General features: G+C 33.7%; 1 pseudogene; it reads left to right on the forward strand.

Annotated features, from left to right (window-relative positions):
* The first annotated feature begins 28,468 nt into the window (after positions 1–28,468).
* LOC118609542 lies at positions 28,469–28,587 on the forward strand (annotated as a pseudogene).
* Positions 28,588–72,089: the final 43,502 nt, after the last annotated feature.

Genomic DNA, 72,089 nt, shown 5'->3' on the forward strand with positions numbered 1-72,089 from the left:
CACTGCAGACTGGTCTATTTTCTCAGTTGCTATTCTCTCACAATTTAATTTACTCAAATATATAATTTAATTGGACAAGCTTATTCCTGTAATAGGTCAGTCTCAGTCTACAGGTGAGCCGCTCTTGGATCACGTGCTCAGCTCCAGTCTACCTGAATGGGGTTGTGGCAAGGCTGTCCATCACCTAGATTTCATGTGCGTAAGTAGGGAAGGTTCCCCTAGAAGGCATCACGGCTGGATAAATGAGAACACAAAGCAAACTGGCAGTCCTAGTAAACACAAGAGAGTTGTCTAAGGCATTCAGGGTAGCACTGAATGTTCACTTTAAAAATTTGCCAATGCTTGCAGTAAACATGACCAACTTTCTTAATTCGTAAGAGTATGCTTTTACTAGAATATTTCCCATGAAATGATCACATCTACTAGAACTTTGCTTATTTTAGAAGCATGAAAATAAGTTTGGTCTACACCTGAGAGGTGTGAATTTTGTCTGTCAAATAAACGTGTTATTCAATTATGTGCAAAATAAAGATTGCAAATCAAAAGTACACATGGTAGCTCTAACAACTCTTTCACCAAAATTTCAGTAGCTTATTTCTGAAAAATTTCCTCATTTTTAAATCATGAACAATCTCTTTCATCTGTTAAAAGAGCTGCATTTCCTTACCTACAGTATGTAAAAAGTGATATACGAGTTCTAACTTGTTATAAAAAGTTATTTCCTGCTTCAATACATTATACTGTAAATGTGAATCCTAAACCGTTTTGCTTTTAAAGAATAGCCAGTATCAGTTATCTCAGAGAAAGAAAAATTATGACATACTAGCATACTGAGGCATCATTTAAGTTTTCCCACCTGTCATTAAAAGTCTACATTAAAAGACGGATCAAATGTAATCTCTTTTTAAGTATTAGGTATGAAATAATTTATCCTTACAATAAAATTGTATTATAATTACACAATTTGCCAAATCATACAACTGTCTATTTACCAAATATATCTTGAGAGTGCAGCGGTTCCAAAATAATCATTAACGTGGTTAAAAAGTTGTTAAAGTTTTAATGACCAACTTATAATACAAGGCACAAAGGAATACATGGTAAAGAGGCTTACAATGAGCAAAATGCAGACTGTGAGAATCTCAAAGACAACCAGTGAGTTTTTCAATACCCTCCCCCCCAACACACACACACACACAAAACAAAAGTACATATATAGAGAAAAGATCTATAGATTAAGAAACTTAGGGAGCAAATTTATCAATTGCAATTCATGGACCACATTTGTATCCTTATTTGAAAAAACAGTCAAAATCATTTGAGATGAGAAAATTTGAACAATGATTACATATTTTATCAAGATTAACCCATATTCCCACCTAGCTTGAATATTCTGATTCCATTGCAGACAATTAACATTTTCCCATTCCCCTAGAAGACAGGTTCTAGTATTCAGTAAGATCTTTACCTAAGAGCTCTGAAATTCCATTATGAACTTCAGATAAGTAATCTAGCAAAGCTTCTCTACTACTATAATATTTGCTAAGGACATCAAACAGAAGTTCTTTCGCTAAGTAAATGTCTGCTTATGTCCAATACCATCTGCTCTGGAAGGTATTCCAAGGAGTCAATTGCTGCAGAGAGCTCCTCATCTTCCCTATGAGGAATTATTTTTAAAAACAAAGAAAAAATAAACATAAGCATAGTACCAAATTTGTTACTTCATGTTTGCAAGCAGCTAATATTTCTACACACTCAGGTACATATATATGTAATTTTTTTAAATATATAGTTAGGTGATGTATCACCAATAAAAAATTGAACTTTACATGTTTTAATGAGCACTTTCCTCTTTTTAACTATAAACAAGCTATATAGAGATCTGAATAAAACATTATAATCCAAACTCTACTGTTTAAAATTTAGAATGAAGACTCAGGAACCTGATTGACTTGTTTAGGGTCACAGTCAGGACTAGACTCCAGATCTCAATCCTAGACTATTATTTTTCCAACATGCTATTCCTTATTTCAAAGCTCTGTATATGATCCATTATAGAGGACTTTAGCTAGAAAAGAATAGAGAAAAACAAGCTGAAGCTCCAAAATAATTGTACAGCTTCAAAACAATAACAATGATCATTCTACACTTCAGGAAATAGCTAAATTTTTATATTTGTTAACTTCCATAGTTTAAAAAAAAATAATCATATACTCCTCCATCACAGAATCACGACAACTAACTGTGCCCTGACCAAGCTGCATCAATTTAATTTAACCAGCTCACTTCATTTACCTGGATATCAGTTTCATCAAGTGCATAATTAGAGAGGGCTACATGATTATTAAGGTAACTTTTAGCACAAATTCTGATGTTGTATTGTAAAATACAGATGATTACAAATAGTCTTCACGTTACATTTCACTCTAAAAATATAAATTTGTATAGCATAAGCATCTAATTATTGTCAACACGTATGCTGTGATTTATTAATTCAGCCCTCATCTTCTGTAATCTGCAATATGGCAATAGACTCCTAACTGGCTTTCCCCAAAAGGCTGTCGAGAAAGCTGCCAGGATGATTTCTGAAAAATAATTCTCTGCCTACAATCTTTCTGTGGTCTCCAAACACCTGTAGGATCTAGTCTATATCCTTGAATACGTCATATGAAGCACACTGCATCCTGGTTCTCACCTGCCTGCCTGCCTTCCCCTTCTGTTCCCATGCCACTTTATAGAAACTGTAACATTTTTTATACTCTAAGTTGAAGGAGACGGTTTGTTAATTGTCTGTTAAATATAAAATATGAACAAAAAATTACAGGAAATAACCAGTAAACAAAAGTTCACTATATTTTATCAAATTTATACAGACTCAGATCTTAGCCTAATTCACTATTTAGAGAGTAACAAGCCCAACCATCGCTTCAAAAAATGTAGACAAAATCCTACCAATATCCCTAATATTTTATATACTAAACTAAAAGGTGAATAGAGTTTGTTCCTTTCATCTAAACTGTCATGATAATGTATTCTTGTGAATTTCCTACTTTGAAATGTAGGATTTTCTGTCTTTTTCTAAGATTTAATAGCAAAAGAAATTCATTAAGAAATGTAGTACCTACTACTATGTGCCAAGACACAGCAGTGAAGAAAAGCAAGTTCCTGTCCCCGTGGGAAGATACAGACAACACCTCAATAAATATGCATCAGATCAGTGCCGAGAAAAGTCCAGCAGGGTAAGGAAGATAAAATTTTAGATGGGATGTCAGAAAAGACCTCTCTGATAAGGTCTCCTTTTAACCTGTGAAAAAGGAGGAGGCCAAGTGAGAGAGCAAAGGCCCTGAGTGGGAGTGAGCTCTGCTAGGAGAGCAGCGAGGGGCCCGCATGGCCTGGGTGGCATGCGCAAGCAAGCGAAGTGGAGCAGGCGTGACATCAGGGAGGGAGTGCAGCTAAAGCGTGAGCTGAGAGTCGGACAGATCAGGAAGGGCCTGTAGTAGGTAACAGTTACAGCAAGGCACTCTACTGAGTGTCTTACATAAATTAACTCATCTTCAATGCAACCTTCCAACGTAGGTATCATCTCTATTCAAGAAAAAAAAAAAAAAATCAACAGATTCATACACAAGTTCCAAACTTTAAATTTTAAGGATTGCTACTGGGATTTGGCCTCAAGGTCTACATGACTTCAGGGTATTTATCAGAGATATAAACATCTTTTGAATATGTACATATGCATATTTTCAGGAATAAACTAATATTTAAAGTTTCTTATTATGTAGGCTTGTGAGTTGAGTACTTTTTAAAAAGTATAAATTAACTTCTCAGTGTGATCTTTACTGAGAAGGAATTTAGGGCTTTCTATCACTATTTCCATGGTAATAAGCTGATATTTGGCAAAATCACAAAGAAAAAACTAGCAATAAAAAAAATAGCTTTTAGTAAGTCAACAGAACAGGGCTTAATCATGAGCTTGCTGACCATATATATTTTTTAATGCATGCATACATTATTTGCCCTTTTATGTGTTACACTTTTCAGTGAGCCTCTAAAAAGTCAGTGGTGGTAATTTTTTTTAGAATTGAATTTGTGTTGAATATATTCCTTCCTTTATTTTTAAGATGGTTTGGCAGAGAATTTGAGAAGCCAGTATTGCCTTTAAAAAACCTTAAAAGAAATGCAATATGTACCTGTTCAATAGTAAGGAATTAAAGGAATTTATAATTAAAGAAACTGCTGCTTGAAATTACCTTCCTAACATTTTAGGTAAAATAGAAGGTGTAACATAAAAGCACATGTTCTTGAAGGATATTAAAACTCCAAAGCACTAGACATAAATGTTAAGTGGATCATTTGGAATTCATTTTTGTGTTGTAATAAATATAAGGAATACAGTGAACCTCTACACTGTGTCCACTTATAGCATAATTGTTACATAGCTACTAGCAATTTTAACATTTTTACCATGAAAAGTACTAATATACACACTCATAAAGTAATTTACTGTATATTTCTATATTTCCACTACCAAAAACTATAATCTGCCACTTACCCATTACTCTATTAGTTTAAAATAATTGGTGATTGTTTTTAATTTTTTAAAATATCTAACTGAAGATACTTCATAATCAAGTACTAAACAAAAAAGTAATTGTTGCCAGTCTTCCAGGTAGCCCGCAAGCAGTTTCAAGAATTGAATTACGGAGAATTAACTGGATAAATTAAGCTGGAACTAGATTCCCCACTGGTACAGCAGTCAGTGTCTACCGAAAAGAGCTAGCAGCAGGCATTTGACAGAGTTTTTAAAAAAGCCCAGGTCATACCTAGTGTCCAGAATGCAGGAGTAGCAGTTACTATTCCATTAGTAACTGCTAGTAATAGTAATATTCCAGTGTGTGTGTGTGTACCTTCAGCCACAATGTTTAAATGACTATTAGCAGCTAACACTCTTACTTCCTAAAATATCAGATATTATAACATTTAAATGAATTTAATATCTGCTTTCATATTTTTTCAAATCTTCATTTTATTAGTAACAGTCAACATTTGAGTACTTACAATGTGATAAAGTTCTGTCTTCTCTCATTTAATCTTAATTCCTCCATGAAAGTTATTCATACCTTATTTTGAGGAAACGGAGGCTCTGTGAATTAAGCAAACTTGCCCTCACATATTAGTCTGTCTAAGCTGTTATAACAAAAACAAAACTACTTAAGATCGGGTAGCTTAAATAATTTATTTTCTCATAGTTCTGGAGGCTAGAAGTGTCAGATGAAGGTTCTGGCCAATTTAATTTCTGGAAAAACTCTTCTGGGCTGGAAGAAGGCTACATTCTACATCTTCACGTGGCCTTTTTTTGGTTCATGTTGAGGAGCTGGGAGAGCTCTCGTGATTCTTATGAGAACATTAATTATTTTTTTTTTCCTGTTCTCTACATCCCTGTGACTGTTTTGTAGCTAATTTATCCTTCTTCATCTCTTCACCCTTTTCAACCACTCCCCCAATCCCCCCACCCCTTCTGTTTGTTCTTTGTACCTATGAGTCTGTTTTCATTTAGTTTGTTCATTTTTTTGCCCCTTAGTTTCTGCATATAAGAGAAATCATATGGCATTTATCTTTCTCTATCTGACTTACTTCACTCAGCATAATACCTTCTAGGTCCATCCATGTCCTTGCAAATGACAAGATTTCATTTTTCATGGCTGAGTAATATTCCTGTGTGTGTGTGTGTGTGTGTGTGTGTGTGTGTGTGTGTGTGTGTGTACACCATTACATCTTTTATCCAATCGTCTGCTGATGGGCTCTTAGGTTGTTTCCCTATCTTGGCTATTGTGAATAACACTGCCATGAGCAGAGGGGTGAAGAACACTAATTCTATCAAATCAGGATGCCACCCTGTGACCTCATTAAAACTTAAAACACTTCCTTAGACACTTGTAAATATGGCCACACTGGGAGATATGACTTCAAAATATAAATTTGGGGTGGGGCATAAACATTTAGTCCATAAGCCTCAGTTACATAACTAGTAAATATATACTATCTTTTAATGTTATATTTAAATATTATGAAAAGTCAGTTACTAGATAATTTTAATGTTAATCTGTCATTGGGGACTTGGATTAAGTGAAATAGTTTTAAAAGAGCCACAGGGATTAGAAGAAATAACTCTAAGATTTCTGAACCCCTAACCAAACATATTTTAAAATATCTAATCACTTCTAAAATGAGGTAGTATAGCAAAAATTGCTATAATAGAGACTATCCATAGGACACAAGTATAAGAGGTAACAAAAGAAAGGAAAACAGGCAAAATTAAAACTTGTAGAGATCAGACTGTATTTCAAGTAACAAAAAACAGACTTTTGGACAAGTAATATTCAAGAAAAATCACATAAACCCTAACACTTGAACTAGAAGCAAGTTAGATAAAAGTTATAAAAGGTAAGGCTGAGTCACTTGATAATTTGAGATCAGTAAGACAAGTGAAGGGGGTAAAAGTGGTAAGAAGAAGGGAATATAAAGCTACACAACATGGAATAGGAAGATCTTCTGAGGGAAACTAAGAAGTAAAGAGTAAATTTCCAGTTTTATAAGGCAGTAAAAATAGATTTTATTCAGAAACTATTGCAATAGGAGAAAATAGCTGAGCATAGAACTGGGCTCAATTTTGAATACAGCATGAACGGGTAGGAATTTATAGCCTAAGAGCAGGGTGGGGGTCAGTTGGTATAAAATTACATTTCCCCTTATGACCTGCTGCTTAAATATGGGAAATCGGGAAGTTCTGCAGGTTGAACGACACTGTATAGAGACTTATGAACAGGCTAGAGCAGGAGAGTATGCACCTGTGACCCACAGTTTTGTGATTCCTCCAGACAGGATTCGACTCAGCACTTTCAAGTCCCTTCTGTTTTCACTCACCATCGATTACCAACAATTGCACTTTATGATTTCTCCTCAGGCATTATCACCACAGACCCAAACCAGATCATGTTCATTATAGTCAAGTAAACAGGCCGAAACTCACACTAGGTTAATTTGGATTTTTTTTTTGTTGTTTTTTAAAGCTGACTTTTTCAAATACAGACACCCTACATGCTGACTGGAAACTATGTAGTGTCTAAGACAAAGTAACAGTTGAAATAAATATTGGTATAGCAGACTATAGCTCATTAAGGTGAGTTACTGTGATTTCTAAACAGGATTCAAGAGGCTAGAAACATTCAATGAATATTTCGTTAAGTCTACTCATCAGAATTTAAGCTTCCAGCTTGTCCTCAAATCTCACTTTCACATGACCTAGAAAACTCTTTAAAATTCACTACCCACATCTTGATGCTTTTACATCTGGTCAAGTATTTCTAAAAGCATCGTGACCAAAGGAATCTAAGAGTCTATTGACCAGCTGTAATAACCATGGATAAGAGACAATTTCTGTAGGTTGGTTTCTTCACCTACTGATACAAGTATTGAATACTATGTTTACGTTGACTTTGGGTGGAAATTAATGAGATTAATGGTTCAGAGATTGAAATTTTATCTCCTTCCATTTAGATATGGGCATTAAACACTAAATAAAATAGGAGAGATCTATAAGGAATGAAGATGAGGGACATATGTGACTGTCAGATACAAAGCTTTTGTAAAGCCTAATAAGAGGCTCAGAAATTTTAAGCTATATCTACAGCACCCCACATATGCTCTTAAGCACCACATAAATCCAGGCCAGTTAACATTTTTCAAGCAGCCTCATTTTTATTTGTTTGAAAACAATAGCTATTTTTTAAAAAGCAAAGGTATGTCCTTCCTACATGTTTGGATCTGACCAAAAAGGTTAATGAAAGGGTTAAACATCTAAAATATTGAATGCCAATGTAACTTTTGTAAGACTAAGAATCATCTTTGCTTTTAAGAATGTACACTAAATAATCAAATTATAATTTATTTTCTTTTAAATCAAGCCATAAATTATACTTATCAAGTAAATTACATTTGTTCAAAAATGACAAGTGGACAGTCAGCACCAATCATGAGCCACACAGCATCAACTGTGGCCCTGCTGTGAAAACAACTTAAGGGGAGAAAAAAGTTTCTGTAATCATTTCAAATAGTGCGATTAAATTAAAATTCTTAAGATCAATATACACATTATTAAATGGGACCCAATGTAAACATACACACAGACTTACTAAACACTAACACTCTAAATGAATAATTAACAATTTTATTTTCATTCTGAGACTGGACTAAAAATACATCACATAGACCATGCTTTCCCACAAAACTTTAAGAAACAATGAGTTAATCCATTATTTAAAATATCTTTATAGTTTAAAAGTTCTAATTAATTAACTGCCTTACTTCTCAGCGTAGTGTAGTAGCCTATCCAATACTTGTTAGTTCTAGATTATTGCCACCTACTGCAAATTTAAGAAGCGCTAACCTATTGGTCCCCATTGGGCAATTTTCCCCATGGGATAAATGGCAGTATATGAGGACATTTTTGGTTGTCACAACTATGTTGCTGATGGAGGGTGAGGAAGATGGAAGTATAGCTAGCATCTCACAGGTAGGGTGAAGGATTGTTGGTAAACAACCTACAATACACAGAACAACCCCTACAACAGAGAGAATGCCAGCTGAGGATAATAAATCTTGAAATAATATCCGGACATGGAAATTGTGCTTAGGCAGCAGGCACGGTGCTAGTTGATACAAATACAAAGAATTAGAAAAGAGCATGGATTTTAAACTTCTGGGCCCTGGGTTCCATCCTTGCCTCTGTTGTTTTCTATTAATGCAGCCTCAGGCAAACTGCCTAGCTGTTCTGTTGAAAAAGAGTTAATTCTACTTCTCAGTTATTGTGAGAAGCATATGAAATAATATATGCAAAATGGCTAGGACAGTGACCAGGAATCAACAGATGTAGAACTAAAAATAAAGGGAAACAGTCACAGTATAGAGGAGCCTAAGGAGATATGACAACTCAGTATGGGTTCTTGGAAAGAAAAAGACAATGTTAAAAACTAAGGAAATCTGAATAAAGTATGGACTTTATTTAATATTAATATATCAACTTTAGTTCATTGTGAGAGATAACATATTAATGTAAGATATTAGTAAGATAAACTGAGTGTGACATAATGCGAAAAATAGGTACTAATTTCATAACTCTTGTAAATCTAAATCTATTCTAAAATTTAAGTTATTAAAAAGGAGGTATTATTTTTCTTCTTCCTTCCTCTGAACTCATCTACATGGTCCCCACCCTCCAGGAATGTTCCCTTGACTTACTCCTACTGGATGATGTCAAACTCCAAACAATAATCAACTGAAGATTTATAAGAGATGAGCTAAGATGCAACATATACCATAGGATTTAACTCTAACTATGTAAATTCTAGAATGTTTACGATGATAATTTAAAAAATTTTTCTTCCAGGGGATATTTTTAAAAATTATACGATTGTCAAGATAAAGGAAAAAGACCAAATTTATTGGACAGTACCCAAAACTGCATGAAAATACACAAATGTAAAAAGAAGTATGTTTTCCTGTCGAAATTGGGCACTGTGACGGAGTGGAAACAACTTCTTATACTCGATCCCAAGATTGCAACCCATTCACTGGGGACTGGTTTTGCTAGTTCAGAGTTTACTTTTCCTCCTCTACAACATTAGAGACTTCATACTGAAGACTGAGACTGCTTCTAAACACAAGGCCGCAAACTGGTAAAACAGTCTTTACTAATAAACACAATGTTTAAACGTTAAGAGAAATATAGGCATACTTCAGAGATTCCAGACCACTCCAATAGAGTATTGCAGTAAAGTGAGTTGTAATATTTTGGCTGGTGGAGGATATTACCTTCAATTTGTAGAAAACACAACATCCGTGAAGCACAATAAAGATACACCCAATAAAATTAAGTATGCCTATATCAACAAAAATAAGTACAGGCACCTGTTTTAAATCTGCAGACTGAGATAGCACATGGGATATGATATACTTTGAACTCCCTGGAAAAGTGATACCAAGCAAATTCAAAGAATTAGATTATGATATAAAGAGATAACCGAATAACATAGTACTGGCTAAAGACTGCCATACAGACCTTAGTTCTCATTCTGAAGTCAGGTCCCTGGTCTTTACATAGCCTTTACAGTACAGAAGAATTATAAATAAAGAAACAAAAGTAAAAAGTGACTTGCCAGAGCACACAGAAAAGGAGCAGTGTTCTGAGTTGTGTTTGCCCCCGAATATGTTGAAGTTCTAATCCAGGTCCCTGTAAATGCAATCTTATTTAGGAGGGGGAAAAAAAAGCCTTTGCAGAGGTGATCATTTTACAATGAGGTCATTATGATGGGCCCTAATCCAGTATGACTGGTGTCCTTATAAGTGGAGCAGACATATACACATAGGGAGAAGAGATTGCAACATTTCTACAAGGGAAAGAATACCAATCATTAACCATACACAGAAGCTAGGAAGACACAAGGAAGGATTCTTTCTTATAGACTTCAGAGGAAATGGGGACCTGCTGACTCCTTAATTATAGACACCAAGCAGCCAGAACTATAAGACAATAAATCTATTGCTTTAATCCACCTAGCTTGTGGCATTTTACTATGGCAACCATAAGAAACTAACACAGTAAGGAACCCAGAAACATCGGTTCCCCTTTCTGTGTCACTAGGACTAACAAGGCAGCTAAATATGGGAAGAGGAATTAACAAATACCAGCTTGTAGGGAATCCAACTATAGTCAGCAAAACCAGTGAGACCATACAGTGAGGCCTCCCTGTCCTCTGGACTTGAAGTTCAGAGGCTAGTGGTCTTTTCCTTGGGTTCAAATCCACTAATCAGCACTTCCACTCTTCCCTTTGAGAGTCATCAACTTGATTTCTGAATACAAATCCCTTAGAGCATATAGGAACCTATTCACAAATGACTGCAGCCCAGAAGTGGTATTTCAGCTGTGAGGACAGGGGCCATATCTTTCATCAGGTAAAATCTGATAATATTCTTCACTCAAAGTGAACCTAAAAATTTCTCAAAACTGTTCCCAATAATCATTTGAAAGGTTTTTAAATTATTAAATATCAATGTCTTCCCTTCATTTCACAATATAAAACAAGGCAAAATTCAGAATTTTGCCATATGTTTTTCAGAATCTTTCAAATAAGAAAAGAGTAAGGTCAACATTAAGATCCTTCTTAGATAAGCACAAATGAAAAGTGGTTCTCTTTAGAAATTTATCATTATCATTTTGAAGGTTAAAAAGAGCATGAGTAACTCAATGCAAGCCTGGGGCCAAGAAGATGCATCCACTTGACCTAAGCCTTTTACTATTGTCTCCTTGAGGACAGAGTTGGAGTTTTACTGGTTGGCATTTTACAAATGAAAGACTTTTATCTGATGGAGAATACAAGTCCTAGATTACCCCCAAACTGCAGCTCCAGAAAAAGGGAGTGAAGAGTTACAATCTAAAAGAAAAAGAGCCAATTATTATTTGTATATCATAAAAATCACACCAGTATTCTAGAAACAAGATTTCAGAACTGATCATCTGATTCCATTCATCGGTTTGCACATCTGAAGAAACCAAGCTCCTAGGCAAAATGGCCCGAAAGATTTAGCTGGTTGGCAAAATCTACTAACTTCTTTCCTAATGTCCTGTTAGTGTTAAAACAAAAAGTCAAAACTTGTATTCACTGAAATATTGCTTATCCACAGTAATTGCAAGTAGAAGATGTATTTTATACGAAGTCCTGCCACTAGAATTTATATAACAGAGACCTCTCAGCTCTCCCAGGAAGAGTCTAAGGAGAATCCCATCAGTCTGCAGAACAAGGTTGATAAGAGAGGTACTTGGTCCCTGGCCATATGGTGGAGTCAAGGTTTATGGCAGAGATGGGGGCAAAGGGATCTACAAATTCTAAATATCATCTTACTTGTCACAAATAATGCTGTGGAGCACATGCTGGGGACCTATTCGATTGCCTGGCACGTAGAGCGCGCACAGACAAATGTGCAGTGAAGGTGAAGTTAAAGTTTTGAATAACTTAGCCAAAGCTGGACTGTGCAGGCAATCCACCTGCTGGAGAAAATAAATAAATAAATAAAACCATCCTCCGATACAGCGGGGGCGCCCGAGTGGCCGCTGCTGTACCAGATTCAACAGGTCATGGAGCCGACTACTCACTGCAGGAGCGCGGACCCGGGTGGGTGCAGGGCGCGTGCCAAACTCGGCCGCCCACCCTTCCCGCGCGAGCGCCGCGGCCAGCGTGTCCCACCCAGCCCAGGCCCTGGAGCGGGTCATGAGCACCTACCCGCATGCCTCTGCGCCGAGCCAGCTGCGGAAAGCCGAGAGCCTCAGGGTGGCCGCCGCCTCCCGCACGGTGGTCCGGGCTGTGGCTACCCGATCACCAACTCCTCAGACTGCTGTGAGGTCAGCGCCCCTGCCACGCCGGCGATTCACCGGCTGCGAAGATGTCCCGCCAGGCCCCGCCCCCGCCCGGGGCCGCACGCCGAGCGCCTGCACGCTCCGGAGGTCGTTGCCTGGGGCAGCCAGGTAAGCGCCGCCAACTGGGGCTAAAGGCAGGGGCAGATCTGCCCTCCAGGTGCCTCTGAGTCCCGTTAGAGCAAATAGCCAGCGGCAAGTATTTCGCTTCCCAACCTCTTCCCCACCCGGCAACCCGATTTGCATCCCAAGTTTGACCGACACCAACCCAAGTGTAGGTCAATGCAGGGTGGACTCAGACCACCTGGATTCATACCGTCTTAATTAACTGTGGGACTGGTTAAATTATTTAACCTTTCTGTGCTTCATTTTCCTCTCCTACGATGTAGAGGTATTATTAGTACCCACCTCACGGAGCTTTTTAGAATTATACAAACTAATCATTTAGTCACTGAATCTGGAACGCTTAAGTGCTTAGATGATTTCATGATAATAAACGCACCTAGTATTTCACGTATTCTTCCGTGTAAAGGACAAACAAATCTTTATCTGGCCCAGGAGAGCAATGTCTACAGGGCCTTGAACCATAGTGGGCTGGCTACTAAGGAAATATGTATGGTCTCCTAAGAGGGGCTATTGGTGAAAGCAGATTTCAGGGAAAGGGCAACCGGTAATAAAGGTAGCATCTTAGTTGCGGAAAAAAATTCGAAGGCAAGGTATCCAGGCTGGAGACTCATTGCAGAAGCAGGAATACCCAGATATTGTCATTATTTCTAGAAGGATCTAAGAGACCAATAATCCAGGCGCCAGAAACTTGCCTATTTTATCAAGTTTGAGAATTTTACAGTTATTTTAAACCTCCAACACATGTATTATAATGTATTTTCTTAATAATGAGGATGCTTGTGTAATTTGGTATAAATCAGAATGGAGTATACATAGGAGCTCATTAGCTTATTCGCAAACGCTCCTACATTTGATTGTTTCAGAGAATACATATCAAGAGCTGTGACCTCTGGTTTAGTAGGTGCTTTAGTAGGTGGGATGTAGTTGGAATTAAACAGAAATAGCTGCTCCTAGGACTTTGAAAAGTTTATCAATTAGTAAGTCCTTTTATAATGTACCCATGCCTTCTGGTTGAGTAAACATGGCCTACTTTCTGTTCAAGAAATTTCTTTGGTGATTACACAGTTGACTATTGCTTACAGAGATAAGATAGAAACAATGCAAGGCCAGTTTCTGCTCCCCAGCAGACTGGTTAACTTCAGTCTTTCCATACTGCATAACTGAATGAATACACATGTCCATCCTCACTCCTTGGAAGGAAAAAGCTTATCTCACTTAACCTTGACAAACACCAATGCTGGGTATTTAAATAATAATAATAATAATAATAATAATAATAATAATAACATCTGTCTTAGTCCACCAGACTGCTGTAACTTTATACTAGAGACTGTGTGGCTTATGAACAACAGAAGTTTATGACTCACAGTTCTGGAGGCAGGAAGTCTAAGGTCATGGTGCAGGCCTGGTCAGGTGAGGGCCCTTATCCAGGTTGTAGACTTCTTGTTGTACCCTCATGGGGAGAAAGGACTAGGGAGTTCTATGGGATCCCTTTCATAAGAGCATTAATCCTAATCATGAGGGCAAAGCCCAAAGGCCACACTTTCTTATACCATATTGGATATTAGGACTTTAACATATGGATTTGGGGCTCAAAAACATTCAGACCATAGCAGCAAGTGACCTCAGTGATCATTTTCATAGCTTAGATAACATTTCAAGAATTTTTTTTTTTACCAGTTTTTTGTGTATTTGTCTTACTCATCTGGGATTCTCTATTTCTTCTTTTCTACCTATCCACATTCTAAGCAATGTGGAGGCCTAGTCCAAACCCTCACCTTCATCGCAGGGCAAATTTTCCCAGATTACCCTCATATGCTTCTTCTCTGACCTCTAACGGAACTTATCAATACATTACTATTTAGCCACTTGTCATACATTTTTAATTAATAGACTTCATTTTTTAGAGCAAGTTTAATTTACAGAAAAACTGGGCAGAAAGGATAGAATTGCTATACGCTGCCCCTTCCACCTCCTTCCCAACAGATTCCTTTATTATTAATATCTTCCGTCAGTGTGGTACATTCGTTCCAATGGAGGGACTAATATTGATACATCACTAACTAAAGCCCATAGTTTATATTAAGGATTCACACTTAGTGTTGCATAGACCTTTGAGTCTTCACAAATGAATAATGTTTTATATTTACCATTACGGTATTATGTAGAATAGTTTCATTATCTTAAAATTTCCATTTTTCATATATTCATTTCCTTCCTTCCTCTACTCAATCCTTGCAACCATTGATCTTTTTATTGTTTCTATAGTTTTGACTTTCCAAAAATATCATATAGTTGGAATCATATACTATGTAGTTTTCAGATCAGCTTCTTTCTTTTAATAGTATGTATTTACGATTTCTCTGTGTCTCTTCATGGCTTGATAGCTCATTTCTTTTAGCACTGACTAATATTCTATTGCGTAAATGTACTGCTTTGTTCATTCATCTACTGAAGGAATCCTGGTTCCTTCCAAATTTCAGCAATTACTAATAATGCTACCATAAACATTTATGTGCAGGTTTTTGTATGGATGTAAGTTTTCAGTTCCTTTGGGTAAAAACGTGAGTGCTGGACCATATAGTAAGATTATGTTTAGCTAAGAAACTGCAAGACTATTTTTCCAAAATAACTATGCCATTTTGCATTTTTATCAACAAAGAATGAGAATTCTTGTTTCTCCACATCCTTACCAGCATTTTCTGTTGTCAGTGTTTTGTATTTTAGCCATTCTAATAGATGTGCAATGGTTCCTCATTGTTTTAATTCGTAGTTACTTAATAACAAAATGTTGAGTGTCTTTTTATTTGTTCTTTGTCATCCATATATCTTGATGTTTACTTTGATCATATGATCATTTTTTACTAGTTGTTTATATTTTTACCTTTGAGTTTTAAGACTTCTTTGTACACTCTGGATTCAAATTCTTTATAGGATATGTGTTTTCTAATATTTTCTCCCAGCATGTGGCTTGTCTTTTTATTCTCTTAACGGTATCTTTCACAAAGCAAAAGTTTTTCATTTTAATGAAGTCTAACTTATTTTTTTTTTCCCAGGGAGAGTGCATTTGGTGTTACATCTAAACCCAGGGGCATCTAGGTTTTTTTTCTGTGCTATCTCCTAGAAGTTTTTATTTTTAAATTTTCCTTTATATTTATGTCTGTAATCCACTTTGAGTTATTTGTGTGTGTATGAAAAATGTAACATCTGTGTCTATGTTTATTGTTCTACATGTAGATGCACAGTCATTCCAGAACCACCTGTTGAAAACAGTTCTTTCTCCATTGAATTTCCTTTGCTTCTTGGCTGATGATCAGTTGATGATGTTTCCATAGGTCTATTTATGGGCTTCTCATTCTGTACCATTGGTCTATTTGTTTATCCTTTTGCCAATACCATGCTATCTTGATTAACGTAATTTTATAGTAACTAGAATTCCTGCGAGATGGTCAGGGGCCAGATAAAGCTGAGCTTTGTAGATTGTAATGAAGAGTTGGAATTTTATTTTAAATATGAAGAAAAACCCTTTAAGATATTTAAGCAGAAAGATGACATGATCTAATGTATTTACTTATGTGCTTATTTATCACTTTTGAATTGCCATGGATACAGTTCAGATAATGGATAGATGGAGTCAAGAATAGAATTAGGGAAACTGTTTAGGAGGCTTTGAAGTAAGAACCCCTAGAAGAGTCAGATGTCAGATTAGCTAGACATAAATATCTCCTTTAAAAGTTCTTCCTGATTCAATAAGCATGGAGTTTGAACTGAAAATAGAAGCTGGGCAGAAAAAGATCTGGTCATAAGCTCGGGAATTCAAAAGTAAAATCTGACAAGCTACGATAATGTAATATTAAGAGGGAGATGCCAGACTTAGACCATCTCTAACAGCCTGTAGTTTAACTGACCCCGTGCTCACTTCTTTGGTGCACTTTACAAGGTGTAAAAGCTTAAGGAAATGATTCGAGGTTAGTTAAGGAAGACGATCATCAAATAAATGGCCATTTTGTTCATGCATATACTAAAAGTTATTGACTGCTCTTTAAATCAAACGTCTAATTAGTTTCTTATTTGAGCATTTGCTAGGTCCAATAGCAATATGAGTTTATCTAGTGAGGAAGCTGAGTTTTCAATGTGATTTCCTACTATCAAAGCTAAATTACCTCATTTTTTATGATAAGTTCTTTATGCAGCCTTCACACTTTTCCTACCTCCAACCATTTTTGAACAGTGATTTTACAAACCTAATTTTACCAGTGTCAAAATCATACAACAAATTTGTGGAATACAACATGAAGGTGAAAAGGAATTTGAGAGATTAATTTTTGCAAAAGAGCAATAAGTAATAAATTGGTGCTTAAGGATGCAAACCTAGAAACCACTTCTTGTGTTTGAATATCATTCCATCAACCAGCTGGTAACCCAAAACAAGTCATTTATCTACTGAAATCTTAGTTTCTTCATGTGTAATATGGAGATAAAATCGATAGTCTTATCCTAATGTTATTTTGAGAACTGAAGCCTGCCTAGAAATCTTAGTCTTCTTTGTGACCTAGAACAACAGAAAAGGGATGTGGGTAAGATCTAGAAGTCTGTTCCACAGCAAGTGATGCAGAGGTGCCTTTAAAGAGATGGAATGGATTTAACAGCCGTACAAAAAGGCAGTAGGGATCAGGTCCTCCAAGAGTTTTCCTTAAGAGAGGACAATTGCAACATTTGTTAGGCATTTATGCACGATGCACTCTACATCCTGCTAAGCAATGACTCAGTAGAATTGGAGGAGATGTAGATGTTCTGCAGTTCTTGGAATTATCAAGGCTCTGCTGATTATGAGGCTAAACCATCTGGCTACTATTTGTCTTATCTGCACACAACTGCTACCCCAAATCTTCAAGACCCTTTAACTAGAATTTAACAGAAGACAGGCAAGTGACAGGTTCAAAGAAAAAGAGACCCATGCCATATGGGGTTCAAAAGGTTTCATTCTTATGATTAGTATGAGCAGGAGGTGACACATCAGCTACTAAAAGACCTGATGGCATTGGGCCTCAAGAAAAACAGCTGCACACACACAGGAACTGTGAGGACAGACTAAAATTCCTAGAGAAATTTGTGAAAGTGATGGAAGTAGCAAGCAATACTTTAGTCTCCTAGGTTCTTCAGGCCCTGAAAGCCAAGCATTTTTGTGAAATTAATCTAGTATTGTCTTGAGCTTGCTAGAGATTAGTATTTAGCTTAATTAAACTCCAAGTTTTATGACCTTTATGTAGAAGCTTGGAGACAAAAGAAGCAGTCCTTGAATCTCACTCCCCTATAGCCCCCGCCCCCACTACACCCTGTGTGAGAAGGTAAACATTGGGAGATGAGGGTATCTTTACCTGTACTTTTTACTAGAGGCTGAGGATAGAAAGAATGGTTAAAGCAAAATCCATAGAGTGTAATTCCTCCACGAATTGGAGAAACATTAAATAGTGTGTAAAGAGTACTGGTATTTGTGGAAGAGTTGCACAAATATCTTCCCATCCATATATGATCGATTTAGGAATGATAACGGTAGCACAAGAACTATTATGATGGCGACCCATGTTCAATACCTATATTAGTTTGCCAGGACTCTTATAACAGAATGCCACAGACTGGGTAGCTTAAAAAATAGAAATTAATATTCTCAGAGTTCTGGAGGTTGGAAGTCTAAGATCAAGGTGCTGGCAGGTTTGTTACTTCTAAGACCTCTCCTTGTCTTGCAGCCACCTTTTCATTGTGTTCTCACATGGACTTTCCTCTGTGTGTGCATGTCCCCAGATACCTTTGCATTATCTAATAAGGACATCATTCATTTTGGATTAGGACCCCACTGTTATAACCTCATTTAAGTATAATTACCTCTTTAAAGGTTCTATCTCTAAATGTAGTCATATTCTAAATTACTAAAGATTAGGGCTTCAACATGTGAATTTTAGGGGACACAATTTAGTCTGTTATAATACCTGAAGAATATGCCACCTTGATATGGTGCACCTTCATTTTGTTTCGATGATAGAATAACTGAGGACTAAATCTACAGTGACCTTGATCTTTTAAATAAGAATGATAGCAGTTTTACAGAACTTTAAACACATAATGTGGATGTTCCTGAGACTGGTAACTTAGGAAAGTGTAAGGACCCAATTAACCATAATTGTATTTCTTAACGCTTTCTTAGCTCTCATCTTGCCATCTAAATCTTATTGCTAATATTTCTGGCTTTATTCTAGAAGTATTAAAGCATGTTTCTGGCCAACTCGAATTAAGAGTTATATATACACACACATACACACACACATATTTAATTATATGTATTTGAAATGAAACAGCAAAACTAAATGACACTAAGAGTAATTCTCACATTTTGCTGCTCGCTCTAAATTGTTCTAAGAAAGAGACACATTTACCAAGTCACAATGATAATAGATTGCATTTATTGAGCACTTACTTTGTGTAAGGGTTTTTTCAAGATCTTTACATGTATTGTTCTTACAATAACACTTTGCTTCAATTATATTATTATCCTCATTTTATGATGAGAAAATTCTGTAGGAGAGTTATTTTAAAACTTGCTCAAATGTAAAGAGCTAGCAAGAGGTAGGGTTGTAATTGCAATTTAATCAGTTTAATTAAGAGTCATCATGCACTGTTTGTGTCTCCTTTCTACTTACCGAAGGAGACATTTATATTATTCAAGTTATTCTCTTCAACAAAAAGAAGCAATAAAAGCAACTTGTCCTAAATATCTCTGAATGTTAAGTATCAGGCCTTCAAGAGACTGAAATTCTTAGGCTACAAATACATGAATAAAGCTTAACAATCACCGTTATGAATGCCTGAGATGAAATATGCTTTGAAAACTGGGGGAGGGGGGGAGGGGAAGTCAAAGATCTTAAACCAAACAAACGCTGAGGAAATATCTCTATAAAATACAAAGAACATTGGTATCTTTGTATTTCCCTCTAGACACCTTTTGTTCTATGATTATTACTTTAATATAAACAATGTTTTTCCCCAGCACGTTTGTAATGTCAATCGGTATGGCCTCTGCTACCAAAATTTCAGCAAAATTGATTTTGCCACTGCATTTTTTTTCTTTTTGTTAATTGGAATAGGAATAGTAGCACAGACTGATTCTATAATTAATGATTTAATATAAATTTATTAATGGTCTTCAATTTGTGATTAAAAAACAAAACAGCAAACCAAATGAAAAGATGTACAAGTCAGTATGGTAAAAGCATGCATGTACATGCACGCACACATGCACACACACACACACACACACACACACGCACACATGACTTTGTCCTCAAATCAGAATTTCCTGAGTTACTTTCTCTTCTGTACTTGGGTCGAATTCATGACCATTCATGACTGTGTTATGTTGGAAAGGAGACAATGAAATGCTGGTATGTGTGTTATTCTTATGGTGATGGAAGTCTTGTTTTTACAGTTTAAAATTTTTCAATACTAAAAGGCTCATTTTGTTAAATAATAGGTAGTACTTTTTTAATCTTTGTTTTCAGCAAAGTCATAGAGGAAAAAAAAAAACAAAACAAAACTAAACCGCACATGCTAGAATAGAAAAAAGAATAAGCCAAAGAGCACCCTTAGGAGCCATAAGTAGATGCAACAGCTAGAGCATTATCTTAGAACTAGGAAAGATTTCAAGCTCTTCTAAGTGTGTATCCATCAGTGATGTTTCCCATGGTTTTGATTTTTAGTGTGAATTTTTCCCAGTGATCCAGGTGAAAAACAAATTGAGTAATCTGGGTTGTCATGTACACAATGAACTGGCATAAGGACACAGGGATTGGTTTTTTAAAAAATGTTTATAGAAATCTTAAGTAAAATTATTTTGCATTGGCCATTAATACATTTCAGATCTGCGAACATTCTGTACAGTCTGTAGCATTACATTTCCCTCATGTGTGTAACAAGGTGACTGACTCCTGATTCCTGAGGCCTTTCTTGCTCTAACATCCATCCTTCAATCTTCTTAGAATGCAGATGTGCCATTCTTCGTGTGACTGTTTTGTGTAAATAATGATATGTTTAGCAGGAGAAGGGTAAATACAACCCACTGGTTATAAACAATGTAATAGTACTATAAATTAAGATTTATATATTTCCTTTTTATATATGGTCTTTATTAATCTTTTTTTTTTCCCATGACTAGCACCTCTCCCTTACTGTAAATTAAAAAGCTACCACTCTTTCCCTTGGGTAAATTATACATAACATACACTATAGAACATGGTGTGGATGTACTATAATCTACTCAGTCATCTACTTATTTATTGGCTTTTATCTTTACTTTTTTCCCTCTATTATGAATACTCTTTCATTGAATATATATATTTTTAAAATGTCTACGTGTATTTTTAATTATTTTGAGGACTCGAGACTTTACCCTACTTGCAAGCTGTTACAAGGCCAACATATTTATTTCCTGGCCCTTTGCAGAAAAACTGATAACTCTTGTTCTAGATCTCAAATTTACATCTAAACAGAGACTACTTTCCCCTTCTATTCTTAAAGTGAAATTCAAGATGAAATTGTACTTTTTAAGCTTCATATGACTTTTTATTTGGGGGAGGGACTCTTGTTATTTTTAGTTATCATTGACGAAAGCGAGCGCATATGAGTGTGTGTGTGTGTTTTGCTTTTGGTTTCTGGTTTTAGTTTTAGAGTTTCAGTTTTGGACCAGTGTGCTCCTCACTGGTCTCCATATGTTCTCTTTCTATTTTTTTTTTCTTATTTTCATTCAGTTCTCATTAAGAAGTTCACTTAGTGTGTATTGTGATTATTCTGTCTGATTATCATGTCTTTGGTTGTTCAGCCTCCTTTGGTGGGCTCTTATTTTTCTTTTGGGCTCCTGGAAATTCAGGTTTGTTTGCGAGAGCACATATCTCTGTGGGAACCCTGAAAGTACAAAGACAGTGGAGTGTGACTGTAGCCTGGTATTACAGGGCAGGCTGTGAGCACTCTGTTGAGGCTGAGGAGACCTTGCTGCTCTGCAGAATCTCTATATTCTCACAGTGGGAAAGCAGGAAAGACCAAGCGCACAAGCACAACAACCAAGTGCACTTTTTTTTTTTTTTTTTTTTAATGAGATGTTAGGGTGAAAGAATTAGTTACGTGTATTCCTTAGCTTCAGCCTGAGGAGCCAAAGGTCAGAGTATTTGTTGGACGCTCTGTCCTCTAGCCCATTTCCAGCACTGTAATGAAGATATTCATCCCAAGTTTTACCCATGCCTCAGATGCACCGAGCTGCACCAAGATCACAGCATTTGTTGTAAGATGAAAGAAAAGTACCATAGGGTTGGGATCAGAGGAAAATGGAAACAAGTTCAGGACATCACATCCTAAAATCCATACACATGTCAAAAGCTTTTAAGTACATTGTTTCAATTTAATCTCTTCAACATTATTTTAGAAAGAAATATCAGGGTTTATATATCAAATACAAAGAAGTCAAGGGTATAAAATCTATTACTTCCCCTAGATGTTAATGATAATATAAATAATACAAGCCACCGAAAAGCATTTTTTATTATATTAACTCCTGACCAAGAGAGATCATTTAGGTTCATGTGTTCCTCTACTTCCATAAAAATACCAATGTTCATTTTCAGAAATTTGTTTATTATTTTATTTGTTTTTTTTTCTATAACTGAAGAGCTTGTTTACACATCACATCAATTAATATATTGGTTTCATCCTGTATAAGAAAAAATATGAGGAATTACATTTTGACATAAAGAATGCAATATGCCAAAATGGAAATAATTTATTTTATTGATCTAAATCCTTAATTAAGAAAATCAGTTTAGCAAGCTCTACTGCTAGGAATAGAATTATTTCCAACTTATTCTATTTCCAAGCAACATTTTTATCCAGAGAAGACAAAATATGTCTTCTACACTAAAGAGAGAATACAGTGGAAGAAAATGTCACAATTCTCTTTAAGATCACCTCCTCCCCTCTGCTATCTGTACGACATACATTTTCATTTTTTGGAAGCAGACTTTTAAGCTCTAATAACAGGTGCATCGAAATGTAAGCCTGAAATATTACAAGGGCCTTTATATGCATTAGATTCATTTTAGGACAAATGCCTAAAGTTGGAGAGAGAGAGAAAAAAAAAAACATGTAATAGATTTGTCATTTTTATGCTCTAGTTCAAAGCTATATGATTTTCTCTATCAGTATCAATTATCTTTAAAATGCTGTCAAAAATGTTCTCTTTTCCTTCCTATGGATTCAGAAAATAGAAATAAGAAATGTGATTTTTTAAGGTACATAAGTTATCAAAGCAGAAATGCCTTTGAATTAGATATCCTTTCGTACTATAATGAATTTGAAATTCCTAGTAGAATTTTCTAAGGAGCGTTTAGCAATACTGAGTTACAGAATGTAAAAGACTGGGTATCAGTGAGACTTTTCTCTAGACTACACTTCATACTGCAACCTGACCATTAACGGAGAGGGGGGCAGTCCAGTGTCTGATTACACAGTGAAGAAGAATGTCCCTCTCTACAGTAAGTGAGCACCCCTAGTGTTTGTTATCTTTTTATACTTATCAAAAGGGCATCTTTTCTTGGACAGAGTTGCAGGCAGGGACTGGATAGATGCTCAGAATCATAGAAGTAGTAACTGTATACTTCAAATAATTTTATGAAAAGTATGTATATGTCCAAAGTATCAACTCCTTGGAAAATGAGTCTTCATAGAGGGATGTTACAGAAGGTACAGAAGGGATAGAGAGGACTCTCCAACCTCTAATGTCTGGAAAACACATTTCCCAATGCAGAAAGGATCATGCTGTGGAATGATTTTGACCCAGTATTCTTGTCACATATTGTTCCCAAAATGATTTAAGATATCTTACAAGGATGCATAAAGTGAAAAGGTAAGATTGCCACTTAAGAAAAAAGGAACAAAGTGGAATAAAAATATATATATATATCATAGTAATCCACAAGTCTTCTGTAGATAAACCACAAAAAATAGATCTGACTTAAAAAGTTTGTAAGTTATAAAATTTACAATGATCATGAGATACAAACAAAACCATTACTAAGAAGAAATACACAGTACTTCCTGCTTAAATCAGACGGCAGTTTCTCCTGGGGGTCCTCAGGAAAAGGACGCAGAGACACAAATGAATCAGATATACCCAGAATGTCACATTCTGCTCTGAAGAGCTGAGAATTTTTTTACAAAACCTTAAACCTTTTGAGATAAAGCACTGTTATGTAATTCACCTCTTTATAAAACAAAATTCTACAGATTATCTTCTTGGATAGGAAAATATCTTTATCTGTAGTTAAAATATGTAGCTGTATAGTTGAAAGAACCAACTTTTAAAATTGTCATATTTAAAAAGCAAGGGTTACCTATAATAAGATTTGATGCTTTTAAATTACATACTCAGAATTTTTTCTCTTAGGAATTCACCTTTAAATTTAACCTCTTTGTGGCCAAGATATCTCTTTGGTATCAAGTCTATAGGTATACTTCCTTAATATCTCCTTTGTACCTCCCAAATTCTTCCCTCTTCCACATAGCTGCTACTACTGCCATTAAGGTTCCCATCATCTCTCCTGTGGATCATTCCTCCAACTGCTTTCTACTTTTGCCCTGCCTTGTTTCTCCTCAAGCCAGTCTTCTTTTCACTTCCATATTGATTTTTCTATGTTGCAAATATGTTTGTTCATCCTCTGTCAGTATCTTTCAATATTTTCTATAATGATTTACTTAATACTTTATAATATGTCTTTACTTTTTTTCCCAGCCATCCGGAACCACATGTATTTCCCAAATCTTGGCATTCTTTTTTTGTACATTCTCTATTTGCATATCATATGGTGACCATTTTAACTGTTTTTCTTCACTTTGATTTTAATATGATTGTCATCTTTTCTGGAATCAATTCCTTGATGCCAACAATATGGGTTGGCTTACTTTCAGGTATGCTCTCTCAATCCCTTTTGTTTTTCATCTCTATTCTAATCCTTATTGCTATTCAAGCACCTTTCCTATGAGACTTCTAAGGATAGCAGACATATATTTTTATTGCTCTAATTCAGCTTCTAATAGACATACTTGTACTTGCTAAAAATAAAAGCAAATTTGATATAGACAGTTCTATGTATGAGGTAGCCTGTGTTGTAAGGCTTAACACATGTATTCACATTTAATTCTCACAATAAGTGTATGAGGTCGATAGTAATGTTATCTCTAGTTTACAGGTAATGGAAGATTAGAACTTAACTACTCAAAAGCTATCTAACTAGTGCACCTAGTACAGAAGAACTAGAACAAAAAGCAAATGCAAACCAACGTCACGAATTTAAAATATTAAATTTCTATAATAAAAATATATTCAGAGTCAAGAACTAAAATCTGAAAGTGGAATATTTTTTAACAATTTTAGCAGAAAATATTATACACTTGAATTAGTAAAGGATCTGTACAAATCTGTCCAAGCAAGATGAAATTTAACAATAGAAAAAAAAAACTCAAAAATGTCCAAGGCAGATAATAATGATATAAATAAATTCCTGTCAATAATTTGTAGCTAACTTTTATTTAATACAGGCTGTTCTCACTTTCCACGAAAGTGCCACATGATAAAAATGACTGTTTAATTCATGCATAGTAATCAAAATCAATGGGAAAGATTGCAATTATTCTACGATCTTTATTTTATCAAACATTAAAAACACTGTAGGTTGTAAATATACAGTAAAATAAAATTAATGAAATTAACATTTATTTAGTACATTGCAGTTTAAAACATTGAAACCTTGAGAATCAGGTTGATTCTTATTTATTTTAAACTTATGAGGAGCACTTTCAACATCGCTTGCCTGCTACCTCATGTTATTTAATTGATGATAAAGAGTGAGTATCTTCTCTGTGTGCTGACAATTGTCATTCACTTTTCAAAGTTGAGATCAGCTTGCAACATTGTATCTCTTTGGTGTTTAATGTTGTGAAATACCTGTGAGAGGCATTTAAATTCCTTTAACCTGAAGTTTTTTGCCAGCATTACTCCTCCTTGGACATCTTCATCTTTTTTGTCACAATCATTTTACTCATATATATTAATAACTATTTCCATCAATTCCATTTATCTTATGCTTCTAATTTCACTTAGCGTTATTGCTTTTCACTTATTTGCTTCACTTGTATCTTTGTTGTCTCATTCCCTCTTTCAATTATCCATTTTTACAAAATGTCACATTGGTTTATTCCTGTGAGACAAGGAGGAGGCCCAGCTACATGCTTTGCTGCCTGTGTGAACTATGTGAACCGATATACAGTGATCAATCACTAACAGACTTGGAAAGAAGTGATGTGAATGGCCATTAATTATGACATACATCTCTTGTTTCTATAGTCGTTTGTGTATTGGAGAGTGAGCAGTGAATATTGTACTTAACACAAGTACTCCCTTTTAATATAGCATGCTAACTGATATTTGAACTTTTTTTTTGAGAGATGATGTTAATTAGCTAAATCATGGTAAATGAAAATACCACATATCAGAACCATGCAAAATGAGAACTCTTATACTTACTGTACCACACCTCCTTATTCCCATACACCAGATCTTCTTGCAATAATCATAAGCAGGCACTATTACAGTCCTAACTGTACAGGTGAAGAAACTGCAGCACAAAACTGTTAAGTAATTCATTCAAGGTCATAACATTATCAGTAATTAGGATTCAAACCCAGGATTTTTCTTTTGAAGGCTGTGCTCTTAGAACCCTCTTTTACCACTAATACTCTGAATGAATGAATGAATGAAATTCTGATTTACCGGATATATGAGGTTTCCTGTTCTTTGTAGTTTTTCATTAGAGTAATATTAAATCTTCTGTGAAGAAATGAATTAGCTTAGGACCTCATTAACTCATATCATTAGCTACAAATAAATAAATACATAAATGTTCTCTTTTCAGAATAGATAAAATATTAAAAAAATACTATAGAAAAAGTGTAAAGATTAGTAATGTGACTTGGATTTTAATATAGTTCCATTCACTTCAACTTGATGTGAAATCTTTCTACCTGTATATAAACCGAATTGTCTTGTTTTTTTGTTGTTGTTGTTTTGTTTTGTTTTTTTATTTTTGGTTTGCTTATTTCGTGAGTTTGTGGAAAGCTGTGATAATAGCAAAGAAATGAAGAATCCTTTTGCAGTTCTCATGAAACTATAAGCCTCTTTCTCAGATAAATACATACACACACAATATTTTATTTATCACTTAAATGGATGCATTAACTCTGAAGTCTGTCCACAGAATTCCTGTGAGATTTAGGGCCTATGACTCAGTTTTGTAACATGTCAAAGCTTCATTTCTTTTTATGCTATGTCACTTAGTGAATCTAGACTGACATACTGTGATGCCATCATCTCAACAAGAGACTTCGGCCTTCACTGTGGTAGAGAATAGAGCATGGGTTATATTATATGCCAGCCCTAAAGCTTCCTTTGGAAGTGAGACCAGCTCTTCCACTGGTAGGGAGTTTGAAAACCAGCATTTTACACATTCCCATATTTCTTTTGTCTACTTCTTTCAATCTACAATACGTCCTGTCTTTGATCATCTTCACCCAGGTGTGTATATAGTAGTATATTTCCATTCCACCAATAAGTGCCTGTATTGAATGTTGTCCATGAATCTAACTAGTATTTATTGGGTGCAAAAGATGCAAACCATGTGTTCACAGTGTTGATAATACACCAATGAACAATTTATAAAAGGCTCTGTTCTCAAGAACCTTGTAAACCGATGGGGACATAGAGATAATAAACAAGTAAAAATCGATTAAATAATTTAGTATATCGGTATGTTCATAAAAATAAATTTAAAAGTAATATAGATTGGTTGTTTAGTAGCAGACCCTATTTAACACTTTTTGGGAGAAAAAAAATCTCTATAGTCATATTTGAGTTGAGACCATATCTTCAAGAATGTGGAGAAGAAATATACCAGACAGATAGAACAGCAGGTAAAAAAGACCCTGAGGTGAAGCAAGCTTATTTGTGTGTTAAGGAAAACCTACAGCCATATCCTGAGGGATTTTGAAAAAAAAAAAAAGTTGAATAATTAAGCTTAGTGAGTGGTTTATGAGATAAAGTTGAAAGTTATACAAGACATTTGAAATAATTGAATTGATATAGTAATATTATATTTTATAAACATCACTCTAACTGAAGATTTTTTAAAGAACACTTGATATAGCACTATCATGAAGGCTATTTTTGTAGTTTAAATAAAAATCGACAGGAGCCTCTGTTAAGATGAAGGCAGTGATGATGCAGGAGTACTGAGAAGCTCAGAGACTGATTTTGCGTAGGCCGATCTGATTTGCAGTAGGAAAAATAAAAAGCTTAGTTCAAGTTACTGAAGATTATTGACTTTAAATGTTTATAAACCATAATCACTGAAATAGTATTCTTTAACTTTTTAGAATTTGTTTTTTCAGGTAAACTGTATGTATGAATCTAAAACATATTCAATATAGATTGGGTTCCTACAATCTTTGCTGAGATATATCCTTTCTAGGATTTAAAAAAATATTTTATAGTATGCTTTTATTTTTTTCATGTATTCAACATTTTTATCAAATATTAAATATTATAGTGTTCTATTTGGAAATAATTACTTTATCTATGATTTTAGAGAACATTTTTTACTTTTGAAAGTAAAATACTTTCTGAGTATCCAGTAACTCATATTATTCTCATATAGCATCTTTTACTGATTTGTTCTATACAGTATCTAATTTTATAATCTTCATTTCTTCTTACTTAAAAGTCTTCTAGTCTATAGCTATGCCACCCTGAACAAGCCCGATCCCATCTGATCTTGGAAGCTAAGCAGGGTCGGGCCTGGTTAGTACTTGGATGGGAGACCACCGAGAAAGACCAGGTGCTATAAGTGTAAAAAATAAAAAAATAAAGAATTATAGGCTGACAAGGTCCTTGAAATCTGTGAGGTCAACCAAGTGTCTTCTCACTTAAAAATATATATATTGTGCATATTTGGATATGGTGATTTTAGAAACACTTTAAATATCTCGAAGTATTTATTGTTTGTCATTTTGGCAAATCATAAACATGCCATTAATAATTTCCCCAAAATTGTATCAGTACACAGAAGCAAACTTATCCTCACCTTCTGTAAACTAAATCAGTGGCTCAGGCCAGATACATTTGCGTAATAGTTTAGTTCAGTAAATCTGACTGGAGATTCTGACAGACGCTGTGCCAGTTGCGATGGGAGCCTCCCTACACAGTCAGTGCCACTTATTAAAATTTAATTTACATCATTAATATAGGAATGACCCTTATTTTATTTCTTAATAGCATGTTAATAGTCGACAGGTAGATCAACCTTATAGGATTTTTTCAAATGCCATTTGTCATGCTCCTACCATTGCTTATGAGTTTCAGTAATTTTTCTTGACTCATACCAGTTGCTAAGTAACATGGAAAAGTACAGCTGCAGCTTCACTTCCTTCAAACTGCTGCTCCTAAATATGAATAAAACCATAGACATTCTATTTTTGTGTTCAGAACTCACTGCTTTCAAAGCTTCTGTGTCAAATTCTCTGAAGCATAATGGAGAAGGCAGTAAAATTATAAGCCAAATAAGACTTCTGAAAAATATTTGCTTCATTTTTTTCTCCAGATGCAATAGGATTATTTCTCTTCTACCTCTGAGCTTGCATTAGATTCCTAAAATGGACAAATTGAACTAAGAACTAAGAGTACTCATTGCTTGACCTTGGACAAATTATTAATTTTTCAAGTGTCTTTCTTAATCTCTAACATATGAAGCCATTAAATTCAATGACTTTCTTCTTCTTGCAACTGATGATTCTATGAAATAGTCCTGCATAATATCACTAAACTACCAAATGGCATTATTTATAAATAAATTTTATAAATTTTTCATTATTATTATTTGAGTTTTATCTCTATTTGGCTTACCCAGGATAGAAACTAAAGATATTTAAAAGAGAATTCTACTTCTTCACACTGTATAGTTCTTTGCACTCTCTATGGATAAGTAAAAGTACTCACATAAAGATAATGTGAAGTAATGACCCTTTGACACTGTTCTAAGTCATTTCCCTCATCAAAATTCACATTAAGTCTGTGCTTGAGCTCAGCTCACATTTGGGAATGAAGCAGGCTTGTATGGTACTTTGACTTCTATCGCTCTCAATTCCAAGTTACTAATTGCCTTAGTAAGATCTCTCTTGGTGGGAAGAATTCCTGCAGAGTATGTTGAGTTTTTCAAACATAATAAGTATTGTATCATCCATTAAAACTATGGGTGCTTGTCTGTCTTACTCGCTAGTCTGTGCCCTCCTGCTGAGGGAATGTTTTGTGTGTTTCACCTTTGTATTTCCAGGACCTAGCATAGTTCCTGTCATATTATAGTTATTAAGTATTTTCTTTTAACCAGCAAAAATAAAAGTACTTTAGAATACCTCATATGTCCTTTGGCTAGTGGGGATATAGTTAGCAAATTATTTCTTTCAGAGCATAATTTTATGGAAGATATATCCCAGGTTCTATATTCTCAGAAACAATGGCATATCTTCACTCTTATTATAAGGGAAAGTGAAAATCCAAAACAAATTATCACAATTATTTGAGATTTCTTATTTCTATTTCTACCATTCTTTGTAGCAGGTATATGGCCTCAGGGGCTATTGGGAGCAGAGCTGCCTTTTACCTCAAAAGGATTGTGTATAAATGGTGATATTTATAACATACATTTTAGAATAAAGATGATATATTATAAGAATACTTTAATTTATAGTTAAATGGAATGTCTAATGGCACCTTCTTTTAAAGTAACAGTATATTATATTTGTACATAATACATACATTGTTACATGTATATATTATATCATATATGCATTATTTTATAGGCTGGCCCATGTGTATAAAATAACCTTAAAAATCATCTGTAGGACTAAAGAAAATAACTAGCATCATACAGAATTTAAACAATTTGGATTTTTAAAATGATAGCAAGAAAAAAACAACTTCATTTCTGCCTTAAATTTATTACATACAATTTTGAGGGGGAAATGAAATATTTTACAAGAAAAAAAATAAAGACGATCGCCTTTCTCAGTGTACCACTTAGGCTCAATTCTCAAAAATATAAACCAAAATCTGGAGATCTGAATAAATTTTTTCTTATGTTCTTGCTTGCTGATGCAAATATATTATTATGTAAAATAGTAAAATGTAAATTTCTGAGTTGTTTATAATGTAAGAGTTCTCTATTCACTAACAATTTAATTAATTGAACATGCTCTCAAAATGTATTTACTCAGTATTAATTATGCCCCCATAAGAAAATGATTATTTTAAAATGCATTCATAATTTATCTAAAGTGTCATTATATATATGAAAACATTATGTTTATCTTTTCACAATTAAAGACATTTACTATTTTCTCAAATACAAGCATAATACTGAGAGAAATAATAAATGGAGCCACTTTAAAATGGAGTCAGAGCTGCCTTGCCCATCTTACTTCTCAAACCTGTAGAAAGTTAAAACTGAAAACATAACCTTTGGAGTGGGCCTAAAGTGTATTGTATCCCAAACAACTGTCTGGAAACATACCAATAAAGTAGACATGGCTACCTACCGAAAAATTTTAGATTACTCTTTTGAATTAGCATTATTATGTTAGCTTTTCTACATTTTCTATTCATTGTTCCCCACTCCACCCCCTTTTTCTCATAAATAACCCTTGTCTTCATCTCCTAATCAGAACAGTTTGGGGTCTCTGTCTAAATCAATGCTCTGAGTAGCTATTCTTCTGGGTCTCAAATAAATGTTTGTTGCCTCTCACTTCGGCTTTCAGTTTTAGGTAACCGATACCATAGAAGAATTTGTGTGAAACTTATTATACAATAGACTTGATTCCAACCATGATTTTATGGTCTAATTTTGAAAGAATTTTTATGATGTGGAGGCCAAATTACATTAATTGGAAGGGAGGAAAAAAGAAAGGATAGGGAATGAAAGAAGGAAAGAAGAAGAGAGGAACATAACAGATAAAGGGGAAAAAAGGAAAAAGAGAAATGGGAGATTTATTTTTTTGCTTTGTTTGTTGTTTTTAGTATCCAAAATGTGAATGAAGCAAACTAAATATATTATCTTGGACACAGCATTTAAAATGCTTGTTGTCACTAAGCCTTAGTCTCTTGATGAGCTCAAGAAGATGACACATTTAGTAGTATGCTGGCAAGGTTAATCTCAAATCTTACACCAATATTCTTTTTACCCATATTCCAGCTGCTTTTTCAGTAGGACCACCAAGAGCAGCTTTGTACAGTAACCTAATTTAGACTTGTTCCTGTGTCTCAGTCAGCTAGAACATCAGCTGACAGATGACAGTTCAGGATGGCAAATTGGATGTTCTTCATCCAATTCCAGTGTTAAAGGGGGTTCCCCGTACACCAGCAAGCAACTCAATTCTGACACTGTCTACCTAGAGATAGCATTAAATTCCGTAGGTTAAAAGCCCAATTCTACAGGACTGCCCTCCCCCACCCCTATTTCAGACATCAATCCCAAGTTTAGGTTCTCACCTGTGCTTCTGACCCACTTGCTAGATTGGAAATTCCAAAGATACCCCTCCACTCCCTTCACCCCTGTCACACACACACCCTACCTTTGATCAATTTTCTAGAGCATCTCACAGAACTCAGGGAAATATTTTACTTATTAGATGGCCAGTTTATTGTAAAATGATATGACTCAGAAATAGCCAGAAGGAAGAGATGCATAGGGCAGGGTGTGGGGAGGGGTGCAGAGCTCCCAAGCCCTCTCCAGATGCCCTGCTGTCCCTGAATAGCCACACATTCATCCACCTGGAAACTCTCTGAACCACTTCCTTTTGTTTTTTATGGAGCCTTTATTGCATAGGCATGATTGATTAAATGACTGACCACCTGCCATTGATTCAACCTCCAGTCCCTTTCCCCTCCCTGGAGGTCAAGAAGTGGGACTGAAAATGCCAACCCTCTACTTACCTAGTTGGTTCCCATGGCAACAGCCTTCACCCTTAGGAAAGGCCCAAAAGTCACCTCATTAACATAACAAAAGACAACTTTTTGGCTCTTATCACTTAGGAAGTTCCAGGGGTTTTAGGAGCTGTGTGCCAGAAAAGGGGATGAAGACCAATATATACTTCTTATTATAAATCTAATGTTATTACAATATTTTGATATTACAGATGACCTCGACTAAGACAACTCAGCTCTGCTTTTCAAGGACTCTCTTCTTTAAGAAAACAAGACTGAACGTGTTTTCATGGTAAATGCAGAGGAGCAAGAAAACAAATAGGAAATGAGCAAGGACTTTTCATTCCTCTGATTACATCCAATTGGCTAATATCCTATTTCCCAAACCAAGTCACATGGTTGATACCAGAGCAAGAGAGGGAGTGTGCTACAAGTTTGTAAGAATGCAGCTACACAAAAGGCATTAACTGGCCCCATCGATCTCCCACACCCCATCAGAATATGGAGGGAGGGCTGCTTCTACTGGAAAAAAATCTCAGTAGAATTTGGGGGTTCGACATACTCATAAATATTAGAATTCACCCAAATGTCTTTTTTTCAGTTCTTTGACTTCATGTCTTTTCTAAACACTGCTGTATATTTGACATACAGGACCTGGAAATGTTCTGAATTCAATTTTCATTTTATACTAGCCCACCTAAAATCAAAAACTGAGTTTGTTCAGAAAATTTGTCTTGAACCTAAAGAAAATGAAGGATTCATTAAAGGTATAACTAGAGGTTTATTTTTTGGTTCTCAAACCTTTTCTTGACTTGGGAATTTAAAGTTCTCAGTAGAGAACTCAGTAGAGAACTTTAAATCTCCCCACACAGAGGACTCCATCAAACTATGTGCACCAAGACTTGACTGAATTCTAGGAAAGCTTTTAGGGCAGACTAAGGTTTGTCCCTGGGATGACCCAGCTCTTCTTAAGTTTCTGCCAGGGAAAGATCAAAGCTGACAAAATAATTTACTGTTTATTCTAGTCATAACCTGAATAAAGGCCCCTGGTCTCCCTTTTCTTAGAGCATTTACTTTAGAAAGCTCGCAATTGTAAATTTTTTCTCTATCCCTTGGAGATGTATATGTATCATCACAACCCAGGAATATCTTTTTCAAGGATTCGGGAGCCATTCCTTTGAAATGTGATCTTCAAGAAGGGATAAGGTCCCCTTCTCTGTGGCAGAATAGGAGCCTACGCACTGTTTAGCAGACAGAGGGCTTAATGATATTTGTTTTAGTCAGCTCAGGCTGCTGTAATGAAGGAGCATAGATGTGGCTTATATACAACAGAAATTTATTCTCACGGTTTTAGAGGCTGAAAAGTGCATGACTAAGGCACTGGCAGATTCAATGGCATCTATCGAGAGTCATCTTCCTGGTTTCCAGATGGCAGTTTTTCCTCCCCCCAGACTGAAACTTGAAATCCATGTGTTAGCTACCTATTTGCTCTGGATTCTTATGGATTACTATTTTTAACTTCCAGCCAGAACCAAGGTTGAGACAATTTCGCTATTGAACACTACCACTAATGGGTTTTTTTTATCTGTTTCACTCTTTCCATCTAACTTATTCTAAGTCCTCTATTCAGTATGATTTTCAATGAGGTGTTCTACCTTGTTTGGCTTCAAAGATTTTCTTCTATTATCCATCCATGAACCAAAGCTCTAAGTAAAGATAGTGCATAGATCACCAGAGAACACCCAGTGTCTGCAATTCTCATTTACTTCCCAATGCTCTTAGTCACACTTTTTCTGACTTTGGAAATTATTTCCCTTATTTTCTTCTAATCTCTTTAATTTTAATATTTTACTTTACCACTATTAATACTTTATAGCGATAATCCTTCAATAGTTCTAGTTCATAGAAAAGCCACAAGTAGAAGTTTTTTGGTTCATGTTTATGTAATGTTTGCACTAGTTACTCTATTAACCCTCTCTATTTACAAATTCAAATCCTTAAATTCTTTGAAAATGTCTTATGTTATTTCCTTGAAAATTTTCTTCATTCATTTTGCTCTTTTTCTGAGACTCCTAGTATTGAGATATTGCATCTCTAGATTTATTCTCTAATTTATATAAACTACCTCTTCTAATTTTTTTTGTTTCATCAACTCTACATTCTAGTAATTTTATTGCTTTTCAAAATTTATATCATAATTTTTAAGAGCTTCATTTTATTCTTCACATGTTGCTTTTTGGAGTTAGTATTCAGTGATTCGTGTAATCTTGTGTAATCTTATGTTTATTGGGAATGAATATATATATGTATGTATATATATATATATATATATATATATATATATATATACATAAATTATTTGGGGCCTCTGTTGTTGGTTTTCCTTTGGGAAAGATTAGAATTTTATTCTAAGAGCCTCAGGCTGGACGGTATAAGATCCATCAACTGACTTTACTGATGCACTAGATTACTCCCGACTGGCACAATCTTCGTGTTTTTTTTTTTCTTGTCAGATTCCCCAGTGTAATGTGTTATAATCGTCTTCCGGGAAACGATAAGCATTGCTGCCAGAATTCTGGGACTTAAGTGTAAGAAGGCCTCTCGATCAGAGAAACATAATTTACATTGTAGTAAAAATGATCCCAACATGTAAGTATTTTATACAAATTTTTATTTCGAACTCATATTATTTGTTTGTTTGTTTGTTTGTCTTTTTATGGGTCAGCCTCATCTCCTTCACTCCAGGGCCCAAACAATGGATCAGCTTATCTGTGGCAATGTTATTAAATCTACTAATCAGAAGTTAAACATCTCATTTTTCCTTTACATTTCATAGGCCCAATCAAAGAATATAAGTAAGACTGTGTTGATAGCCAAAAAAGAATGATCATTCCCCAGGAAGAGGCAATACATTTATGTGAAAAATGAAACAAGCTATCGTGGAAAAGGACTGGTGATCTTACTTCCCTCTGTTTGTAGATTTTAATTATCTCATCTTTTACCCTTACTCTTTCTATTTTCCATGTGTAGAATCATTTTTATTTACCTTCTGGAGAAAACTAATCCTTCTTCTGCCCGGATTGTGTTGGGACAGTTTCCCAGCTGCTCACCGTATGGATTGTGACTCATGCCCATATGCTCTGTGACGTTCTTAGACTCACCTTCAAGACCACTCGAAGTACCAGGAACTGTTATTTTCTGAGTTTAAATATTAAAAAAAGCAATGAAAATGAGAAATTAAAATATATACTAGTTAATTCATCAGGTCTTGTTTCTTATTAAATATAATTTATGTATGCATATATAATTTTATGGCATAACAACTATGAAACACACAACATAAATATGGAAAATATGTCTAGAAAATCAAAAATAGGAGAAACAAAGAGAGAACACAGTCGATGAAAATAACCGAGTAGCTTATTCTTTCTCCCACTTGCATTGAAAAGTGCTTTAAGTTTCAGAAATTAAAAAAAAAAAAAAAAAAATTGTCATGTGCCAAGGTGAAGTAAGATTGTTTATATCAATAAAAACTAATGTAAAACTGATGATTGTCTTGAATATTGTAAACTGTTTAGCTTAAATTGAAGTAAAGGTGAAGAAACTGGTTTTCAATTTTTATGTAAAGGGGAAGAAACAGAGAGAGCAGGGAATGCCCCTAAAGAAGTCCATTTATAGCTTTGGGAAAAGGGTAGAGGGAGCTACATGTTGCTGAAGAGGCTTAGTATAGGGTATATGGGTTTCTTCCTTAGCATTCCCCAGGAAGCATCTTTACAGCTCAATTTTAGCAAAGTTTTGGAATCTAATAAAGTCTGAATCCCACCCAGTATCGCCACTAACTAGTCACAGAACATTGAAAAATTTGCTTAACTTCGCTAAGATTTAATTTTTATCATCAGAAAACAAGACTGATTATGCCAATATCTTAGGACATATGTGACTATTAAATGCTATTAATTCTGTATCTTTTGTATTTTCCATTATTAGTTCTTGGCACATAATTAGAACCTAATAAATTGAAGGTTTTATGGTGGTATCTGAACATATTAAGTCAGTTATGTTTTAAATATATTATTAAATCAAAAACAATATAATGAGAAATTTTGAATCATTCAATATGAAAAAAAAGTATGCTTATCTAAAATATAGAAGAGAAAAGACTGAGATAGCAAAACTTATTATATAACTCTTATTCTTTGCTTCCCACTTCCGTTGGGCTTTCCATTTGCTAATATTTCTCAGGGATAAAGATAGAACTGGAGAAAGCACAGTGTGATGGTGCTAACATCTATCTCAGCCAGCTCGAGCTGCCATAACAAAATATAATGGACCGGGTGGCTTAAACAGTAGACATTTATTTTCTCAGTTCTGGAGGCTGGAAGTCTGAGATGAGGGTACACGCATGGATATTTTCTGGCAAGAGCCCTCTTACCAGATTGTACATGGCCACCTTCTAATCATGTTCTCACCTGACACAGAAACAAGAGAAAACGAGATATTGAGAGAGAGAGAGAGAGAGTGAGCACAAGCTAGCTGTCTGCTATGTTAACCTTGTGTGTCTAGGACCCCACCCTTATGACCTGCTTACCTCCCAAAGGCTCCACCTCAAAAAACATCTGTGGGTGTTGGGGCTTCAATGTATGAATGTGTCAGGGGATACAAACATTCAGTCTGTAATAGCATCTCAAATGTTTCTCTTCCTGTCTAGTGATGATGTCAATTTCTACAACTATTCAAAGAAAGTCTCAAGATAGAGCAAATTTAGTTGTTATGGGCTCATATATACTATTTTTTTAAATCTAGGCTTTGACATGATATCTCATTCTTTTAGGAATTTTTAATAGTGTTTTCATGAGAACCAATTTCTCAAGAGCTTTGCAAAGAAGAAATAGAAGCCTATAATTAAACAATTATTACTTTAGTAGTGTGAAATTTAAATTTTATTTTTACCAATGATATATTCATTATAGTTTTCTAATTTGAAGACCAACATGAAAATAGAAATAAGGAAATTTAAAAATATCCAAAAAGTATCTTACATGTTCCCACAGAACAACAGCATTTTTTTTTCACTGTAGAAGAGGATCTTTTGTTTCATTTATTAAGAACACAAAAATATTTTTTTATGTATACACAGGTGTGATATGTATGAAGCCACTTTAGATCAAGAAAACATTGTATCTGTAATTAATTTGTCTAATAAATAATTATATTTTCATAGGATTATATGTTCAATATATACTTTTGAGGTTAAAGTCTTTTTTTTTTCAGCTAAAATACTTAAACTAAATTGATTGACTCCCTAAGTGCAAGTTATATTCTTGTTTAAACATTCTTTAAGATACTTTTACTAATTTTAAAATTTAATAAGGAATAAGTACACACAGGCAATTCTTTTTAATTTCGTTTATACTGTAGTTCTATGTTCTTATGCGAAATTAACATTTTTTCTTTTTTCAGAGGAATTTAAAATGGTACTTGCCCATTCCAAAAACACTATTTGGAAATTTCATTAGATATTTTATATTTTTTCATAGATTTTTTATATGTGGACAAATTAGAAGATACATTTTTCAAATGAAAAAGTATTTCAAATATATAATGTTTGTAAAAGTTTTAAAACTAATATCTCAATGTTGTCTTTCTTTACTTCTTCCTCTTCCCCATCCTGCTTTCTTCTCTGGCTCCTTCACTTTCTCTATAGTCAGTCTCTCTCTCTCTCTCTCTCTCTCTCTCTCTCTCTCTCTCTCTCTCTCTCTCTCTCTCACACACACACACACACACACACACGCAAGCGCACACACATACAAACATTCCTATATGCCTTCCAGACATATTATATTATAACCTAACAAAGGAAAAGTTATTATCTTTTGGCATTAGATATACACTAGAGTCTGAGTAAACTAGTTAATTCTATGATCTAGGGAAAACAGTTTCTTATATATTAACTATATTTTAAATAAATCTAAAGTAATAAGCACTATATGTGAAATAGTGTTTACTGAGATATCTGACAATCAGTAATTTTTAGCAATAAAATTTGAAATAACTGCTGAAACTGGGAAATAAATATAAGGAGATTAATTATACTATTGTCTTATCTTGGGTGCTTTAGAACATGTCCTAAATAAAACTAAAAGTGAGAACTTCTAATCCAACAACTGAATTCATCAGCAATGAATTGTGTTCTCAGTTTCTCACTTTTCATAATTGATGTTTCTCCACAGAGTAAGTAGGCATTATATATAATAAGAAGTGTCCTAGTCTTAGGAGATATGGTCTGTCCCTAAGTAGATATGTGACCCTAAAGAGTTACCTCTCATTTAAAAGTCATTTGATTGATTTTGAAGATAAAAAAATGGGATAAAATCACCCCCATAATTCTTCAGGTTAGGAAAATTACATTTCTGAATCCTATGAAATTACCCAGGTTAAAATTATAATAATGCTAACAACTGTTCAATCTCATAGACACTTCATGTTATTTTATGGCTAAAGCCCAACTGCAGATTTTCACCTCAAACCTGTTACTTATGGTGCATCCATAACTCAATAAGTGACTTCAAAATATATCTATTTGCTCTGATAAAAAACACAAAATCTTTGTTAAATTTTGCTCTTTTTGTTGCCAATCATTTCATTCTTTGGCAAAAACATTTGGTTAAAACCACAAAATAATTCACTAACCACACCATTTCTCACCAAAACACCTATTCTCAGCTTTATGATGACAGTTTGAATTAGTTTTCTCTGCCCAATTTTAGCCTAATTTTTAAAAGGTAAATTTTGTTATCCTTTTGAAATATTAGTTATATAATGTAAACTCTAAGTTCTACATCCTTCAATGACTTCTCATCACACTTAGAACAATATCGAATTTTTAAAATTTTCTGAAAATCTATGTAATCTGGTCAGCAATTAAGTCTCCAGTTTCATTTCTTACTTTCACTAACTGCACTACAATAACATGTCAGATATACCTGGTTTCATGCCATTATTCTTTCTCTTCATTCCTTTAATCACATGTATATTCACATGGCTTGTTTTTTCACTTTATTTGGATCTCTTCTATATTCCATCTTCTCAAAAAGGATTTTCTAGTTCCATTACCTAAATTATCATTCTCTATTACAAGATCTCATTTCTCTGCTATTTTTTTTATATAATTTATCACCATATAATATACTATTTATATAATTATTTATAAGTGTATTTTCTGTCTAATAGTAGTATATGCATCCCTAACTTTTTTGTTATCTGCTCTTCATCTGTTACATAGTAAACCCTCAAGAGAGATGTACTCATCTTATGTAATTCTGACTATAGCAAAGTCGAAGGCTTTATTATTGAAGTTTTTGGTACAAGGGAAAACGAAAAACAGTGAGACTGAGCTTTCTAGTTTACAATTATTTGGAAAATCCAGGTTTATGCTCTGTCACATCAAAACTATCGCCAGTTTCTATTGATGTTATAGAACATATACTTGATTTCCTAGAAATTATACTGTTTGTCTTTTGATTATATTGGACAGGTACATATCAAAGGAGTTTCCTAATGATTATTTGGGAAGAAAGTTTTTGGTAAGAGAACTTTAACAATGTGTTTACATTATCCTGTTATCTGATAGTAAATTCAAATTGAAAAGTGCACACTTTATATTTTGCTAGGTATTGAATAACATGATATCTTTTAAACAACAGAAGTTAGGCTTTTCTATAAAATTAACTAATTAAATGAATTTTTTTCTGGCATGTAAAGGAACACTATAGCAAAAACAAAATATTAGATTTCTTAAAAATGATATAATCTATAAGAGCCAGAATAAATTTAAAATAAAAGGCTAAATTCTTCCTGTTGAAAGCAAGGAAAAAGATTTTCCTTCCTTCCTTTTCTTAAAAAAAAATGACCTTTAAGTACTTCTCCCTTTGAAATGTGTGCATATGCATATGCATATGCATATACATGTACATGTATATATACATATACATATACATATACATATACATATACATATACATATACATATACATATACATATACATATGAATCCTTTTGAAAACTCAATAGGCCTTTTGCCAGCTTTGGAACTCAGAAATTTCTTTCTCAAGGATGTTGGAGCACCCCTTTGAAATGTAAACATCAAGAGAGATTGCTCCCTGTCTCCCAGTTTCTGTGAGAGGAAAGAAGCCTAACTTCTGTAAGCTCCTTCTTCCAGGCAGCAAAATTACCTCTTATCATAAAGTTATGAGAAGTTTTTTCTCCTACTTAACTAATGCAAATGATCACCCTAATTACCAGGATGAATCATGTGTGACCAATGTTGATGTTAAGTCCTCTGACTTGAGGACAGGTCATTATTTATTTTGAGAACATGTATGTATTAGGTTATATTGCTGCTTGGCTATATAAAAGGGTGAAATTCTTTTAGGTCTTTGCAGTCTTAGAAAATTGCCTGTGATGTACATCACATTCTTGTTTAATGCTTATTCAATAATAAAGTATTGTCTTTCTCTACAACTTTGTGGAGTGGATTTCTGGATTGGAAGAAGATTTTGTATTTTATTGAATTTCACCAGTAAATTCAATTTCTTAATTTTAATTGTATCATTCTAGCATTATTGAAGAGAAAGAATTCACCCACCCACAGGTAGCAGAGCCAAAGGAATAAGTGCAGTGGTGGAAAGATTGGCTCTTTTATTATGAATGGCATTACTCAGGAGAACGGGAAGCTAATACTCAAAAGCCCAGACTCCTGGATGGCATGGAGGTTACATATTATGTAGGGCAAAATCACAAGATATCATGGGTTCAGGGTTCGGGGCTGTGTTTGGAGCTAATTGGTTGGAAGTGTGGTAAGAGTAAGAAATCATTTTTTCAGGTCTTCAGGACAACTGAGATCTGCTCTGGCGGTTCTCTGTCCTGTCTTAGGGGAAATTAGCCAGGGACTGATTCCACCTTAGGGTCCAGGAGCTGAGACATAACATAGGTCAAGTTGTTATCTTTAGCTTCATAGAAACCCATACCTTGTGACCCTTAGTCAAAGTATGGCCATTGTTTCTGGCTACCTCAGGGGGTTAATGACTAGTAAGGGAAAATACTAGGCTTAGAGGGAATGTTGGGAAGAAACTGAATAGAATGCTAGGACTACATACATCAAATCAGGACCTTTGGTTTCACTATTTGTTAGTGTATGAAAAGGCTGAGTAGTGAAACTGGTGCTATTTGACTCCAATAATCCACCATCATTTGGCCTGCTTTCCTGGGAAGAAGAACATAATCTAGATTAACTGAGATAACTGAATTGATCTAGTATTATTTTTTACCAAATTAATCTCACAGAGAACAGATCTATATTCACTCGTTGTAAGTAAATTTGAGAGACAACTTATGAAATATTGTACTGGCCTAAGATTCAAGGGACCTGACCTTTTGCAAATTTAGTAAATGCTTCATTCAATATCTCTTGTAGTTTGGCAAGTCACAAATTATTTTCTTTCTATACGAGTGATGAAAATACAGGAAGGTAAATTGATACAAAAATTTTTATTTAGAACATGAATAATGAGGAAATCAAAGATTAGGTGTGGTAACATAAAATCAACTTAGATATGATTAAGGAGAAGCAAACTATTTGGATTTTAATCCTTTCCTTTTATGCATAAAAGCAGTAGATTGCTTTAAGCAGTCATATATTTATATAATGGCATTCCTGTGGTTTCTTTTATTTTTTCTAGTTACTTCGAATAATTGTTTTAGAAATTGCCTGTTATTTAATATAATCCTTTGATGTGATAGTCCTTAGGGATGTGTACCAATTGGCAATTTGTGATCTTTGAATCAACAAGACAAATGTAGTGATAAAGTGTTAATCTCTAAATATCAAAAGAAAAAAAAACAAGTACCTCGACTGGCTTTCAGTTTAAATCTTTCTTTTGTCCCTTTGGTTATATGGGTTTCCATGGCAATGGAAGTATTCGTAAGAGGATAGATATAAAATATGTTGTTTTAGGTCAAAATTTTTATCAAATGTTTTCCTTAATTGTTTATTTTTCTGAATTAGACACAGAGTAGGATAAAAAGTACATGGCTCAACTCAAATTGTGTTGTAGAGAAACATGTAGCCAATAAAATCCACTTCAGTTTCATCAATCTAAAATGAGATTCAGTGCATTTGATTAGCAGGACCAACTTAATAAAAGCATAGAGCTGAAGGGCTGGAACAGAAATTCGACATTCTCCATGGGTATAGCATGTCATAATTATAGTGGAGAAAAACTAGAGATAGTGTCTGACTTATGATGTTCAACTTGTAGTTTTTCAACTGTATTTTGATGCAAAAGTACTATGCATAATAAATTTCATGAGATATTTAACACTTTATAAAACAGGCTTTCTGTTAAATGATTTTGCCCAATGGTAGGCTAATGTATGTGTTCTAAGCACATTCAAGATAAACTAAGCTAAGCTGTGATGTTCTGTAGGTTAGGCGTCTTAAATGCATTTTTCACTCATGATATGTTCAGCTTACAACAGATATATCAGGACATAACCCCAATGTAAATCAAAGAGTATCTGTATATAAATTTGGAAAGACTAAGATCCTCCATTTACTCTTACTCGATGAACTTGAAATCATTAATAAACTGCTCTAAGGTTGAGTTTCTTATCAGTAAAATGGAGGTAATAATATTTTACTTTTTGTGTTTTTATAAGAATATAACACTAAGTACCATGCATACCACATAGCCAGTGCCCCAAAAATGCAATAAACCTTGCTCATTTCATTTACTTATCCACTATAAATATCTCAGATGTCAAAAAATTCAATTTACTCTGTTTGCCTCCCGATAAAGGGAGTCAAATATGTGGTGGTAGAAAGAAATCTAACTATGGGAGGTGAACACACAGTGTAAATATACATATGCCTTATTGTTAAAGTGTACAACTGAAACTTATTGGATTTCATTAACCAATGTCCCCATAAAGAATAAATAATTAAAAATATTTTTAAAAATTTTAATTTATGTTATTTTAAGAATCACAGTGAGAAATAGCAACTGAGTGAGCCCATTTAATAATAGTAATCCAGTGTATTTACAGGGATAAGGATATTTACTAAATATAATCCATGCATTGTATTTTTTTGTTGTCGCTAAGCTACACATCAAATCTATCTATTATAAACTTGGTCTAAGTATTCAGTAATTACTTATTTTTTGGCTATCTGGTTGTCTGATACTCATTATACAAAATTATTATCACCATTAGCATTTATATTTATGTATTTAAGTAATATATAAAATTGTGCATAAAACATCCTTTCTATTAGTATCTATTTTAATGTGTTTAAATACATTATAAATAAATGTTTACAAATTTTCTATTTAAATTACTAACACAATACATAAAAACATATATAAACTCACATAAACCAAAACCCTTTGGAATCCTCAAATATATTTAAACTAAGAGTAGATGAAAATTATTTTCTTTATTTATTAAGGCAAGGAGACTACTTTCCCATTCCCTGTTTTCTAAGAATATTTTCTTAGAAAAGTAGTAAAACTAAGAATTAAATTCAGTGTATTAGTTTCCTAGGGCTTCTGTAGCAAAGTATAACAAACTAGATGGCTTAAAATAACTGAATTTCATTTTCTTACATTTCTGAAAGCTAGAAGTCCAAAATCTAGGTATTGGGAGACCCGTGCTCATTTTTAAGTCTCTTAGAAAGAGTTTTTTCATGCTTCTTCCTAGCTCCTGTTGATTGCCCACAATTTTTACTTTCCTTCGTTTGTAACTGCATCATTTAAGTCTCTATTTTCATGGCCTTCTCTCCTCTCTGTGTGTCTCTGTCTTCATATGACCTTCTTGTGTGGACACCAACTCTAGGATTTCAATCCTATTAAAACCCAGTATGATTCATCTTATCTAATCATATCCACAATCCTCCTGTTTCTAAATAGGGTCATATTCTGAAATTCTGTGTGGACATGAATTTTGGAAGGAGACCATTTAACCCAGTAAAGTTTGCTCTCTATGCCCCAAAATCCATGTCTGTCTTACACACAGAATATATTTACCTTATTCCAACATCCCCATAAGCCTTAACCCATTCTAACATGAACTCTATAATTATAAATCCCATCTAAATGTTATCAACTGAGGTGCTTTTTTTTAATAAAATCTCTCCAATACTGGTATGAAAATGTATTTTTATTGACATGATCTTTTTTTTTTTTAATTTCCACACACCAGGACTTAAAGAGATTTGCAAAATGTAAAAGAATGCTATCCCTCATTAAATTGTGATGTTATTATTCATAAAAATAATCGGTATTACTACATAATTTATTACTGCTATTTAAAATGAACTGATAATAAATATTTAAAATGTTGCTCAGCCTTTGACATAAAATATTGATATATTTGAGACATATAGTATAAATTTTTTGGAGTTTTTAACAGTTTTTCATTGGTTGAAGGTTTTATAATACCAAATTTTTTGAGAATTGACTGTTCTACCATTTTGTCTCATGGTGTCAAAATGACTTAAGCTGTTGCAAAACACCTTCTCACACATTAAAGGCTGGTGTCTAGAAGAAGCAATGTATCCTTTTTTGTTCTTTATATATATCCTTGGAGCAATACTACACAAAATTAACATCTATAGGTTTATTTCCAGGTAATGATATTTATTAGAGCAATCATCTATCTTTGTGTATTCTTTTCATATTAATTTTTTTCACGTGTACAAACACACACACACAAAAACACACACATTAAATTACACACACATATCCATACCCCTGCTGGTGTTTTACTTGGGATTTTCTTGAATTTATAGATTAATTTCAATTCATATATTAATCTCTAAAAAATAAGTAAAATGTCATGTAAAGCGCTAACATATTTAAGGTAATAATCTTTTAAATATATATATCAATTTATATTGCTGAAATTGATTCTCCATTTTAATAGCAATTAAAGTTGGCATTCTAAGCCTTCCTTAACTATACTCTTCCATCACCTATATTTTCAATAATATCATCATTTTTATAACAGCTGTTAAACATATTATCGTTTGCAAACTTGGTTCTCAGTTCGGTCTTAGTGAAATATTTACATTTTTTACATTCTAATCACTGGCTTTTAACATGCATTTTCCAATCTTCAGATGTTATTCCAATTCTCATCTTTATTGCACTAAGATTGCTTACTTTTTCTTAGAAAATAAACATACCATTACTATATATTCTGGCTTCTATATGTAAAAGGATATTATATGCTTTATACTCAAAAGTAGATGGAGAGACTTGAATATATACTTCGTTATATAAATTTTTATAATATTAGCAAATAACAATTGCTCTCTTCCTTTGTATATATTGTTATATAGTTCTAAAATTGGAATATAATTATTTTCCAAAAGTTCAATGACAGTCAATTGTAATCTCTAATTTTTATCGGTTTATCTAAAATTGCTATTAAAATTTTCTCTCAACATAATATAACTATTATATTGACATTGTGTGAATTCATTCTCAAAAGTTTAGACATATGTGCAGAAAATGTGAAAAATTGATTAAAGCTTTATTTTCCCAAGCATTATAGATTAAAGCAAAAGTTTTCATTAGTAACCTAAGTTGCAAGGAATTATTCATTTTAAATAATTTAATGTCATCTCAGAAACAATTGTAATTTAACGAGCTTGATCTTACTGTCTGTCAGTTTATACCTTACTAAGGCAGTATAAATTGACATTTGAAAGTAATATTTAGTAATTCACTTGGCCTCAAGGAACATTCAAAAATGCATGCCCTTATCAATAAAGAAAACTAACTTCAATCTACTAAACAGATGTGGTCTGAAGATTCAATTGATTATTTTAAATTCTTATTGGGAGACACATTTGATGTGGTAACATATAATGTATCATTTTAAAATTTTAAAATTATGAAATAAATAAAATAATTTTAAAATATAGTAGCTTATATACATTATATATTTTTTATTTTAAACAAATTGAATACATTTTTAATATAAATTTTAAAAAAAGACTCCAGGTGGCATCATCAGGACTGGGGTGAACTTTCAATAAATGTATGGAAGGTATACTGAGAATTGCTGAGCCTCTGTATAAGCAGTAAATGGCTCAGATAGTACAACTCAACACACTTTTGAGTGATTATTATGGAAATGGTAGGGCATTTGGAAAGCAGAGGTTGAAAAGATTTTTCTAGCACAGGTTTGCAAAAGGACCCACATCTCTACTCAAGAAAGATTGTTTCTTATGCAATTAAAATGAATTATCCATTTTTCTAAACCTCACTCACATTAAAACACCTTCTCGTCCCTCACCTCTGCAGGTTCTTCATGTGTAGGCCAGGTCAGGTTTTTGGCTAATGTGTGCATAGCCCCGTACTGCCACATCTAACTTTTAGGGAGAGAAGTCCTTAGGGTAGCTTGTTCTAAACATACACAGGAGAATTCCTTATGAGGGGAGCATTGCTTCCTCCATGTCCATTAGCATATAGTTTCACTTGCACCCCTGCTGCCAGCAGTTTTGGAAGTAGAAAAATCTGAAGATATTATATACGTGTGTTCATATACACACTCATCTAGAGCATGTCCTTAAGCAGAATGGATGAAGTCACTTTCCTGGAAAGGGCCCAAACCTTCCTTCTCTCTATCTGCACACATATCAAAATATAAGTAAATAAATAAGTAAATAAGTAAATAAAATTAATAAATTATTATGAAATATGCAACAAAATAAATGCATTTTTAGGAAAATATTTTAAAAGCTACTCTTTTTTGAAATTAGAAAATGCACAAGAAATCTAATATCAGTATTTGAGTCATTTTACAATTCTTAGATATTAATATATGTCATTTTCAGTATGTTCAGATTAATAATGATAAGCTAAATTTCATCAAGGAACCAAAAAAGAAAGATATTTAATTTAAAAATTTTCAAGAAACCATTAAATTTACATTTAAATTTGTAGTTGATTCATTCAGTTGGTTCAAATGTTAGAATACACAACACTATATATTTAAAGGCCTTGATCCCATCCTTTTTCATCTCTATCTTATTCTCTCCTCATTTAGTCCTCCCTATGTAACCAATTGTATTATTACTTGTGTGTCATTCCAGTATTTTACTGCAAAATATATGTGTTCTTATTCACTCCTTCCATAAATAATGCACACTATAAAATTTGCTGTGCAACTCGTATTTTCCCCTTGAAATAATAACTATATAAAATATGCATACACATTAAATTGTTTTATTTATAAAATGAGTATAATAGAATATCTCACTCAACTATGTATTTCTAGAATAAATTAATCTTATTCAAGATATAGTATTCTTTATCTGTTTACTAGCATTCTTTTTAAAGCTATTATACTGTCATAGCAAAATTGATCTTTAGCATTCTTCTGTCCCATGCTTATGAAGTCTTAGTGTCTGTTTCATACTGACTTAATAAAATGTTTTTGGAACTTCGTTTCTTTTTATTTATTTTACAAACAATTTAAGTAACATTAATTTTGAAGGTTCAGTAGATTTGCCTTGTAAATTTTCAGTACAAATTTGGAAGGTGTAGATTTTGTAATCAGACTATTTGTCTATATTAATTGCACATTTAAAAATATCCACATATATGTGCTTATGATTACTAAGGTTTTGTACCTTAAAATTTTCCAATTTTTTGATATTTCATTAATATTTAGAAAGAAAGTATATTTTTTATTATAAGTGTTCAGTATCCAATATATATCCTTAAGCTATACCTCATTTATTATGTTGTTGTCTTTTATTTTTAACTCTCTTATATTGAAAGATGAATTTACATACCATAATTATATAATTTCATGTATTTTAATGTATTTCTGCTGAGTTTTATTTATATTTATACTTAATTTTATCTTTAATTCTGTTCATTATTACATTAAATATATATTTGAAACTTTATTTTGTTATCTAATGAATTTATTTCTGTTTTGTATCATAGATATATTTGACAAATACCTGGCTTGTGTCAATTTCTAAGTTATGTGTTTTGCTTTTACCTATAATAGGAAAAAATCTCATTTTAAATATGTGACCTAATTTTTTTTTTAAAAAAATGTGTCTATATCATCAGAAAATTGATAGTTTTTGCCAAATTTTAAGAAGTTTATGTCTTCAGAAAATTTTGCCCAATTTATGGGGGTTGTAGAACCAGCTGTGAATTGTTTTTCATGTACTATAAATCTAGAACCCATATTATTGATAAAGAAAGTGTGACCCATATGTGAACAACTAATGAACGTGAAAGAAGAAAGTGTCAAAGCAGGGCTGCGCTTGAACATCAAGAAGAGAAAAATCATGACTACGGAAGAAATATACTTTAAAATACGCAATGAAGACACTGAAATTTTTAGAGTTTGCTTACTTTAGTTCACTCATCAATTCAAATGGAGATCGCGACCATGTAATCAAGAGAAGGCTGAGACTCAGAATAGCGACAATGGAAGAATTAGGAGATATCATTAAGAACAAAGATGTGTCATTAGAGACCAAGGCTAAAAACTTCTACACCTTGAATTCCCAATTACTACGTATAGATGCAAATGTTGGACGACAAAAAAGACTGGTAAGAAAAAAATGGATTCATTCAATATATGATATGTGGTGTTGAGGAGAACTCTGTAGATATCCTGGACCACCAGAAAGAGTAACAAGTGGTTTCTAGAGCAAATTAAGCAGGAAGCATTGCTAAGGGCAAAAAATTACAAAACTGAAGCTGTCCTGCTCGAGTACGGAATGGGAAGGCAGGTTTCTTTGGAAAAGACAATAATGCTGGGAGAAATAGAAGGCAGCAGGAACAGAGGAAGTCAAAATATGAAATAGATTAGCTCCACGAAAGAAGCTGTAAACGTGAGTCTACGGGAGCTGAGCAGGGCTGTTGAATATGGGACACTGTGGACTTCATTCATTCGTAGTGTTACCAGGAGTCAGAACTGACTCAATTTCATATAACACACATTTGCAGTAACAATACTTCTTCTATGCCAGGCCTAAGGTACCACCCTAGATACTTTAGCACTAGAGAGTTTCTTCTAGATTGGTATTCATCCATTATAATCACTATTTAGGAAAAAGTGATAACCAGTGTATTAAACTGTGTAATTAACAATATGCTTTCACAGAAAATTTCTTTTATACAGTTTCTTAATTAAAATAATGATTTTGTTCTGTTAAACATAAAAGGAAATGGTTGTTTTAAATACAATAGGACTCCCAAGAAGAAATAGAATAGTAAATAGCAAAGGCTTAACTCAAATTTAGTCTTCTGATTTTATTCTAAATTCTGTCCAGTGTACCAGTGGATACCAAATGGTAAATGTTTTAAAATTTTTATTTTTTAACTTATATTAGTTTCAAGTATACACTGCATGGGTAAGACATCTATATAGTTTATAAAATGATGCCCCAGTTGCTCCCTCCCTCCTCTGACCCTTTACCTAGCAAAAACAATACTAACTGCATTCCCTGTGCCATGCTCCCCATCCCCCTGACCATCTATCAACTACTAATTTGTACTACTTAACACTTCACCTCATTTTCTCAGCCCCCCAACCCTCCTCCCCTCTGTCCATCACAAAATTGTCCACTATATCTATGAGTCTGTTTTTGATTAGTTTGATCTTTTTGTTCCTTAGATTCCATATAGAAGTGAAATCATATGGTATTTATCTTTCTCTGTCTTATTTCCCTCAGCGTAATAAACTCTAGGTCCAACCATGTTGTTGCAAATGGTAGATTTTCATTTCTTTTAATGGCTGAGTAATATTCCCAAATGGTAAATTTCTTTTTCTAATTAAGTGCATAGGAGTAACATAGGTGTGCATTATAATTTGACATCTGTATATTCTATTGTGTATTTAACACCTAGAGTCCAGTTTCTTCAGCTACCATATATTTGACCCCCTTTACCTACTTCATCCTCACCCTACCCCACTTTACACCATCTACCTCTCCCTTCCTCCCCGACAACCTACCCTCTAGTAACTACTAGTCTATAGTCCATGTTCATCAGTATCTGTTTGTTTGTCTCATTCCTTTGTTGCTTTTAGGTTTATATCCCACATATAACCGATATCATGTGAGTTTCAACTTTTTCTGTCTGGCTTATTTCGTTTACCATGATTATCTCAAGGCCCATCCATGTTGTCACAAATGGCAGTATTTCATCTCTTTTCTTATGGCTGAGTAATATATGTACCAAGAATCTTTACTAAAGCTTCTATACTAAAGCTTACATGCATATTTAACATTGTGCTAATGCTTCCTTAGCCAATCATCTATTGTAGGACACTTCGGTTGCGTCCATGTCCTGGCCACTGTGAATAATGCTGCTATCAACATTGGGGTGCAAATATCTTTACGAATATGAGTTTTCAAGTCTTTGGGGTAAATACCCAGTAAAGGGATTGCTGGATCATATGGTAGATCAATTCTTAGTTTTTTGAGGAACCTCCATACTATACCAATTTGCAGTCCCACCAGCAGTGTATGAGGGTTTCTATTTCTCCACATCCTCTCCAATATATGTTATTAATTGTCCTGTTGATTATAGCTATTCTAACAGATGTGAGATGGTATCTTATTTTGGTTTTGATTTGCATTTCCCTAATAGCTAGCGATGTTGAGCATCTTTTCATATATTTGCTGGCCATTTGTATGTCCTCTAGGGAGAAGTGTCTGTTCAGATCCTCTCCCCACTTTTTGATTGGATTATTTTTTGTTGTCGTTATTGAGTCATATGAGTTCTTTGTATACTTTAGATATTAAGTCCTTATCAGAGGCATTGCTTGCAAATATATTTTCCCATTTAAATGGTTGTCTCCTTACCTTGCTGATTGTTTCTTTCACTGAGCAGAAGATTTTTAGTTTGATGTAGTCTCATTCATTTATTTTTGCTTTTAATTCCCTTGCATTTGAAGTCAAATTCATAAAATTCTCTTTAAGTCCAAGGTTCATAAGTTTAGTACCTGTATTTTCTTCTATGCAATTTATTATTTCAGGTCTTATATTAAGATCCTTCATCTATTTTGAGGTAATTTTGATGTGTGGTGATAGACAACAGTTTAATTTTATTCTTTTGCAGGCAGCTTTCCAGTTTTCCCAGCACTATTTATTGAAGAGGCTTCCTTTTCTCCACTGCACGTTTTTGGCTTTTTTGTCAAAAATTATATGCCCATATAAATATGGGTTTACTTCAGGACTCTCAATTCTGTTGCACTGGTCCATGTGACTATTTTGCTGCCATGCCGTTTTTGATTACTGTCGATTTGTAGTTTAATTTGAAGTCAGGCAGAGTGATGCCTCCAGCCTCGATCTTTTTTCTCAGGATGACTTTGGCAATTTGGGGTCTTTTGTGCTTTCATACAAATCTGATGATTTTTTGTTTCATTTCTTTAAAAAATGCCGATGGGATTTTGATGGGGATTGCATTAAATCTGTATAATGCTTTAGGTAATATGGTCATTTTAACTATGTTTATTCTTCCAATCCAAGAATACAGAACATCTTTCCAGTATTTTGTATCTTCTTTGATTTGTTTTAACAGGGTCTTATAGTTTTCATTATATAGATCCTTCACATGTTGCGTTAAATTTATTCCTAGGTATTTTATTCTTTTTGCTGCAACTGCAAAAGGAATTATTTTTTTCCACTTCTTTCTCTGACACTTCATTATTAGAGTATAGAAACGCTATGGATTTTTGAACATTGGTTTTGTATCCAGAGACTTTACTGTATTTGTTTCTAGTAATGTCCTTGTGAAGTCTTTAGGGTTTTCTATGTAGAGAATCATGTCATCCATGAATAGTGAAAGTTTGACTTCTTCATTTCCTATTTAAATGCCTTTTATAGCTTTCTCTTTTCTGATTGCACTTATTAGGACCTCCAAAGTTATATTGAATGAGAGTGGCAATAGTGGACAGCCTTGCCTTGTTCCTAATCTTAGAGAGAAGGCTTTTAGTTTTTCACCATTAAGTATAATGTTGGCTGAGGGTTTGTCATAGATGGGCTTTATTATGTTAAAGTACTTTCCTTCTATACCGATTTTATTAAGTGTTTTGATCATAAATGGATGCTATATTTTGTTGAAGGCTTTTTCTGCATCTATTGATATGATCATATGATTCTTATTTTTTAATTTGTTTATGTAGTGTATCACATTAATTGATTTGCATATGTCGAATCATCCGTGGGATGAAGCCCACTTGATCGTGGTGTATAATCTTTTTAATATGTTGCTGTTCTCGGTTCGCTAGTATGTTATTTAGGATTTTTGCACCTGTATTTGTTGGTGTGTAGTTTTCTTTTTCTGAGTTATCCTTACCAGGTTTTGATATCAGAATAATATTGGTCTCATAAAATGTGTGAAGTATTGCCTCGTCTTCGATTATTTGGAAGAGTTCGAGGAGAATAGGTATTAAATCTTCTTTGAATGTTTGGTAGAATTCACAAGTGAAGCCATCTCTTCCTGGACTCTTACTTTTTTGTAGGTTCTGGATTGTTTCAATTGTTTCAATTTCCATACTGCTGATTGGTCTATTTAGATTTTTTAGTTCTTGATTCAGTCTAGGAAGATTGTATTTTTCTAAGTACTGATCCATTTATTCTAAGTTATTAAAGTTAGTGTTCTATACTTTTTCATAGTAGTCTTGTGTGATCCTTTGTATTTCTGTGATGTCAGTCATAATTTCCCCTCTTTCATCCCTGATTTTGTTTATTTGTGTCCATTCTCTTATTTCTTTAGTGAATCTAGCCAGGGGTTTGTCAATTTTATTAAGCTTCTCAAAGACCCAGCTCTTTGTTGCATTTATATTTTCTATTTTTTTTTGTTTGTTTTCAATTTCATTAATTTCTGCTCTAATTTTCATTATTTCTTTCCTTCTGCTGACTTTAGGCTTCATTTATTCCTCCTTTTCTATTTTTTAAGATGAAGCATTAGGTTGTTTATTTGGGCTCATTCTTGTTTTTGGAAGGAGGCCTGTAATGATAGGAATTTTCCTCTTGTGACTGCTTTCGCCGTGTCCCAAAAGCTTTAATATGTTGTACTACTATTATCTTTGTTTCTATGTATCTCTTTATCTCTCTCTTTATTTCTTCTCTGGCCCAGTTATTCTTCAGTAGCATGTTGATTAATCTCCATGTATTTGTGGTTCTTCCTCATGTCTTTTTGCAGGTTATCTCTAGTTTCAGAGCATTATGATCAGAGAATATGGTTAGTACGATTTCAACCCTCTTATATTTTTTGAGGCTATCTCTGTGTCCCAGTATGTGGTCAATTCTTGAGAATGTTCCATGTGCACTAACCAGAAATGTATAGGCAGCTGTTTTAGGATGGAGGGCTCTGTAAATGTCAATTATGTCCAGTTGGATTAATGTGTAATTTAAGGATGTTATTTCCTTATTGATTTTCTATTTGGATGATCTGTCCCTATCCGACAGTGGGTTATTTAGGTCCCCTACTATGATAGTGTTTTGGTCTGTTTCTCCCTTTAGTTCTGTTAGTAATTGCTTTACATATTTTAGGGCTCCCTAATTGGGAGCATAGATATTAATAAGTGTTATGTCTTCTTGGTGCATGATTCCCTTTATCATTTTGAAGTGTCCCTCAGTATCTTTCTTTATAATTTTTTTTTTATTTTGAAGTCTATTTCATTTGATGTTAGTACTCTACTCCCGCTTTTCTCCGAATGCCATTTGCTTGAAATATCATTTTCCATCTTTTCACTCTGAGTCTATATTTGTCTTTAGAGCTGAGATGTGTCTCCTAGAGGCAGAATATGGTTGGGTTTTGTTTGTTAATCCATTCTGCGACTCTGTGCCTTTTTATTGGTGAGTTCAATCCATTTACATTTAGGGGAATTATTGAAATATGAGGGCTGATAGCCATTTTAACTTTTGCTATCTGGTAGCTTGGTGTTTCCGTTGCTTCTTTGTCCTTGTGTTTCTGTTTTCTTTATTTTAGTTGTTTTTTGTGGGTTTTCCCTCTTGTTCTTCTTGTTCTATGTTATATGCTTCAGTTCTGAATTTTCAGTGTCTGGTTACCATTTCAAATATGTGAAGGATAGTTATATATATACAGTCCATTTTCTTCTGCATCTGCCGTATCTCCATTCCCCTTTGCAAGTTTGCTGAACATTCATTACTATATTGCAATAGCAAATCTCTTATTATTATTTAAGCTTATAATGCCCTGTTTTTAGTAAGGATTTCACTCCTCTACTTCTATTTGCCTGATAATTGCTTTACTCCTAATTAGATTTTTTTTTTTTTTTTTTTTTTTTTTTTTGTCATTTTGTTTTAGGTGAGCTGACTCCTTTCGGTATTTCCTGTAGTGCAGGCCTTGTAGTGGAGAATTCTCTCAATTTTTGTACATCTGGAAAGGTCTTAATTTCTCCTTCAAATCTAAAGAAGAGCTTAGCTAGATATATTGTTCTAGGCTGGTAATTCCTTTCACTTAATAGTTTAAATATTTGATTCTATTCATTTTTGGCTTGTAAGGTTTGCACTGAGAATTCCTAGGATAATCTAATGGGTTTACCTTTATAAGTTACTTTTTTCTTCTCCTTGGCTGCCTTGAGAATTCTATCTTTGTCATTAATTTTTGATAACTTTAATACAATGTCTCTTGGTGAAGGCCTTTTTGGGTTGTGTTCTGTTGACTTCTCAAATTCCAAGCTCTAGTTCATTCCTTAGATTTGAGAAATTCTTGTCCACTGTTTGTCTGAAAATGCTTCCTAGTTCCCTATTCCTTTTCCTTGCCTAGTTCTTGAATTTCTCTTTCATTATTTTTCATTCTTTGGTTTCTCTCTTCCTTCTGATTTGTTTCTAGATTTCTATCTTCGATATCACTGATCCTTTCCTCCATTTGATCAATTTTTATTTCCCAAGCTTGCTAATGCATTTTTCAAGTCTTACAGTGTGTTTTTCATCTTCAGAAATTCTATTTGGTTCTTTTTGAGGGTTTCAATCTGCTCATCTAGGTGTTCTTTCAATTCCTGAAATTGTTGATATGACTCATTTTGGAACTCACTGAGTTCTTCAGAAGTATGATCCTGAATTCTCTGTCCTTTAAGTTGCATATTTCTGTATTGTAAGCTTATTTTCTGGAGATTTTTCTCTTTCTTTCAAGATGCCTTGTCATCTTGGATGTTTATGGTGTTTAATGGACTATTTCTCCACCTGGTTATTAAAGGAAGTGTATTCTGTTGTTTTTTCCAGAAAGCAGGTTTATTATTTAAAGGTCTCTTTTTACCCTGTTGCAAAGAAGGCTCTTTTGGTTTCCAGTAGATGGTGTCTAAGCCTCTTGGATCCCTGCTTTATATAAAGCCTTAAAAATGGCTTTTTTATTTTCTTGTAAATATTTAATCATGCTTGCTACCCTCAGTTTCAGTCCTTGTCAGTGTCAGCGACAGTCTCAGCAGAGTTTGCTCAGATTCCCCTGGGGCTCCATGGTGATCAGTCTCCAAGGGTATGAGGGGAGGGGCCCTCTGGATTGGAGGTTGAAGGCTGTGGCTCGGGCTCAATTTTGCAGCTGCAGCCAGTAAAAATCGACAGTTGCTTTTCTCAATCCTAGCCCGCTTCTCTGCCTTCTGCCCTGATGACTGGGCCTTGCTGCAGGCCGGCCACTGGGAGCTCACACCTTCCCCAGGCAGGGCTGTTCACGGAAGTCCACACCTTCTCCCCTTCCCTGCCTCCTGTTTTATTTCTCTCACTCCACCACTCAACACCTGGGGTTCTGGCTTGGTGGTAGCTCTTATGCACAGATCCCACACTCAGACGTGCTGGTGTGCAGCTTGAGTGTTTTTTGTTGAGTTTTAGATGTTCAGCTTATTGTTTTGAAGGGAACAATCTGGAGATGTCTCTCTCTCCACCATGTTTCTGCAAAGTTCCCAAACGGTAAACTTTTAATCAGTACGTAGTCATACAAAGATTTTACGTATCCACGGTAAAAAGAGAAAAGCAAGTATGATGAAATGAGGTTTCATTAAGCTAAAGGTATATGTTTTTAGTAATATTCTATGTTTTAAACTGTTGTCTTTTAACTTAATGAAGTTACACATTTTTTCATTTATATTGAATATTTACTGAAAGTGATACATATATGAATATGTATATGTGTGTATGTATGTATGTATGTGTATATGTATTTATGTATGTATGTATATATATATACATATATATATGTATGTATATATGTACATTTTACTTATTTGAATGGCAAGATAAACCTAAACCTAGGTCTGAGTTTATTTTCTAATTTACAAATTCTGAATCCTGAGTGTTATTTTCTGAACTACAGATGCCTAAAATCCATTAACATCAGCCTAATTGGGTTATTTCCAGGTCTGATTTTCTTTCTCCTTTTCACAAAAAAAAAGTGTGCAAGCATTTGATTTTGCCTGACTAAATATAAGATGTATAATTTCATGCATAATATTTACCAAGTCAAGAAGTTTTATCAAAAACTATAACAAATTTGAATTGATGATCTCATTAATCCTCACTGATCTTAAATTTTAAGTGATAAGCAGTGATTATTGAAATAATTATTGCTAATGAATACCATTTTAGATATTAATTTAACTCCCTATTATTCCCTTCAGAGAGCTTTTAGCCAAATATTTAGCCTATTATTTAAAGATGTTACTTTATTTATCCACTTTGCAGAAGTCAGACGTTCTTAGTCTTAGCTATTGTCAGATCATATTTAGATATATTTTTTAAAATTTTAATCATCTACACAAAAAAATATTCTCAACTAAGTATATAAAGAGGTATATTTCTGCTTTGAATTTTTAAAAATATGTTTAGTAATTTTAGACTTTCAACACTTGATTTTTGAGATGCATTTTCAAAAGTGTTCTTTATATTAGAAATGTACTTAAATGAATAAATGTTGAGTTATGTTACATGATTAAGAAAATATACAGCCAGCACATATAGCCAATGTGTAACTTCTTCCTGGTACGGATGCATTAGTTTCTTCTCTTGTTTCTGTTTCAACAACTGAACACTTAAGAGCAATCAAGCTCACTATATATTGGAGCATTCATTTACTTATGCAATAAAATCCTGAGAACCATGGTTTGTTTGTTTTTTAAAGATGTCTTCAATCTAGTTAAATACTATAGTCATAGTGGACTAACATAAGTTTCTTAAAAAGTGCAATTCTGCCTTATTCTAAATTAAGAAAAACTTTTCACATTTTTTTCCTTTTTATTATAGGAGAACTTAAACACACTTAATTTTAACACTGTGAAACTGATTTCGGATATAAGAATTGATGAGTAATAGGCAAGTTAGGATTTATATAATTTTGAATGTAAGAGCTAAAACCTACATACTAACTAAGGCAAAATGGGAGAGGGCAAGTAGATGAATTCTTGTTTTCACTAAAGTCTTTTATCAATGTTTCCAAACAAAATTTGAATGTAAACTAGTTCTCAGTGCTCTAATAAAAGTAGCATAAAGGACACTTTCTGTCCATAAGTGTAATTGATATCTCTGATTTTTATAAGGCATAATGTGTGCATGAATAGGTAGATCGAATGTAATTACATCTTGAGAAACTTCCATGTCTACATACCTTTTGAGAGAAAGTAAATAAACCACTGACTTGTTGCATTATTACTCTAATAGAGTTAATTAGACTTGGAAAGGATAGCTGTGAGGAGCAGTAAACTCTCAAGAGGCCAGAATAATAGGAAAGTAGGTTTGTTCCATAGCGATAATGGTGAACATCCAACAAGATATAGCTTCCTAGGATGTTTTTGCACGTGATACATACGGAATGTGAACGATTAATAATGAGTCACACTCTTCCCCCTTTCTGCCTGACAAAGCCACAAGTGGTTATATCCAGTTCTCTGCCTTTTCTAGCTAATAATGATGGCATTAGTTTCAATCTAAATTCATAACTTAACTCAGATGGCTTTTAGGCTACTTGACATTGTATTGTGTGTGTGTGTGTGTGTGTGTGTGTGTGTGTGTATGACTTAGTAAATTTATTCTCCCATTCCCCTAAAAATCTATTTTTCATCTCCACTCTTTCCAAATCCACATTCCTTCAAATATCCTACTCCCTCAGCTGCAGAGTTTGTTTCTTATTTCACTGATAAAACAAAAGCTATCAGGAGAGAACTACCTTACATCAATTAGGAAATAAAACTGGCATCTAATCTAGAGACCTCCTCAGTCAGTGACTAGAACAAATGGATTGTTTTCCTCCCCTACTTTTATTTTTTAAACTCACATAAAACCTATGAGGACAAAGTCCAGGGATGCCATGGCAGTTCCTTAGTAATCACAGAATTACACTCCTTTTTACTTTCTTTTACTGACCAATTGCTTCTACCCTCAAGTTTGGTTCAATAGTGACTTTTGAACTCCAGCAGAAAAAGATGGTGTAATGGGAAATGTTCTCATCTTCAACTGAATCAGCTTCTAAAGGTATTTGCAAGAAGCCCTAACTTATTTCCTCTACTTATATTTTTATTATCTCCCCATCCTCACAAAGGGCACAAGGTGGCACTAATAACAAAGTGATTCTATGTCTAAGGAATATAGGGAGAATGGGTATTGATAGGTAACTAGTAATCTCTGTGACATTCCCCTGCTCCTCAAAATCTTGATTCAGAATAGTTCTCTGAGTAATGTTTAATTATTTCCATCTGATTTGGATGTTGTTTCTTTCTGAGGAAGGGCACATAAACTGCTAAACAGTATATCTGGCCTCATCATACCCAATTTTGTATGCACACACACACCACCACCACCACCACCACCACCACAGCTACCACCTTCTCAGTCATAAAAAAAGAACAGAAAACACCTGCACTGACTCAGAACAACTATCAAAACCCATTATGAGAAGTAGCTAGCATTTCTTACCCAGATAAAATAAGGCCTTTACTTTCTGCCTCTCCTCTGTGCGAGAGACTCTTCACTATTCATCAAATGTTTTTTCATTATTCATTACTTTTATGACTCACTCTGAAATGAGCATTAATGAAGAAGAGTTTTCATAGAACACTTCACAGACTAGTACAGTTTTAGGGGCCTGGGTATTATTCTAAAGGCTCTATAGTCACAAGCACAACATATACAACCAGCCAGGTTTTAGATATTTTTGTAGTTAACATTCAAAATTCTATACTTACCTTTTTTTTTTTTTTTTTTTTTTTTTTTTTACTTTGGAGCAATTCCTTGTGTGACTACTTACAAACAAAATTTGCCTACATAGAATTTTCAAGCACAAAGATTCTTGTGTTTTATTTACTGACCACTATGTTCCATTTATCTGCCCATGCCTCGCATTGGCAGTTACCCTGAAACCAGAGAGAACTATAATTAACATCATCAGAGCAGGCTTAATCTCAATACATGGCAGACATTATCAGGGAAAGATGCTTGAAAATCTGGCGAGTACATTTTCTCTTCTGATGAGACTACCCATCTGCAATAACTGCTTTAAGAGCTTCAGTTTGGGCTGCAGAGCAGTGTTAGTTGGCTTTTCCGCCTGTGCAGGGGTCCAAATTATAGGACTCTCATTGAATTTTGATTGCAGGGCACCAGCAAAGTCATTTCCACTATCAAAAACAGTATTTCCTTTCATTTTTGCTTGTAGCCTCAATAACTTCACCTGAATTCATTTTTTCCTTGCAGGAATTTGCTGAAATCGGTAAGAACAAGCTACGACAAGGAATGTCCTAAACATTTTCTATTATTCTCTTTAGTTTTACAGTTTTAGTAAGCAAATGGTCTATTGCCAAATATACATCAAGTGGTAGTTTGACCAAATGTTAATTATTATTAATTGCTTATTATTTCTTAGTACCAACTCTATCTTTAACCATATACAACTCGTATGGTGCTTCCTCACTACCCTTGTTCAGCCACGTTTTGCTTTGTGTTGCTGTCAACACCTGGCTTTCAACATATATCTAGTTCAAGAATTGTGTTTGGTAAACACTAAAAAATGTGTTAGCAAGTTAGAGGTTTATTTTTCTTTCAGGTAAAACACATCTAGAGGAAGGCAGTCCATGTCTGCTTCTGGTGGCTTCAGATTTATTAGAGACCAATAGTAAATATCTTCCATTATCAATACATCAGAGAGACAAGATTCCTGTTAGAGCTTCAATGTACTTTTTCCTCATTCTAAAGTATATGGAGAATGAGTAAGTGAGAAAATGCATGTTTTACTGATCACGGGCAGTCATGCTTACTCTCCAATGGCCAAAGCTATCACGAGAGTGGCTGTGACATTTAGTTTTAAACTAGAAATATTTCCCAACTCCAGTAATACAAGGATTATTCAATAATTAAGAAGAGGAAATCGGATATTGAAAAAATTAAAGTTATGTGCCACATAATGATGGGTATATTCTGAGAAATGTGTTATTAGATGATTTTATCATCATGCAAATATCACAAAGTATACTCACACAAAGATAGTATAGCCTACTTCACACCTACACTGTGTGGTATAGCCTACTACTCCTAGGCTACAAGCCTATATAGCACATTATTGTATTAAACAACATGAGATTAAATCACGTACAAGAGAAAATAATGCAAGCTGGAGATACAGTAAACACAAGATGCATGAGGCTGCTACCAGCATAAAATGACATACTTTTTTACAGCAAACTGTCTTTTTTTGTAAGTTGAAAGAGTACATCCTAAAATAATGATAAAAATTACAGGATACTAAATAGATAAACCAGTAACATGGTCATTTATTACTATTATCAGATATTATGTACTGTCTATAATTGTATATTCTATACTTCTATACGACTGGCAGCACAGTTGGTTTGTTTACACCAGCATCACCACATACACATGAGTAATGTTATGATACTATGATAACTATGATGGAATTGTTTAGCTCCAGTATAATCTTATGGGACCACTGTCATGTATGTGTTCCATGGCTAACTGAAATATTATTATATGTTGTATGACTACATGCTCTTATCATCACATCTACATGTGTAATCACATACTCTGCTTCATCTGCTGCTGCTATAGATGGATCTTTAGGCTCCTCATAAAATTTTTTTTTTTAAATGTGTTAACAATTTACCTGATGGTAAGTCTTCCCTTTTGTGCACTCAATCCCATCCACATTCATGTTTGGTCTACTCAAGGACATAACTCCAGTGATTTTCCCTCTTTTAAATCAAGATTTACCTCTCTACTAGATGATATATATCAGCCTACAAACATACAATCATTATAAAATAACTCCAGCTTTGTTTATTTTTTTATGTTACAATATTTTATTATGATTTTTCTATATGCCACATTTTTCCTATTCCCAGCCTGGTGTTTTCCAGTCTGCAGTATATGGTCACTCTTATTATTTATTTTCTTAAGGTATAATTGACATATAACATTATATTAGTTTCAAGTCTACAATATAATAATTTGATATTTTTATACAATGCTAAATGATTGCCACAAAAATTCTAGTTAATATCTGTCACTGTACATAGTTAAAAAATTTTTTTTCTTGTGGTGAGAACTTTTAAGGTCTACTCTCTCAGCAGCTTTCAAATATGCAATATGGTGTTGTCGAGTATAGTTATGCTGTACATGACATCCCCAGGACTTATTTATTTTATAACTGGAAGTTTGTACCTTTTGACCCTCTTCACCTATTTCACCCACCCCCGGCCCCACTTATGGCAACCATCAACCTGTTCTCTGTATCTATAAGCTTGTGTTTTTTTGTTGTTATTGTTGTTTTTTGCTTTTTGTTTTAATTTTACATGTCAGTGAGATCAAACAGTATTTGTCTTTCTCTTTTAGCACAATGCCCTCAAGTTACATCCATATTGTTGCAAATGGCAAGATTTCATTATATTTTAAGAATTAAATAGTGGCTGCACCAGTTTACATTCCCAATAGTGCACAAGGGTTCCCTTTTCTTCACATCCTCACCAACACATTTGACATTATTATTTTATTTTTATTAATAGCTATTTTGACAGATGGGAGATGGTATCTCATTGTGGTTGTGGTTTGCATTTCCCGGATGATTAGTGATATTGAACATCTTTTCATATGTCTGTTGCCATCTGTATGTCCTTTTTTTTTAGAAAAATGTCTATTCAGATCATCTGCCTATTTTTTAATTGGATTGTTTGTTTTTCTACTGTTCAGTTGTATGAGTTCTTTACATTTTTGATATTAACTCTTTATCAGATATATGATATGCAGCTTCTTTCATTCAATAGATTACCTTTTTTTTTGTCGATGGTTTCCTTTGCTGTGCAGAAGCTTTTTAGTTCGATGTAGTCCCACTTGCTCAATTTCACTTTTGTTGCTTTCGTTTTTGTTGTCAGATTAACAAAAATTATTGCTAAAACCAATGTCAAGAAGATTACCACTTATGTTTTCTTCTATGAGTTTAATGGTTTCAGATCTCACATTTGAGTCTTTAATACATTTTAAGTTATTTTTTGTATATGGTATAAAACAGTGGTCCAGTTTCATTCTTTTGCGTGTGGTTGCTCAGTTTTCCTAGCACCATTTATTGAAAAGACAATTCTTTCTTCATTGCATATTCTTGGCTACTTTGTCGTAATTTAATTGACCATATATGTGTAGGCTTATCTCTGGGCTCTGTATTTTGTTCCATGATCTATGTTTGTTATTACTCCAAAATCATACTGTTTTGATTTTTATAGTTTTGTAATATAGTTTGAAATTAGGGTGCACGATGCCTCTAGTATAACTCCAGCTTCTAAATGTTTCTGTTCTATAACCATCCTCTATAAGATAATGCCTCATTTTTTATGCTGAGCTGTCCATTGAGGTAAGCATTGGCTGCGTGTGGCTATTTAAATTTAAATTAATTAAAGTAAATATTATAAAAAATTCAGTTTCTCAGTTGCACTGGGCACATTCAAGTATTTAGTAACTACATCTGTCTAGTAGCTATCAATATTAGATAGTACTGATTATATACTTCCATCTGTGTAGAAAATCTATTAAACAGCCCTATATAATGAAAATATGCAAGCTTTTTAGCACTGGAAATAATAAAATAGTACATATCAAAACTTGATAGATGCAACAGATGTTTTATATGAAGGAAGATGAATAGCTTAAAAGCCATAACAAAGAAGAAAGTTGAGTTTTATTGAGTTAGAGAACAACAAAATAATGCCAATGGTTTTTAAGTATATAAGAAGAAAATAAATAAATAAAATGAATAAATAGCCAATGAAGGATTAAAAAAAATTATTCTTTTAAAATAATAATTTATCAACTACTATGCCAGCTTGCCAGGGAAAATAAATGTCACCTAGAAAATAAATGTAAGAATGAATATAAAATTACTGACAGATATAAGAGTGATTAGAAAGAAAATGAGTGCTCATAATTAATAGCATTGTTTAAATAAATTTAAATCATAGGCAGAAATATACATATATCTAGAAAAATATAACTTACTAGTGCTAAGTCATGAAGAAATAAACATCCTGAATAATCGTATAACTTTAAAGTAATTGAAGGAGTAAAGAACAAATACTAGCACCAGAAGGTTTAGACTAGTTCTGTCAAGTTCTAAGTGTGTAGGTCACTACAGTATTACAGAAAACTAGGCAATAGAGATGAGGAATATTCTGAAACTCTTTATTTTGAGTCATTAAACTTAATACTATATGAGAAAAAAGTACAAAAAAAAATACAGACCAATGATGAAACAGTGATGAAAAATTTCAGCGTATTAGTAATTAATATTAAATTCAGCAACAGATAAAACTGATGTAACATGAAAAAATAGAATTTATCCTGAGAAATACTACATCGATTTAACAACAGAAATATATGGATATATTTGTCGAATTTACTTACTAAAAGGAGAATTACAGAATCATTTTTATTGATAAGTAGAAAACTTATAAGAATATGTGCAGTTAGTAACCATTTGTGGTAACTATTTAGAGCAAACTAGAAATTGAAGGTAACTCATTTAAACTTATAAAGGATACATACTCCCCAAGAAATACACCACAAAACGTCTCATTAAAAATGGAGCAATTTTTGTATCATTCTGTTTAAAATAAAATCAGAAATAAGTGTGAATGTCCGTTATTGCTGTTTCTGCCCAATATTGAAGTGGGAGTGTGAACCAATGCATTTAGGATATAAAAAAATGAAGTAACAAGATTTGGTAAGGAAAAGAAGAAATAAAACATTTATTATCTAAAAGCCTCTTGTACTTTTATTTGCATGTTTACTCTCATATCTCTTCTGCCCTGCTCTGTATAGCAGGGTTCTCCAATTCCCAGATTTTCATGAAAACTTGCTTTCTGATAGTCGTAGCCAATGGAGGCCCCTAGCAGAAGCTTGTAGGACAGGAAACTCAAGAAGCCAGATACCTCTCCAGCTTTCTCTAAAGTGGTATCTCCAGCAGCAATTCCGTCTCTCTGTGGTGCCAAATTGCCAATAACAGTTCCTTTCTCTGTGATCACAGTTTTATAGGGAAGCTCCCTATTGTCCCTCTCAACAAGGTGCTAGCTGGTTCTAGAATTCCTTGGTCTCTGAGCACAGGTAAAACTACCTTTTTCTATTGTTTCATCAGCAAAAGGAAGTGGCAGAAGTTTTCAGATGTTTCTAGGTGTTGACTGTCTCACTTCCCGCTGCTTGTGCTTCTGGTATTTCTTTTCCTTATATATCCAGGTCCCAGTATTAAAGTGACTCTCACTGAAATAATTAGTGTGATTTCACTTTTTCTGACCTGACCCTGAGTAATATAGACATAAGCCAATAAAGAAGGAAAGGAGTTCCCTGGGCAATGATTACCAATTGTGCAACAGGCTGAAAGAGTTATATTCTAAGATAGTCAATTGATAAAAACCTAAAATTGAAGATTCAATGAATAATGAGAAGGAGTGTATTGAAGTACCTTTAGTGCCTCTATTGCAGTCCTATAGTAACCCAAATATGAAGTGTACACTCCTCAGTGTTGTGAATTTAGAAGATCCTATTAGCAGCAAACTCTTATTTTTGTCACATGACATAGCATAACCTTTTCTAAAATTTATGGTTGCTCTACATAAATGGTCCAAGGGCTGCAGTGACCTTGGAAGGCAATCAGGTAAAGGGGACATGTTTCAGAAAGAAGTGATTCATAGTATTTTATTTAAAATGTAAAATAAGTTTCCAGAGAGTTGGGGAGGGAGATTTCAAGAGGGAAAAAATATTATGAAATTGAGGATATAACATATAACATGTTATTAGTCAGAGTTCTCCATAGATGTAGGATGTAGAAACAATAAAATACATACAGATATATATACATACACACACACACACACACACACACACACACACACACACACACATACAGTGTTACAGAGGCTGAGTCCTATGGTCTTCAGTCTGCAGAGAACTAGGAAAGTTGGTGATACAATTCAAAAGTCCAAAGGCCTAAGAACCTGGGGAACTGAAGGTATACCTCCCAGTGTGAGGTCAAAGACCTGACAGCCACATGCCCACGGGGATAAGATTTGGAGTTTGAAAGCCTGAGAATCAGAATTCTGATGCCATAGGTCAGGAAAAGATGGATGTCTCAGCTAAAGAAAAGAGGGAATTCGCCCTTCCTCCACCTCTTTGCTCCATTCAGGCCCAATTGGATGATGCTTGCCCACATTGGTGAGGGTAAATTTCTTCATTCAGTCTACCAAATCACATGCTAATCTCTTCCAGGAACACCCTTACAGACACTCTCAGAAATAATGTTTTACCAGCTATCTGGGCATCGCTTAGCCCAATCAAGTTGACATAAGAACAGCGTTTGAGTGAGGAAATAGAGGAGTAACACTTGCAGGGTGATGCAGGATGACAGGACTGTGGAGATCGTGCGATCGCCTTGAAGACTCCAGTAAAAGCAATCTGGTAGATATCAGAACTGTGATTGGTTATATTCTATAGCCTGAATCATTGTAACTTAGGCTTTGTTTAGTCTCTCAACTGAGCATTGGTAACTATTAATGAACAAACCATTGGAGTCTCATGTATATGCATGATTATGGATGTTAAGATTTTAAAACTCGAAGAGCATTCTAAGGTAAGGTCTTCGAAGGAATTCAGTAAACATATGTTCCGCTTGTCATAATAAACACACACACACACTTTTAAAAATTATATGTTGAAATTAATTTGTTTGTAAATCAATATTTATTTACTAACCTTTTTTTAATCATTCTACAAATACTTATTGAACTCCTGTTTTGTGCTATACACTCTTCTAGGTGCTGGTGATATGGCAGTGAGTGATATGCCAGTGAGAACATGTTAAAAACTCCTGTCCTGATAGAGACTCCAGAGCCTCTATCATAATATGAGAGATGATTACACATCTGATGTCAGTTTACTTCTGAAAAATCTCTTAGTAACATAAGCATATAAATGCTGATATAACATAAATCAAATATTAAAAAAATGGAAGAAAATTCTTAGATATCATACATGAATATGTTCAAGTTTTGTACTAGATTATCTTATTTAAATGTAGTAGATAATGCATCTTATTTATAATATTTATATTAAATTTAATTTTTCAAAAAAGTCTATTTCTAATCTTCTTTCATTGGAAGTGATAAACATTCTTCTCCAAAAAGGCCAAATTTCTTATGATGGCCTTGGTAAATTTATCATTTGTAATTTATTCATTGATCAATTTCAATGTAGAAAAATAAGCATAAGAGAAGTTAAGGAAAATTATAGTCATACAACTAATACTGAATTCATCTCTGTAAAAATAATTTTATATGTATACATAAAAAAATGAATCTTTCAGTGTTTTTTATTCCTTTTAAGAATTCTAATAATGCAAGCTTCTTACTAGTATATGTACTGCAAGTTTACCCCCAAAACATTTGAATATTCGTGAATTTTTACATCTGTTTAAAATTAGAACCTGGCTTAAAAGTAAAGTAGATCTTGCCCAGAGAAATTTAAAATATTAAAGTTCACCTTGGACTCTCAATATTTTGTGCATTAAATTTGGGAAATTTATTATGAGGTATATGACATTGAGCTCAATATTTTAAAAATCTAGTTTTCATTAATTTCTCAACGTACACTAATGAAAGGGTATTATTAGTTCGAATGAATAAAAATTTTTAATATTGGTCAGTCGTGATTTTGGGAAAGGAATTGCTGCTTTAAGACATCTTATATGAGTCCTTCACAGGTGGGAAAAATTCTATGATGAAAGAGAAATTGATTTTAAGTTTACTGTTTTGCATGGTGAAGGAATAGGGGAGTCATTCAAACAATATCCTAAATGGGAAATAATATAAAATAAATATTAATTTTACAGGCTATTTTCATGACAGAATTAAATCACAAATTAGCATAATACAAATGGAGAAAAACCCCACAAATAGGCAACTTTAACTACTTCAAAGAGGAAGGCATTAACATTAAATGACACCCTCGGAGAATATATCTGTTGGCTTTATTCTTATATTATATCAAGTCATCTATATTACCAAGCATATACCTCTATAAGTTGGAATCGTTACTTTCACTGTATTATTTATTGTGTATCGTATTATATTATTGTGCAGATGTGTTTCCCAGTGTATACATAGTAAACAGTATATCTTAGAGGTCTTTCTGTTTTGCCTTTTTTCCTGTAACTGACTTTGATCTCTGCATTTCAGGCAGATGAGTATTAATCTAAAATTTATTACGATTCTTTGGAGGTTCTACATCTACCTCTTGTACACAGTGATAACATTTAGTATTATTTGATATTATTTGAAACTGCCAGCCTTGACATATCACTGAACTATTTTTACTATGCCTTCAAATATAAAATATCAAACCACATGTATTTCTATACCTTCTACTTAATGTTTATTAACAGTATACATTATAATGCTTCATTTCTATTTTTTTACCTTTCTCAAGTTTTCTAATATTTTCACTGATTTGCATTTTATTTTTCTCCTTTGAAATAATCTTTATTCTCTTATACAAAAGAAAGATTGCTCCATTTCCCCTTTATTAATTGTTTGTAATGTGTTAGCCTTATTAAGTGCTGTAAGACCAATGCAATTTCTTTAACATGCTACCAAACAGACTACCTGTTATAAAATATTTGTAAAACAGCTTATATAAAGGTCTAAAACATTCAATTTGAAAAAAAATGTAAAAAAGTAGATTTCTAAATGTCTATGTAACAGAGAAAAAGTAAAACAATATTTCTGATTAATTTTGAGTCTAGAAAATAAATACTTGTCAATAATTATTTTTTTTAATTTAAAGCCAATATCTAATTAAGATTTTTTGCTATGGTTTATATATATATATATATACACATATATATATACACATATATATGTATATATATATTAATGTGATAGCCCCATTATAATAAAATACACAGTAGATTGAGAGTTCAGAAACTGAGAGACGTTTTAGTTTCTGCCATGACCTAGATGTTTGACCTTGGAAAGTCACCTAGTCCCCAAAATTCTTCTTTTTCAGTAGCATAAGCAGCAAATATTGCCTGGATGATGTCTTGGCATCCATTAGAGGCAATGAGGCCTGTCAATGCAAATGCAATTTGTATTTGCTTGTGAAATCCTTTTGGATTTAAATTTTTGTATATTCTGTATGTTAGAAACCAATGAAATGGTGAACTGACACTCTGAAGATCCAGAAAACTAATCAATCTCTTTCCTGACAAGTATAAAACTTCTCTGTGTAATCTATTTTATGCTTCACAATTCATTGTTTGCTTTTCAGAGTTTTTAACCTTTTTTCTAAGAAAGGTTCTCTTTCAAATCCCCTTGAAACAGAGATTCTGTAAAGTCTTTGAGATACCAAGGGCTTCTCTGATGGAAAAGCAACTATTTGATATATTAAAGACTGATTAAATAATTAAGTAAATCACTCATTTTTTTAAGTTACTTTTACTGATACTATTGCATAAGTCAGGATCACATACAAGAAACGTATAACCTGGCTTTGCACATTACAATTGCTCACATCTAACATAGAAAACATGGAAACATTTAAGCAAGCTTGAAAAATCATAGCTTAAAGACTATAAAATACATATGAGTTATCTAAAGCCCAATTAGTACATAGTCCTATGAAGACAGAATGAGCAGATATAGCATCAGCATTTCACAAAAGACCCAAATGAACATATCACCGGAATACAAATAACTTTGTATGTCAGGGGCATGGGATAAGATATGAGAGGAGATAGAGGATACAAATCATTAATGGCATTTTGTGTCTTGCTAAAAATAAAGTTGTTGGATTTTATCCTGGGAATTTGAGGTGGGAAAGTTTTGAAAAAGATAATTGTCTTAGTAATGAAAAGGATAGATCTGATGGGTCTGAAGCAAGAAGAACATTTAATAGTAGAAATGCAAAGGGCAGCATAGACAGTGCACATTAGTGAGTCTTCAAAATATTTATTGAGTTGAAATAATTGAAGAAGTTTGTTGAAAGTTCCTTTTCTCACGTCTTATTTTTAGAAAATGTCAATAGCAGCTATTCATTGGGTTGCTTCAAAGTTCCTCAGCTGAACCCCAGGGAGAGAGAGATAGCTGAAGTCTGGGTGAATGACCCATCTCATCACAGATTCTTCAAAAATGTCATCAAACGCTCCTCTACAGAAGGGCCCATTATTCGAAATAGTCTTTATAGGTCCTGAGTCTTATGCTGTCATCTGAAACACAAATAGTATCCTGCTTTTTTTGCAATGGAATTCAATAGGTACCTTAATTATTCCCTTTGCTCCTGGGCAAACAGCTTAACAGTGATTTCATCCTTTTTGATTGTTATAACCACACTCCTTGGCTATTAACTATTCTTACAGCTATTGTTCATTTTTTTTTTCCTGGGTCATTTTCAGAAAGTTTTGCCAGTAAAACAAATCATTTAGTAGTCCCTTATCAATAATTTCAAAAGTGAGGATATAACAAAGAGCAAACTGCCTATTGATGATTGAAAGCTGACTACAGCACTTTTATTTTTGGAACTCTTATGCATTTTTATAAATGTGTCATCATAATACAGTCATATAGATGAAAAGAAATACAACTTTATTTTATAACTGATTTTATAAATGAGTGGGCCAAGATGCAGAAGATTGAATTAAAAGAAGTCGATGAAAGTATCTAGTCAAAAGGAGAAACAATATTTCTCTACCACATAATAATATTTCAATATTTATAGTATCTATATTGGTGATATAATTTTATTAGTTCAGTTTTATCAATGGAAAGGTATTATTTTACACACGCACACACATTTTCTCTTTTGTATCCATGTATATTTTCCAACATCATAGCCTAGAAACAATGACCAACCCAGGAGCAATGAACACCTTGGCAAACAGACTATGGTCTTCTAAATAGTATTTTCCATTAAAATGAATTAAGGATCCTCGAAGAAATGGCTAAATCCTGCTATAGTCCAAAAAATGCACAGAGTTGGTTAGAAACATTCCCCCACATCAAGGAATCTATCAAAAACCACCAGGAGCGTATCAGAAGAACTCATGATCCAATTTGAAGAGGCTTATATTGTTGGGATAAGGCAATCTGTACAGCAAAACAAGTGGAACCAACTGAAAAAATAATTGAAATTAAAAATTAGTAAAATGATAAATTTGTGAATTAATAATATAACTTAATAAAAAAAACTCATTAGTTATATATGGTGGATGCTAGATAACTGAAGCATTGGAAAACTGGGAAATAAATGGAGTAACTCAAGCATTCATCCTAACATTCTTATACAAACTCAAAATAATCGAAGTTATTTTTAAATTAAGCATTCCAGCTATTAAAGGAAAAAAGTATAATGGAGTTGCACTTTCCAACCGCTAATGAAATTTTTGACATGGAAAATTATCACTGACTGCCTATGATATTAGAGCTGTTAAAGAGGATTAAGCTAAGCGTATTTGAACGGACTAGTCAATTATTAACATAAAAAATAAGGAATACTGCATACAATATTTTTTAACAGGAAAGACTAAGTAGTACCTGTGATTCTGACAGACCAAAATATAAAATCTGACTTGGATCAAACCAGCAGATCTCTCATTTATTTGAAGTACAATAAGTGGAAGGAGAAATTACATGGCATTAAGGATTCGAAATTTAGAAAGTGAGACATGTAAAGGACAAATGACTTGGTTTTGTCAGCAATAACAAAACATTTTGTTTAATTACAAGAAAAATAAAAGAAGTTAGTTAAACCTGTAGTCTAAAATAGTATTCAGAAACATATCAGACCAATGC

This window comes from Rousettus aegyptiacus, unplaced genomic scaffold (genome assembly GCF_014176215.1).
Source record: "Rousettus aegyptiacus isolate mRouAeg1 unplaced genomic scaffold, mRouAeg1.p scaffold_m13_p_11, whole genome shotgun sequence".
Taxonomy (NCBI): domain Eukaryota; kingdom Metazoa; phylum Chordata; class Mammalia; order Chiroptera; family Pteropodidae; genus Rousettus; species Rousettus aegyptiacus.